Here is a 71,893-nt window from a genome sequence, read left to right as displayed (position 1 = left end):
GCTGTAAACCTGTCACAACTTTGCTAACAATAGCTAACGTTAGCTGCTATAAGCTACTAGGTTATACTAGTAAATGTGAAAACTGTGTCTTTCATTGATGAGTGCCGTATTACACTGATGAGTTTTCATTCAGTCACATAAACGCACATTATTTGACTTGTTTTAAATTAAAAAAGAAACAATGGCAGAATTTCAAATAAACAATCCTCCAAAATGGCCGCCCGGGTAGGACTATTAAAAAAACAGTTTTTGTTGCCATTTATTATGACTGCTGTCTTTGGCTGTCATCTGTGCCGATCCCAACTGGCTCCAAACCCCTTTGGTGTACAGTAGATTGTAAAACTTTTACATGTCTGAATGTATCGCTGATTTTGCGGGACCACCGCAGATTTTAAAGGGTTTTGAAAGTGTTAAATAATATTGGAGTTGTACCAAGCTAACTTATGGTATATATTTATCTTTAGAGTTTTTAATCTGTGTATATATATATTGTGTAAATAGAAAAGAGTTTACCTGAAAATAGTGTATACACAGAGTTCTTAGATTTGACCTAGGTTGCATTGCTTTTCCTGTGTAAAGAATATTGCTACAGATTTTTAAAAGGAGAGGGGGTTGCTTTGGGGCTGTACAGTGTATTTTATGCTTTTCTCCCTCGCAGTCTCTGATTATATGACACAAAACAAAATCTTGGTTTATTTTATTATAGAGATCTATTTGCCTTGTTGACACACTTTACCTAATGGCATATGCAATAGTTAAATGAATCAAAAATAGTTTACAACTCTGGAACCAAATGTAACATTGCATTAATCTTTTTTTTTTTTCATTAAACAGGAGCTGTTTTGCTCTTTGTATATTTTGTCTTTCTGCCAAGAGTTTTTCATTGCTGGGAATTTTGTTCTTGACATGTCTGAAAGCGATTTTCCCATTTCTGTCTGAACAGATTGTTCTTTACTTGGATTGACTCAGTCTGAATGTGTTGTCTTCCATTGTACATAGTTGGATATCTTGTTTATTGTGACGCTCACAAGATGAATATGATTTATAAATTCTGGTAGTCAAGTATTGCTTTTGTCTGTATTAATTATGGATAGCAACCAACATAAATAAAATAAATTATTTAAAGAGTTACGGCTGTGTCTTAATTTTTCTAAATGTGTATCAACTTGCAGTATCTATTCTGCAGAATTTACTCCAAATCCCATCAAGCCTTTCTCCTTCTGTCTTATCCACTGTCATATAATGGGGTTGGCACTCAGTCAAATCACTTCCTATACAAAGAGGATATCCTGTCTCTGTCTTTTAAAGATGTTTTCTTTTATGGTGGCGCAGTCAGGAAGCTTATAGTGAGCCAATAACTTCCTGCCAAGCCATAGTTTTCTGAGCAATTACATAGTCCAAGTATGGAGGGCGGTCAGGAAAAGTTAAGTTTTATGAAGTAACAAGCACATTAACAAAAGTACCTCCCTTTTTGCAGATTTATTTAGGGTTTTGTTTTTATTTTTTTGGTTGTCGCAACTAAGAAGTTCAGATCATCAAACGTTTTAATATCAGACGTAGACAAACTGAGTAAAGGGGGAAAAAAATAATAATTGGCCCATAAACCAGACAATTCTTGATTCCCACTTTTTGGCAACAAGACTATATTGTTTGTCATATCTGGCAATGAGTCTTTTTCATCGCTGTGAAGGAATCTTGGCCCACTATTCTTTGCAGAATTGTTTAGATTCAGGCACATTGGATGATTTTGGACCATGAATGTTTTTTTTTTTCAAGTTCATACCACAATTCCTCTGTACAATGACCCAAATACACTTGAGCTTAAGGTCTCAAACTGTGAGACAGACATTCTCCTTCAGGTTTTCCTGGTAGAGAGTTGATTTTATCAACCCACACATTACGGCAAGTCGGGCATTTTTCAAGCAGCAAAGCCTTAGAGCAATCATCTACCAAATATTTTTGACTGTTGGTATGATGTCCTTTTTCTGAACTCGTCTTGAAACTATTGTTGAACTTTTTGTCCGGTTCATTCTTATTGTTGAGTCATGAACTCAGACCTTATCTGAGGCGAGTGATCCCAGCAAAGCTTTAGATGATCTGGATTTTTTCGTAGCTGGTAGACGACTCACTGTCCTCTGCTGATCCACACGGTATACCGTATTTGTGAATAATGGCTCACACTGTGGTTGTCCCTCGATAGACATCCCACACGATAGATATCAGTGACTTTGTTTCACGTCTTCTCTTGAATTTCATAAGATCAAGGCATAATGTGCTGGTTTTAGAGATCATTTAACCTACTTCCTGTTGTCAAACGGGTCCAATAAAGGGATTTTTCTACCGGTCTCACAGTAATTAGGCATGGGTGTGGCTAGCAAAACTGAACCAACAAATTTGTTTAATCAGTTATTTCACCACTAACAAGGGGAGTAATTACTTCTTTTTTTTTTTGTTTTTGGTTTGGTTTGGAAAACACTTTTTGAACTTAATAGATGAAATGTTTATTTGAAAATGGGATTTTGTGTTAAATAAAAATTTGCTTTATGATCTAAAAGGTGTGTGTGACAAAAAAAAGAAGCAAAAACTAAGTAATCCACGATGGAGCAAGTGGTCTTTCTACAGCACTGTACCTTGTGTAAAGAACATGAACACACACAAAGGCATTCAGCGGGGGGGGGGGGGGGGGGGGGGGGCTACCTCCAGCTGTATTAATTAGCAGCGTGACACAGTTATAGGGGCTCTGCTCTGCTGCCAGGCAGGAACCAGCCTTACATAAAAACCCAGCAACATGTCGTCAGTCGGGACACGGTGTTCCTCACCCTTCTCTGCAGAGATCACATACTGCAGTGGGAAAAGCAAGCAAAAAACTTAAAGAAGACTTCTTTCCACCTTTGCATCGACAGTTTAAATAGAGTTTACAGGATGCTGTGTGTGAATTTACCCTGAATAACCATCACATGGCCTGGAAGCTCCACCCTCCCAACCAGACTGTGAGATTCCATCTGGATGGGAGCTTTCGGAGACCAGCTTGATTTCCTCTTTTGACCTGGCGGGGCAGGTGTCGCCTCCTAAATTAGATCACATCAGTGTAGTTAAAAACCCACCCGATAACTCAATAATTGGCTGAAAGAGGATTGTGTTATTTCGTTACCACGAGAGATGCGTGCGCAGGCATTCCAACAGGTCTACAGCAGTAAGGTCCAGTCACGTGACATTGTCCTTATTTACGGCACGGACTTGATTTTCCTGCCGCCGTGTAAATCAGAGCGGCATATGTAGTGTGAAGAGCAGAATACAAGCATGTGAAGGGGGGGGGGGGGGGTCAGCTCTTTTGGCAGCCTCACCCACCCTGTGCTCCACTGGGCCACCCTGCCAGCTTGTTTGTTTGCCGTGCTGAGGCTCTTCAGGGGATTGGGAGTTACTGGCCCCATTACTTCTCCCTGAATCAGCCTAAGGAGGGTGTCAGCCAGGGCTCAACGAGCTCCACGGCGCAGCGGCATGCAGGGCGGAGCTGTGACCCACTTACAGTAGCCAGCCTTGCCTCCTCTCAGAGGAGACAACCAAGCACGCTGCACAGATTATCCCCCCTTGAAAATATAACATACTGACATATATTGTTAAAAAGCTGGGGACACTTGCTGCGTGCTTCACCTCTAACTAAGACTTTTGAGAGAACTTGAACATTGGCTTTTAATGATTGTGAACATTTGGGTTTTTAATGAGACGCCTGAGTTTTGGAAACAGACAGCAGTCACTGCTGCTGTTGTGTATCAGAACTGGAAACTGTCCATATTAATGAGATTATTGCAGGAATTTGGAAGTACATCTTATTAAAGATGTTTTTATTGTCAAGAAGACTTTATTCTATGAGTATTGTTCATGAATGTGTGTGAAAAGGGACCCCATTAAATATTAATTTCATTTAAAGAAATTAGATTTAACAATGCTATTTTCTTTGTTTATCTTAGACAACAACCAAAAATAGCTTTGTTTTACTTATTTAAAAAAAAACTAAAAAAAAAAAAATCTGTTTTCTAGCAGCAGACAAAGTTATGACAACCTAACCCCTAACTAGCCACTGTTACCCACTTTAGCTTAAAATGACGTAAGTGAGAGTGTGATTGTATATAACTACCATGTTTTAGGGATTTCTTGTATATTCAGCAACATTCAATTCACCCCAAACCAATTCAACATGATCGAGATCTGGGCTTTAACTCATCCCAGAACTTTCCATTTCTTAACTCTCTGCCAGTCCTTGGTGGATTATCTTTTATGCTCTGGGTTACTGTTGTGTTTCAGGGTCCAGTACGGCTTCAGCTTTTATTTTATTTAATTTTTGACAGATGGTAGCACATTTTTCTCGAGCACTCTCTGATTCTCACTAGAATCATGAATGAATCTATGGTGGTGAGCTATTCTGGTCCTGCTGCAGCAAAGCATCCCCAAACCATGATATTTCCACCTCCATGCTTCACAGTTTCTATGATTACTTTTCCTGGGAGGTTGCATTTGGTTTATGCCAATCATGTCTTCTCTTCTGTTTCCAAATTAATCAAAATCTAAACCTCTATCCAAAGGACACAATTCCAGAATTCCTGGTCGATGTCTACGTTCTTTCTGGCAAACCTTTAGTCTAGCCTTCATGTTGTTCATACACGGCGAGGGTTTCCTCTTGTAGACCTGCCCTCACAGTCTCTGTCTGACTGTAGAACCATGCACTTTCACATCAACAGCACCAAGAGTCTGCTCTAGTTCCTTTTTACTAATTTCACACATTGGATGGTCAACCCTGGTCATGCTGGCAGTCCTGGCAGATCTTCAGTAGAACATCATCTTATTGTTAGTGGTCACAGAAATGTTACTTACCTTATGACCCTATCTGTACATATGTATATTTGCAACAGTTCCTAAATGTTCTGAACCTTTCTGGTGCGATGTTGAACAATACAGGCTTCACATTGGCATGTAATTTACAACAACAGTGAGGTACTGTATATACATTTTTTTTACTCCTTTTTTAATGTTTTCACGCCTTGCAATCTGACTTTCTTTCACACGTTACAGTAAAATGACTCTGACGATACCCAGAGGCGGGTAGAGTAGCCAAAAATTGTACTCAACTAAGAGCAGCACTACTTCAACATGGTGTCAGCCAAGTAATTATTCAAGTAAGAGTAAAAAAGTATTCAGTAAGAAGGCTACTCAAGTACTGAGTAACTAATCACAACAGCTGACGATTTAATATTAAAACATTACATATTTGGACAGACATGATAGGTTACGTGCAAATTATGGCATTTTAAAGACAAAAGAAACACTTTTCTAAATAAATTTTTTCAACATTAAACTTAAAAGCAATACTTACAGCAGTTAATGTATATACAGTGTGTTAGAACAGTGCAAAGTACTTCCCATGACAATATCTACTGTTTACTGTACGTTAATGTGACCTCCAAATTGTTCAATGAGCTCAGCAAATAGAAAATAACATTAAAATAACAAAGCTTGTATACAAATAAGAAGTCTCACTTTAACATGAACTCTAGGTTTTGTCAGGGTTTTGTTTACCGATGAACTCAGGACGCACACACGGGACTAAAAGTTTGAGTTTTTATTGAAGGAAGTCTGCTGGGTGGTGAGTGATGAAGACCGGAGGTTCAGGACTGCAGAAGGTCAGGGATGAATGTGATGGCAGGAGCTGACGGCCCGGAGACAGAGAGTCCACACTTCCTAGGTGCTGCTCGGCTAGCAGGCCTCATAGCACTCAGGTTAGCAGTTCATTTGGAGACACCAGGGCACAGAGCTGAGCTTCACCAGGGCGGCTAGTCAGGTTAGCAGAACTTGAGAGACACCAGGGCTCAGAGCTGAGCTTCACCAGGGCGGCTAGTCAGGTTAGCAGAACTTGAGAGACACCAGGGCACAGAGCAGAGCCTTTCCAGGATGGCTAGTCCAGCTAGCAGTTCTCTGGAGACACCAGGACACAGAGCAGAACCTCTCCAGGAACAAACAGTGAACGAACAGTCTTTAGAGTGACTGACAGGACTAACCTTAACAACAGGAGCAAAACAAAGCTTCCAAGACAAACCGGTGACTGGCATGGAGAGGTGTGGAATGATGACGGCCCAGTGCTGAACTGAAGGCAGAGGCAGGTTTAAATAGAACACTTCACAGGTGGAAACAGGGTCTGGCTAATCGACTGGTAAATGATAACAGGTGTGACTGACTGCTGAGGAGGTGAAGTGAAAAATGACAGAAAATAACTGATGACTGAAAACTAACAATAAATAAAGTCAAACCTAACCCAAAAGAGATGAAAAAATGAAAATAACAGAAAAACAAAGCTAAACCAAAACTCAACCATGACATTACCCCCCCCTCAAGGCCGGACTCCGGACGGCCTAAAATCAAACAAAACAAACTACAAAGTGACCGAACCAGGGTGGGTGGAGGGAAGGTAGGATGGTGGGCTAAAATCAAACCAAAACTACCCACTAGGGCGAACTAAAAAGGATGTCTAACAGATGCTGGTAGGCAAAACAAAAGATGTCTAACCGACGTTGACAGGCGAACAATCGCCACAAGGCAGAACAGGCGTACGACAACGCCAGAGGGAAGAACAGGCGTACGACAACGCCAGAGGGAAGAACAGGCGTACGACAACGCCAGAGGGAAGAACAGGCGTACGACAACGCCAGAGGGAAGAACAGGCGTACGACAACGCCAGAGGGAAGAACAGGCGTACGACAACGCCAGAGGGAAGAACCGGCGTACGACAACGCCAGAGGAAAGGAACGGGCGTACTTAACGCCAGAGGGAAGGAACGGGCGTACTTAACGCCAAAGGGAAGGAACGGGCGTACTTAACGCCAAAGGGAAGGAACGGGCGTACTTAACGCCAAAGGGAAGGAACGGGCGTACTTAACGCCAAAGGGAAGGAACGGGCGTACTTAACGCCAAAGGGAAGGAACGGGCGTACTTAACGCCAAAGGGAAGGAACGGGCGTACTTAACGCCAAAGGGAAGGAACGGGCGTACTTAACGCCAAAGGGAAGGAACGGGCGTACTTAACGCCAAAGGGAAGGAACGGGCGTACTTAGCGCCAAAGGGAAACCCGCCGGGGCGTGAGGAAAACGCCGGGGCTGGGGAAGAGAACGTCGGGATATGAGGGAAGCAGGAACGTCTAAAACGCCTAGGAACAAGAACGGAGGGCGTACTTACACGCCGGGGAACCGAGAACAGAGGGCGTCCTAACACGCCGGGGAACCGAGAACAGAGGGCGTCCTAACACGCCGGGGAACCGAGAACAGAGGGCGTCCTAACACGCCGGGGAACCGAGAACAGAGGGCGTCCTAACACGCCGGGGAACCGAGAACAAAGGGCGTCCTAACACGCCGGGGATCCGAGAACAGAGGGCGTCCTAACACGCCGGGGATCCGAAAACAGGGCGTCCTAACACGCCGGGGAACCGAGAACAAAGGGCGTCCTAACACGCCGGGGAACCGAGAACAAAGGGCGTCCTAACACGCCGGGGATCTGAAAACAGGGCGTCCTAACACGCCGGGGAACCAAGAACAGAGCGTGTCTAAACACGCCGGGAACACTAAATCTAACGCTAGAAATCTAAACACCAGGGAAACAGGAACAAAGGGCATCCTAATATGCCAGGAAACAAAAGCGGAGGGCATCCTAAAATGCCAGGAGACAAAGGGCGTTCTAACACGCCAGGGGAATAAGAGCTAGGGGGCCAAAACAAAACTAGGAAGCGCTGGGAAACTAAAGATCTAAACCAAAAACTAGAAAAACAGGCATGAACTAACCTATAGAACAAAACCAGAAGAACTAGGGTAGGGACAACAAAAGAAAAACCGAAGCAAAAAACTAGAAAAATCAAAATAAAACTAAAAAAAAACTAGAAAAAAGAGCAAGACGTACAAGAGAAAAAAAAACAACTATAAAACTAATGCAAAAACCAAAACAAAGAAACTAGGACAGGAACGGGTAAACTATTGTAACACTAGATAACTAAAGCTAGAACAAAAACTAAGAGAACAAGGCAAAAAACTAGGATTCTAAAGCAAACAGAAATAACCAAAGCAAAAACCGGAAGACTATAGGCAAACCTGGAACACCAGAACAGAGGTGGAAAAACAAACGAAAATAGAAACTCAAGTACTCTAAGAAAAAACAAAGAACCCCTTAAATAACTCTAAAACCCCCAAAATCCTAAGTAATCAAAACTGAAATCGAGCCCAAAAATTAACAAGGCACTGGCCTTAAGGGCTCAGGCAAAAACGGCTGCCAAGCAAAAAGAAAAGTCTTCGTGGAGGTCGTCCTGGACGAGGCAGGCGGCGGAGCAGCATCGCCCGACTAAACCCTCGAGGAGGGCGGCCCCGACGAGGCAAAGTCAAGCGGCCCGGAGACCGCGGTCGGCGGCTCCGGCTGAACAGGAAAGTCAGAGGCGGGCGCCGTGGTGGACGGCCCCGACGAGGCAGAGTCGAGCGGCTCGAAGTCCGCAGTCTGCGGCTCCGGCCAAACAGAGAAGTCAGAGGCGGGCGCCGTGGTGGACGGCCCCGACGAGGCAGAGTCGAGCGGCTCGAAGTCCGCAATCTGCGGCTCTGGCCGAACAGATCAGTTGGAGGCGGTGCCAAGCTACAGGTCTCGGTGGAAACCGAGGGCGGAGGCAGGTCCTCCTGGACCTCCTCACGGGACTTGGGCGGAGGCAGGTCCTCCTGGACCTCCTCACGGGACTTGGGCGGAGGCAGGTCCTCCTGGACCTCCTCACGGGACTTGGGCGGAGGCAGGTCCTCCTGGACCTCCTCACGGGACTTGGGCGGAGGCAGGTCCTCCTGGACCTCCTCACGGGACTTGGGCGGAGGCAGGTCCTCCTGGACCTCCTCACGGGACTTGGGCGGAGGCAGGTCCTCCTGGACCTCCTCACGGGACTTGGGCGGAGGCAGGTCCTCCTGGACATCCTCACGGGCCTCGGGCTGAGGCAAAGCGGCTCCCTCGGAGACCTCGGGCTGAGGCAAAGCGGCTCCCTCGGAGGCCTCGGGCTGAGGCAAAGCGGCTCCCTCGGAGACCTCGGGCTGAGGCAAAGCGGCTCCCTCGGAGGCCTCGGGCTGAGGCAAAGCGGCGCTTACGGTGGCCGGCAGAGCGGAGTCCTCTGGTGGAGGCGGAACCAACTCCTCAGCTACCTCGGGCAGTGACGGGCAACAGGCTTTGGAGGGCGGCGGCGCGCTACAGGCTTCAGAGAGCGGCGCCGGGCCACAGGCTTCAGCGGACGCCGAGGTTGGAGTCGGATCCTCCTGGACCTCCTCTTGAGCCTTGACGGACCCTCCGCGCCGGTGGTTTTGCTGTCTTCGCCGGGAGGGGACAGATGAGGAATCCGGGGCAATCTGGGGGGTGGCAGCTGGCCAGCAGGGCAGAAGGTCGTCTCGGTCACCGTAGAAGAAATCCCACAGCTGGCTCTCCTTGATGCGTGGAGCTCCGCTAGGTGGAACGATGAGCCTCATTCGAGGGGCCAGCTGCGAGTCATGGAGGTGATGACCGAGACGACGAGAGGCTGAGTGGCTTCTCTTCCTGGGTTCCGGGGTAGCCGTAACAACGCCCACGTAAACCACCTGGGGAGTGGAGTCGGTCCGGACGGGTGGCGCAGGGTCCCGGGCGGAAGCCATCTTGGCATACCTCTCCCTCATCTGGCGTTCGCACATCTCCACATATGCGAGGATATCCGGGTCGTCAACTCCTGCAGGTAAGTCCCGCATGGCGCCTGAGTTCACCTTTGGACTGGGCCGTACTGTCAGGGTTTTGTTTACCGATGAACTCAGGACGCACACACGGGACTAAAAGTTTGAGTTTTTATTGAAGGAAGTCTGCTGGGTGGTGAGTGATGAAGACCGGAGGTTCAGGACTGCAGAAGGTCAGGGATGAATGTGATGGCAGGAGCTGACGGCCCGGAGACAGAGAGTCCACACTTCCTAGGTGCTGCTCGGCTAGCAGGCCTCATAGCACTCAGGTTAGCAGTTCATTTGGAGACACCAGGGCACAGAGCTGAGCTTCACCAGGGCGGCTAGTCAGGTTAGCAGAACTTGAGAGACACCAGGGCTCAGAGCTGAGCTTCACCAGGGCGGCTAGTCAGGTTAGCAGAACTTGAGAGACACCAGGGCACAGAGCAGAGCCTTTCCAGGATGGCTAGTCCAGCTAGCAGTTCTCTGGAGACACCAGGACACAGAGCAGAACCTCTCCAGGAACAAACAGTGAACGAACAGTCTTTAGAGTGACTGACAGGACTAACCTTAACAACAGGAGCAAAACAAAGCTTCCAAGACAAACCGGTGACTGGCATGGAGAGGTGTGGAATGATGACGGCCCAGTGCTGAACTGAAGGCAGAGGCAGGTTTAAATAGAACACTTCACAGGTGGAAACAGGGTCTGGCTAATCGACTGGTAAATGATAACAGGTGTGACTGACTGCTGAGGAGGTGAAGTGAAAAATGACAGAAAATAACTGATGACTGAAAACTAACAATAAATAAAGTCAAACCTAACCCAAAAGAGATGAAAAAATGAAAATAACAGAAAAACAAAGCTAAACCAAAACTCAACCATGACAGGTTTTTGTCTCTATGGTGCATTTTTGGTTAAAACAAGTATGTTCTTTATTCATGAAGTAGGTAGAGTAGTCAGAAATTTTACTCAAGTAAGAGTAGTGATACTTGAGTAATAATATGACTCAAGTAAAAGTAAAAAGTACAGAGCGGTAAAACTACTCCTAAAAGTAAATTTTATTAAAAAATGTACTCAGGTAAATGTAACTCAGTAAATGTAACAAGTTACTACCCAGTGGAAGTAGGTGTTTTGGGGCTTAGTTGTAAATTCTAATATATTTAAAAAAAACATTTTTGCAAATCTGTGCATTCTCTTGCATTGCGCACAGCTTTATCCCCCCAACACATCATTCAAGCATTATATTTTCCTCACTAAATCAGCAGAGAACATACCACTCGCACCTGCTTGTCCAAGAGGGAGCCTGTGCGTGATAGGAGAAAGATGCTCTTTCGGCTGCATTGTGACGCTTCAGACCATGGCATTCAGACTCCACGTGCTTGGACAGCATGTGGAGAGCAGGTCTTTCCCACTGCGTACAGACGCTCGCTGCTTACCGCGACTCCAGCCTGCCAGTCTGCATGCTGTCTCATCGGCCGACACTCTCGCGGCGCACAAACATGTTTAGCAATTGGAAATCCTCGGGAATGACAGTGCTGTAAAAGAGCCAGCGATGGGTTGGCTTGTATCTTTTTCTGTGACTCACTTTTATGCCGCAGTATCTAATAGGCTAAAAGGAAGTGCGTTAGGCATGATTACGTGTCTACGTAAGAATTTCGGATTCAGCTTCGACACCCTGATGGGATTTTGCACAGAATGATCCAAAATCTTTGTCTCTAGATGAGGAGTCTCCAACTGGAGTCCTTGGGAGACTCTGCATTAAAATGCAATTCTGTTCCAATACACCCAAATTACATAAATTAATTACCAGGCCTCTGATGAGTTTACTGACAGGCTAATTTGGCCTTTGCTTCAGTTGTGTTGGAGCAGCAATCCTTGTAAACGTTGCAGGACACGGCTTCAGAGGATTGGAGTTTGAGCTGTAGAAAAATGAAAAATGTTGAAATGAAGGGCCAAATGTCAACATAATCATTGCAGCCCATCAGGCATTGGTAAAAATATTCTAATCGTGAGGGACAGACCACATGGCATTTCCGTACCGGGAGTGATGCTGCTACGGGGGCTAAAAAGGTCATGGACTATGATTTTGATATGATGTAATCATATGGATGTAAAGGGGAAAAAAAAAACTTTTAGTTGAATATTCTGTCATTAGACAAATCTTAGAAAACAGCATCCAGTAAACATCTACTTCAAACACTTTACTCTCTAACGCTTAAATTCATCTGTTTGGAAACATGGCCTTCTGAGTTGTTTTAGCCCGGAGTCCTTTATCGCCATCCAGCGCGCGACACGCAAGGCGGGATTAGGCGTTATCGTGAGTTCGCTGCGCACATACAGTCATGCTCATAAACCCTGCGGGATTATCCATGTTTCCATCTGTGTTTCTGACCTTTACTGCCGAGCATAAACACAATCAAAGACGCGCTGAGCCGCAAAGAGAGTTTTAAAATGTATTTTTTCTCATGCAATTACTGAATGGGCATTGACATCTGTGATTACGGTTGGCGGTGCTGCTAAATAACAGTGGCCGGTCCGTACTGAGCTTTACACCGTTTCTGCTTTGCACGACATTCTCATTATGTTTTTGGAGACAGGCTTGACGTAACTGTGAACAGAAGCAGTTTTTGATATGGTCAACATGAGCAGTTGCCCAGGGAAGCATTAGAAAGGGGGTGGCCACCAGAAACCCATGAAGTCAAACGATTTTTGCAATGATGGTTCTAAATCAATTATGTTCCTCATTTAGAAATGAAAACTTTTGCAAATTGATTTAAGCCGGACGCTTTGCTAAAGTAGAGTTTTATTGGCGTAGGATGTATTTAAAGGGAAGGCTGAAGGCTGGTGCTTGGCAGAGGCGACGTTAATGCAAGAGCTAGCGCTGAATGTGAACGTGCAGCTAAAAAGGCATTGCTGTGAAAAACATTAGAGCAAAAAGCTACTTGTGCAGCAGTGTCATAAATATGTCTGCGTATTGGAAATGTTTAGTAGAGCCAGTGAAACACGGATGCTAATGAGGCATTAGCTTTAAGCTAATTTAGCTTAAAGCTAGCAGTTTAATATGGATGGCATCCCGCAGCTTGCAACCTCTCTGGCCCTCTGAATCTGGGATGATACTGCCAATGACCTAAAAGCTGCAAAACTGAAGCTTTTTTTAAACTGTACTGACATTTACTACACTTGCTTAGCAACTCATCCTTTTTTTTTGTTTGGGTGAAGAAAATTTGGAAAATGTATGCAGAAAAGGCATTTCGTAAATGCCTAGCCCAGTTTCTTAGCCACGCGGCGGCCATTTCAAACTATACTCTACAACTGCTAGTTTGTGTTCTTGTTGACACTCTTTAGTCGGTAACTTTTTTTTAATCCTCCATTTTGAATTTTACAGAAAAGGAGTCAGGCAAACTGTGAAATTAGATTTCCCTTTGAGCCGTCGCTTTGTAGGACCGCCTTTTGCTCCAGGTCCTGCAGTCTTCCAGCACTCCTTAACGTTACCGTGCAACAGTAACAGGAAACTGGCAGATGAAATCAAAGCATACCATTCTTTTTTTTGCCAACCGAGCTTTCTAAACCCCATCGACGTGGTGATTGTTGTACTTCATCGGCATATGGGTCCCTGAAGCTAAGATCTGCCCGAGGGTCAGGTGTCTGATTCACAGCGCGAGGCAGAATCAGACTGTTTCTGACCTTTAGTCCCACAGCTTGTTTACCTGCTTAGTGGAATGTGGAATTATGTAAGGCTTAATCTATCAGAAAGTACACATCCCTCTGTTACCAAGGGCCACAGGACAACATCCACACACACGTCCACACTGACTCACAAGCAGACAAGCAGCTCAATAATATTACCCCTCTGCTTGCTTTGTCGGCTTTACATAAAAACGTTTTTACCACACAGATATAAGTACTGGATGCACATGTGTTAAAGTTCTAACGCCAAGTTTAAGGTAAGCATCCTAATGCTTACCTTAAATCTGCTTTTACAACCAATAACTGGGCTTTTACAGTCACACAACAAAGATAAGGACCCACTCAGTTTACATTTGACGGGAACACGCAGTGGAAACACACACAATGTCAGCCCAAGTGTGCCGCTTGGCCCCATATATGGAAATTTCCTGTCTGGTTTTCTAAGTACTGTCTTGTTTTCCAAGTACTCTCTCCTAAGGCCGTTCTGTTGTACATCAGTGCGCTACTGACGTATTAATGAAATCAATATTTATTTCCAAAGCTTTCTCTGCAATCACTTTCAACCTCATGCTGATGTCTGATTGGCCATAAATACCCAAGCGAGTCTGAAACTAAATCCACTGAAATTCACTGAGCAAGCAGCCCATATAATTTCCACCGACCCCCGTGATTGTTGTACGGAATGTAAATATAGATGTGCTCACATAGGAATAAATGTCAGAACCAAAAATCATAATTTTTACGCCACACTAATAATTAGCCATGACTTAAAACTTAGCATTCTATCCCAAAATACAATTGTTTAACAAAATACCTGGCTCAAACATTAAAATGAAAACACTAAACTCATATGGCAGCCCATCTAAACTACAGGGCCCACCCACTCTGCCCCCCCCCCCCTCACTATCCTCAACAACACTGCGTCTACAGTGGATCACTTCCGGTTCCTAGGAACCACCCTGTCCCGGGACCTGAGTTGTTCCTCACAGATTGACATCGTCCAAAAGAAGGCCCAGCAGAGATTGTACTTCCCGCGGCAACTTAAGGAGTACAACCTTCCTCAGGAGCTACTGATCATCCTCTACACAGCCATCATTCAGTCTGTCTTGTGCACATCTATTGCTGTGTGGTTCAGGCCATCCAAAAAAACATGACAGATGCAAACAATCAGAGCTGCACAGAGGATCATCAGGGCTGATCTTCCATCCATTCACGACCTGCACAGGTCCAAGGTCAGAAAAAAATGGGCTGTTAAAATAGCTGCATATGTAAATCGTCCCGGTCACAGGTTCTTCAGACTCTTGCCTTCAGGTCAGCGCTACAGAGCAGTGATGGCTAAAATGAGCTGACACGGAGGCTGTTTCTATCCCCAGGCTGTCTTTGGGGATAGTACCCTGACTGGCTGCTCTACAGTCAGGGTACCCAGCTACTCTGCTGAGGCAAAAAAATAAATCCTGTCACGTTGGAATTTGAAGTCAAATTCCTTGTTTGAACCCTCAAAGTTGGCGACAAATAAAGTTTGATTGTTGTTCCTGGCCTTTATGTGCACAACAGCCTGACTAAACCATGCCCGTTGTGTTTTCCCCCTTCATCTGTTGCTTTTTGGCCTGGCCGGCTGTTCGACTCTCTCTGTTCTGCTCCACTCTGCTCAGCTCATTAGCAGGAGCATCTGCACCTGTCTCTCTCCCAATCACCTTCATGCCTGCCGCCTGTGATCCTCGCTTAAAACGCCTGCCTCCCACAGTCATTCCCCGCTAGACTGTCGAAAGCGTTGGAGTTCGCCGTCCAGCGTTCGCGGTTTGCATCGCCGGTGTTCTCCGACCAAGTTTCCTCGTCACTGGGTTTCCCCGTTTTGTTCTGCCCTCCCTCGGACACCTCGTTCATCTCTCTAATTGCTGGACGCAACCCGGACTGTTTCTCTACGTCATCATCGCCCGGTCTCCTGCTCAACTTTAGACGTTACCATGCCCGCACCAAGTTTTTGTTTATTTATTTATTTATTTATTTCAATTAAACCTTTTAAGCACAACACAGTGTCTGGCTCAAAATATGAGGTTCCCCGTCTGTCAGAGTGTCACGGGTAATGACAATATTATCCTTCGGGAATTCTCTTCAGTAGGAGTTTATCATGGATGATCATTTGATGGGAGGACACATGGGGCAGTCCTTGGAGGAAACCTGTTAGAAGCTGTGAGAGACCTGAGAGTGGTGGAAGGCTAACGTAAATAAAATGGCCCAGTCCAATTTTTTCCACAGTGTTCGGTCACAACAGTTGTGCTGTCCCACATGTCCCTCACAAAAGAGGACGTTTTACGAGAAGCTCCTCTGGTGGAGTTCGAGGCCAATCCTATTAGCGGGTATAAGTTAGTGCCCATGGGAATGAGGGGTGAAACACCCACTGCTGAGCGGAGTAAACCTAAGTGGTCTGTGTGCGTGCCCGAAAACCTGGCAAATCGTCTGTTTAACACGGCAACCGTGGGGCTAAAGCTTATCCGACACGGCCGAGTCAGACAGAGACACGCAGTCAAAGGGGCTTAGTCGAGGGTGACGGCACGCAAAGATGCTGCAGTCAGATCTAGCACTGTGCAAGAGATTGTGCCCAAACGCATCACATATAAAAGAAGCACACAGCAAATAAATAAGAAGACCGATAATACAGGTGAGAATGCGTGCCGGTGTGTTGCTCAAGCAATATACACGTGGTTATCTCTTATGAATGGCAGGAGGGCTGTAAACAGAGTGTGACCTTTCGTATCAGGCCACACGCTTACACAACTGGATAACACACACCTGCAGGCGTCACGGGAAGAGAGGCGAGCTGCTTTGCCGTCAGCTTCCAAAGTTTTACAAAAGCGAAGTTGTGACTTGTTTTTATCCCCGATAGAATGGGCAGCGTAGCTCTGTCAGGAGGATTTCAAGCAGCTTGGGGGGGTAGTGAAGCAATCTTCTTTCAAGCACGGTGGAAACTGCAAAAATAAAATGCCCTCTGGATTAATAGAATTCTCCATCTTTTGGGGGCATTAAGGTATTTAGTGGGTTAGCAAAATGCAGAATAAGCTGAGGAATCCCAGCTAGCTTTTTGCTGATGGATTATAAATGTTTATGGAAAAGCAAGAGCTACACAAAGGAAACATTTTTTTTTAGGTGTTTTTTATTTTGAGTGATTTTTTTAACCATCACTCAGTGGAACCACCTTTCCCTGCATTCACATCTGTGAGGCTTTTGAGTTACAACTCTACCAGCTTTGTACATCTAAACGAACTAAAATTACTTCTGGCTGTCTTTTTAGGCTCGTTGTCCTGCTGGAAAGTGAAACTCTGCCCCAGTTTCAAGTGTTTCGCAGCCTCTATCCTGCTAGTGTGGCCCTGTATGTAGCTCCATCCATCTTGCCATGAAACCTGACCAGCTCTCTTGCTCCTGCATATCCACAGCATGATGCTGCCACCACCATGTTTCACAGTGGGGATGATGCGTTCAGGAGAATTTTCCTTCCTTCATAGCATTTAATATGTAGGTAATAAAGGTACATTTTGGTCTCATCTGACCAGAGTACCATCTTCAAAGTGTTTGCCGTGTCCTTGACCCCAGATGTGTAAAGCTCACAGCTGATAACTGGCTACAGATCCCTCACTTGAGAGATGGATCTCTGCAACTCCCTCAGAGCTACCTTGGGCCTCTCAACTGTTTCTCTCCAACAAATATCAGGCCTACGCAGGACATGTGTGTTTATGCTGAGATTAAATTACCCCGTTTACGTTTTAGACGGCTTCTAAAGCCGGTTGGTCAGACTGGATTTTGTTTTAAGGGGAACAGAGTAAAGAGGGCTGAAAAATGCATGCCACGTTTTTAGTTAAAGAAACATGTTTCCTTTTCCTTGTGATTCATATTAGATCTCAAAATGTGGATTAAATGACACCTTTGATCTCCCGTGCCAGGACTTCATCATGACTTCAAAGTGTTTAAAATCGGATCGGTTTTACCTTGCCGTGCTGGTGCAGGCTGTGTACCTGACAGGACAAATAGCCCCTGAATGATTGATGAGTTTTTACAGTAGCGTGGGCATGGGCGTGTTTCCTCCTGTCCTTTTTTTAAAAGCAGGTAAGAGCAACCAACCGCACGCTGTAACGCTATACAAGGACACGCCGACAGGCTGCGACTAAATGTTTGTTTACACAGCGCCCAGATTGTAGTCGCCGCAACCTCTCAGTGAAATGAAGTCCCTGCCAAGCATCTCAGATTAGCATCAGAAACTCAAGGCCCGAGGAAAACAACACATGGTTTGGACAGAGGGCAATAAACAAGTTGATTTATTGATAGTCCTTGTGTGAACATTGGACATGCTGAGAAGATAATCCTTCCTGAATTGTCAGAGGGGGGGTAAACGATGTGAAGCGACGCTTTGGAGTCGATGTCAACATGTGAGGGAGTACGCAGCGCAGGTTCGCCCCGGAAGCCCGCAATCAGATTCCTGCCTTGGCAAAATTGGGCGGTTTGGAATAAAAGTTTCAAACCTGTCGGACTCAACGTCACGCTTCCTCACGTTAAGTGCCGAGTCGCTCGTTTCAACGTTATGTAAGAAGTTGTTTTGTGCAGCTTTTAAAACTTTAAGCAGCGCGGCGGATGGCATGAAGTTGCATAACGTGCAGTCTCGGATCTCACATGAAAGAGTCGGTACAGAAATGATCTTCAGCAACATCCTGTGGGATACCTTTCTAATTTGATATTTGAACTTCCTTGCAAAAGCATTTCGAGCCCTTGAACGTTACCCCATTGTGTCCTATTTTTTTGGCCTTTATTGTGGCAGACCAACACTTTAAAAGGGCAATGCCCCATGTTCTTTGTACGTCAGTCTGTATACGACACATACACACGGTGTGTATTTGCTGTAGGACCCAATATTTATTTACAACACATTAACCGTCTTTGAACGTGGCACTGGAGTTCAAAGATCACATGTAGCTTTATAGTAGTTAACTTTTCTCTGTATCAGATACACCGGTACACACACACACACACAGACACACAGATTTTAGTTGTTTTTACTGCCTATGCCAGGTAATCATAGTAAACTAAATAATCTTTTATCTTTTTTCCTGACATCCGTTTGCATTTACACGGTGTAAGACTGGATTTGTGGCATTCCAGAGATTTTTCTTTTTCTTTTATCTTGTCGGAAAAAAAACCTTTGTCCAAAACAAGTTAGCCCTCTGTAACTGTCTTTTATGCATTCTCTGCACTGTTCTTTGCACAAGTCACCATCACTTCACTGGGATTCCCAAGGTGAAGTGATATAACCATTATGGTATTACCTTATGTGGAATGTTGTAAATATATATATATAACAATGTGTGTATTCTGGAGCATGTAACAAAAGTAATTTCCCCCTGGGATCATTAAAGTATGTCTGAGTCTGAGCAAACTTTTAACATACTTTATATACTGCAATTCACAAAACAATCAGATCAAATTTATGCACAGTAATATAAAGTCAAATTCAAAATCGACAACCTGCCTGCCAGTTTGATCCTAGAGATAAAACACTGCAGGTATGTTAAGTTTATTATTCAGATTGTTAGATAGTTTTCTTTCTAAGGAAACTCCTGAATGAGCATTAGATAACCGTGGACAGTCGATCTCATCATGTTAACTTTTCAGCAATCCCTATTGAGCGCTCATGTGCCGACAGTAGAAAAGAAAGCTGCCTGTGGCCGTGTGCTGCGACCGACCGAGGACATGAGACAGAGCCCGGGACTGCTTTCTGTGTTACAGACAGAGCAAACTGTTAATGACGGCAAAAGCTCTTATAGCGGACTCATCTGGGAGAGAAGTGCAGCTAAAACAGAGAAGCTGACAAGCGGAGAGTACATCAGTGGCAGCAATGAGTGAAGACGTTGCAAAATTGGAGAGTAGTAAGAGAAATCAGCAGAACGAGGAAGGGTGGTGGCACAATATCTTTTAGGGCAGATGGAAACAGATTATATCAAATTTCAAACCTTGTGTAGCATATATGGTATTTTGGAAATAAACTCTTTATCCTGCGGGTCATGCTCCAGTAAAATGCGTCTGGTCACAGCTACTGTTAAAGTACACAGTATTGTTACATCGTACCTGATTTACGAACTTTACAGATAACGCAAAGGGCACTCAGAAGTCTGGAAAGTCCATCTTTTACCTAAGCAGTTCAATCTTTGCCCATCTTTGCTTTGATTCTTAAAGGGCGGTTACCTCGACGCGAAGCATAAACGGCGACTGGCAGTCACCTCTCTTTATTATCATTACACCGCATGATGTAACTGAGGAGGACAGCCGCACAGCTCAGCTGTCTGTCTCGACAGGGCTTTTTTCTTGAAAGTAATTTCTTAACCCCAGAGAGACGGCGAGTGGGAGCTCTGTTAGGACACCGCGACTTACGACTGAGACTAAACAAGGGGGACATCCAGACAGATATTAAACAGACAGGCAGTGCCGTACGAGGCTGCTCTAATATTAGTCATTACTTTCTAGCTGTGGGGTGGGCGAGCCTTGCGCCGTATTGTGCAAAGTATAATTTGGGTAAACAGGATTGCCGTGTCCTCGCCTCCTCTGAAAGCTAAGTGAGACTATTTGCCGAGGAGTTCAGCTGTGCCTTGAGGCGGCGGTGGATCAGAGGAGGCTTTTTTTTTTTCTCCCCTCCCTCCCTTTCTGTTTACAAAACCACCACAGGGAATGCACATTAGGGACTGCTTGTGTTGGGAACAAAGTGTACTCAAAAGCGCGCTCTCTTACGCCCTGCGATGGGTATCAGTGAAAGCCGCCTCCGCTGCGACGCGTTCGCGGCCTCAAACACAACGCGCTTTGTTCGGGGAGCGCTCAGATCCGGTGGCAAACAGCTCCGGATGACCTCAATTACTCAAGTTCCTATTGATCCCCCCTGGCGGGAAAATTCACAGATCACGCGAACCAAAAGTGTTTCCCTTTTAGTTTCGCCACGATGGCACATTTGAAAAGCTTTATATGGTTTCGAAATGGGTTTGAAGCCGCCTCTGCTGCGACGCGTTCGCGGCCTCAGACACAACGCGCTTTGTTGTACGTTATGAACCAACCGTTCATTTCCAGAGACTATTTCCTGTCTTGCCCACATCGGGTCAAGCTGGATGAAGAGGATTTGAGTCCCGATTTTGTCGTGAGGTCGGCTTTCTCGCAGTTCTGAACTTGTTTGTGATCCTACTGCATTGAAAATGCAGCGCGAAGCTCCACAACACGTCAAATGCACCCCCCCCCCAAGGTGAAACATGGCTGTGGCAGCATCATGCTGTGGGGGGTCAGTTTTCTTCAAAAGCATGCCACTCTTCTTGAGATTGTGAAAACCGTGCAACCTTCTTCTTCCGCTTTCATTTTTCTTTAATCAGATTTGTATGTGTCTATCAGACAAACACGGCTTTACTAGCAAGATGTGAAAAAGCCCAATGTTCATGAACAGCTTCGCCTGGCGTTGTGTCTGTCGAAGCAGCCGTGTTTACCAGCTCGTGTGCTCGGTTGTATTTCTGGGAAAACTCCCAGTTATAGTAAATAATCAATGAGCAGCATTTGGGCGAGCACACCGAGCGATGTATCATCACCCAGCAGAGGGACAGGAAGCGTTCACGCCTGTCTCTGCACCAACAGTTGGTCTGAATGAGGAGGCGGACACGCTGCCAGATCATCATCAAGCCTGTCAGCGGCTCTGCCCAACGCTCCCTCTTTTCCTCTGTTCTTCCACGAAGATCTCCCTCAGTCCTGGATCAGCACACTACAAACATCCTCCTCCTCCCCCCTCTTCCCTTCTCAACGAGCTGAGGCATGCCACGGAAGCAGTGACGTCGGTTGTTTACTGTCTTGTAGGTCGCTCCAGAGTTGCAGTGCAGCACCTTATCCAGCAGGGCTTATGTAACTCCCCCCCCTGCCTACTGCATGACTGGCACTATGGTGTTTTGCTTCAGCCTGCACACTATCTCTTCTTCATGTGCAGGTGCACGCACATACTGTACACTGACATGGTAGCCGTGTTTGGCAGCTCTGCGTTCACTTCTCCTGGATTGTTTGTCTCGTCAAAACACAGCAAGTTCCCAGCTGGAGCGAGTAAGCGGCTCCAAGCGGATCCCCCACCCCACCACCGCCACCCCTCATATCCCAGGGTTCTCCACTGCAGCAGCAGAAAGGTAAACAACCCTTGCTACGTGTGAATCATGTGCACCGCTGACAGGCTTCTCGCGCACGGTGAGACGTCGCCCCCTAGTGGAAACAGGAAGTAGTAAACAAACAAGAAAAAATGTAACTAGGGCAAATTTAATGGTAGACATAGTTTTTACTTTCAGGGGCCAGGGCTATGTTTTTTTTAAGAGATTGTTGCTCTGTTTTTACTCATAAGCACGATATGAACTTGAAGAATATATTCAGATTTGATTGCAGAAACCTGTTCTTCAAATAACTTAAATGAAATTGAAGAAATAAATGAAATTGAAGAAATAAAAATACAATTCCATGTATGATCATAGGTTGCACAGTGAAGTAGTTGGTAGCTCTTGGTTCCTCACAGCAGGAAGGTCCTGGGTTCAAATCTGTATTTGTCTGTGCATGCATTGGGTTTCCTCCCCAAAAGCAAGACTGGTGTGTATTGGTCTCTCCAAGTTGCCCTAGGTGTGAGTATGTTCTCATCCACTGGAGATACCCCACCAAAAACAAGCATGCAACCCAAAAGAAGTTCAAAGAGTTTGAATAAATAAAATAATAATAATAACAATTATTCAACTGTCTGGAAGTCTTGATCAAAATCCAGAGATGTCAGGGTGACATGAGAAATCATTGCTGACTTACTGAAATGTCCCCATAAACAGTAACTATCTCTGGACTTTAACCTGGACTTCTCTTACATAAGCAGGACGGTGAAGGGAACCACATTTGTGTAGCTAATAAGCGTGTATTTCTTATTATCTTTAACCGTAAACAACCTGAACGCACGTCCCAGGCAATTGCTCTCTGCTGCCCTCTTGTGGCGTGTGCTGCAACTACAACATTGCATTAAGCGAAGGTGCATCTAAATGATTACTCTAAAATATACAGAAATAATACAGTTATTTTTTTGGGGGGGGAATTATTGTTTACAGATCGCAGTAAATATAACGATGAGTGCGCGATTTAAGATCGGAACAAAACTATTGCATCTCGTTTCTAGGGGACTACGTTGTTCGCGGGAATCAGGAGAAAAAAGCCGGATGTAGCTGCGCGGACCTTCTTAGGTGCAAACATAACACGGTAAAACCATTTATTTGTATATTAGTGCTGGGAATTTGGCTGTTGGCGAGCTTTTTAAGAGGAGCTGAAGGAAATTAGCTTTACATTTTAATGTGTGACGCTTAATTTCAACACATTTGGCAGTTTGCTTTGGGAAAATGTATCAAAATTGAAAGAACAACATAAACATTTTTTTTCTAAACTTGCCTCATTAATGTAAGCAGGCGCGCGCTGGTAGACATGATAGGGGCAACTAAAATATAATCCTTTTTATTTGACCTTTTTCTTTCCGGTGTTTGGTATGAGTAAACCGAATTATAGTGGTTACCACGTCTGAACTAATTCTGCTACTTTTAGGGAACTGGACTACATTTGATCGGCTTTGCTTTATGATCTGAAATGCTAAAATGGGTCAAGCGTTTTATTCTGCTTTCTGACAACATGCCTGATGTAGTTTTAGAAACTTTAATCTTTTTTTTTTTTTAAGCGCAGAGCTTAAACACACATTTAGATCACCTTAACTGATCCATCTTAAACTCTTAGGCACCACTTGGACCATTTGGTTTTAAGCAGAGGAAGTTTAAGTACCACAAAACTTAAACTATTAATGATCCCGTTTGGGATCAAGTGGGTTTGTCACCTTGATAAGCGGCCTATAACCACTGGATGTGATTGGCCAGACACTCAGATAGGGCTGGGCGATAAATCGATTTAATCGATTAATTCGAGTTTACATTTTTTTAAGAATACATTTTTGAAAAATCGGGATTTTATTTTTCCAAATTAATCATTGGGCTTTCGTGAAGAGATCAGCACACAATGCTGAATATATGTTTAGGAAAATATATTGTCAAAATAGTGTAAAAGGAAACTTTTTTTTTTTTTTACCGTAATGCGAGGCATTTTAATTTACTCATTTAGTTATTTTTTTAAACTTAGTTTGAAGTTACACAAGTGATGTGAAGCCTGCTCTTAAAAGCAAGTTTTTAAATTAATTACTTTCATTACTTTTTATAAAAAGAAAAGGAGGAAAAAAGAAATCGATTAATCGGATTTTGTAAAGTAAAATCGGAGATTTTTTTTTAAAGCCATATCGCCCAGCCCTACACTCAGAGCCACTTCCTGTTTAAGAGAGTTTCTAAACCTTTTTAATGTATTTGTCCAATTAAGATGTCCGTCCAACATGTTTCACATTAGATTCTGCAAGTATAACAGTCATGGGAGTTATGTCTCACATCGCTGTCTCTCGGAGACTGTCCTGTCCTTTTCCTACGCACCACTGTTATCCTGTAGATATTATGTTTTTAAACACTCAAGAAAGTTGTGGGGCGATGCTAATGAAGATCCAATGGTCAGTTTAAAATGTCAAGTCTGTAATGAAATGTATATATTGTTTCACAATATACTTCTTGAAGAGAATTTGGAAAGGGCTAAAGACAGTGAAGACAGATCAACTTTATAAATTGATTTATGGTACTTTTTATTCTCTATATACACCCGGAGGGGGGGGGGGGGGTCATAGGGTTAGAAGTGGGTACATTTTGAACAGGAAACCAATCAACTGCATCACTGGTTTTCTAATTAAGATGCCAATGTTTGTGTAACTTATATCTGTTACTTCACACATTTAATTATTCACCAGGGGGTGCTATGTGAAACCGATTTGAAGGTATTTGGTCACCAAAATATCAAGACAAAATAGAGGGTGGAAAAGATTAAGTTCCCTGATAAATCGCTTCAACTATAGTTGATAAACTGACAACACTACATTAGAATCATCCTTTATTTATCTCTCAGTTGGACAATTCAGGCCATCAGCAGCAAAAGTGACAGGTTAACGCGCATAAAAATAGGTAATGATAATAAAATTTCTTTATCCTTCTTGCCTGTTAGCCTCATCATGGAGGGAACTTCCAAAAGTGATGCCTCTGCTGAGCCAAGCGTCGCAGCTCAGGTTCCTTTCCTTCACCTGTGCACAACGTTAGAGAAGATCCAGAAGTCCAAACTCCGCCCGGATAAGTCCAAGATCCTCGGGGATTTCATTGAGTCATGGCGGAAATTTCATGCCGCGCTCCACAAGGACAACCCCAAAACTACAGACTCCTTCTACCCTGCTATGCGCCTTATCGTCCCCCCCTTTGAACGAGAACGAATGGCGTATGGCATCAAGGAGAGCATGCTCGCTAAGCTGTACATTGATGTTTTAGGCCTCCCAAAGAACGGCCCAGAAGCCAATAAACTGCTGAACTACCGTGCTCCGACCACATCCCAAGGAGAAGCTGGGGACTTTGCCGGCATGGCGTACTTTGTGCTGAAGAAACGATGCACCAGCCAAGGGAAGCTCAGTGTCAAAGAGGTCAATGACTTTCTCGACTCTGTGGCTATAAACAATGCCAGCAAGCAGAAGGATCAGGTGAAAAAGAGCCTGCTGCATCTCATCACTCAGAGCTCTGCCCTGGAGCAGAAGTGGCTTATTCGGATGATTCTGAAGGACATGAAGCTGGGAGTCAGCAAGGAGACCGTTCTCCAGGTCTTCCACCCGGACGCCACGGACCTCTACAACGTCAACACGGACTTGAAGAAGGTGTGCCAGCAGCTTCACGACCCCGCCGTGTCTCTAAGCGAAGTCTCGATCGAAATCTTCTCTGCGTTCAAGCCCATGTTGGCGGCGGTGGCTAACATCCGCAACGTAGAGAAGCAGATGGGCAACAGCCCCTTCTACATCGAGACGAAGCTGGACGGCGAGCGCATTCAGCTGCACAAGGACGGAGACGTCTACAAGTACTTCAGCCGCAACGGCTTCGAGTACACGCAGCAGTTCGGAGGCTCGCCGCTCGAGGGCTCGCTCACTCCTCACATCCACAACGTCTTCAAGAGCAACGTCGTCAACTGCATCCTGGACGGCGAGATGATGGCGTACAACCCCACGGCAGACAACTTCATGCAGAAAGGGAGCAAGTTTGACATCAAGAGGCTGATGGACGACTCGGAGCTGCAGACGTGCTTCTGCGTCTTTGACGTCCTCTTAGTCAACAACCAAAAGTTTGGCAAGGAACCCCTGAAGAAGCGGCATGAAATTCTCCAGACCGTCTTCAACCCTGTCAAGGGACGGCTCCACGTGGTGCCAAAGACCGAAGTGCGAACCACGCAAGAGGTCGTCGGTGCTCTTAACGATGCCATTGACAACAGGGAGGAGGGGATCATGGTGAAGGACCCTTTGTCCATCTACAAACCGGACAAACGAGGGGAGGGCTGGCTGAAAATAAAGCCGGAATACGTGGATGGCTTGATGGACGAGCTTGACCTGCTGATTGTTGGCGGGTACTGGGGCAAAGGAAGGCGGGGCGGGATGATGTCCCACTTCCTATGCGCCGTTGCTGAAGCGCCACAGCACGGCGAGAAGCCATCCGTGTTCCACTCCCTCTGCCGCATCGGCTCAGGTTACACCATGAAGGAGTTGTACGACCTGGGGCTGAAGCTCGCAAAGCACTGGAAAGTCTACCGGAAAAACGACCCACCGGCGTCCATCCTCTGCGGGGCAGAGAAGCCGGAGGTATACATCGAACCTTGCAACTCGGTCATCATCCAGGTGAAAGCGGCTGAGATAGTAGGGAGCGACATGTACAAGACCAACTGCACCCTGCGCTTCCCCCGGATCGAACGGATCCGCGAGGACAAGGAGTGGCACCAGTGCATGACCCTGGCCGAGCTGGATGGGTTTCGCAGCAAGGCGTCCGGGAAGCTGGCCTCTCGCCACCTCTACATCGACAGCGACGAGCCACAGAAGAAGAAGCGGAAGCTGCCTGTCAAAGCCAAGAAGGTGGCGGGCATCATCGACCACTTCAAGCAGCAGGACCTGTCCGGGGTTTCCAAGGAGACGGACATGTTCGAGGATGTGGAGTTCTGCATCCTGAACGGCACCGAAGATCACCCAAAGTCCGAGCTGGAGAAGGGCGTGGCCAGGTAAAAACGCTTCTTTAGCCTTCATGTCATGATCTAATGGCCTTGGGTGCTTTGTACCTAACTTTATTGAATATTAAAAGGAGCTGTCTATTATGGGATGTCTTGTATCAGCCAGGTATCAAATTTGACCTTCCAGGAGGACGGTTCGTATCTGCTTTGACAGCAAACAATTTAAAAGGGTTCCCAAGGAATCTAGGAAAGTAGGCTATTTGATTTCAGTATTTTTTAGGTCTATAGATAAAGAAAATATGAGTTAAATGTTTCTTTTTATTATTCCCTAATCCAATGTCTAAAGCAGGGGTCACCATCATGGAGCCCGTGGGCACCAGGTAGCCCTCAAGGACCACATGTGGTGCCCTAAAGCCTGTTCAAAAATAGCACAACCCTCCAGTAAGCTGCATCTAAAGTGTTATTTTATTTAGTTTCTCTTCCTTTTTAATCATACTTGTACTTATATAGATTTAAAATGATAAATGCATTAAAAACATGTTTATATTATATAAAGTTAAGGTGAACTCTGACTCTTCTAGTTCAAAGGTCAGTACAGGTAACCCTTCATAGGACACAGTACCGATGAAGTAGCTCTCGACTTCTCAAAGGGTGGTGACCCCTAGTCTAAAGGTTCCATTGTTTGTCCTATTCTTCCTTTTGCCCTTCCTTCCTCTCTTCTGTACATCCTTGTTTGGATCCTCCATTCTTTCCTTTTTTTGACTCCTTATCCTCTTTCTTTCCTTATCTCATTAATTAATTTCTTTTCAGCCTTGTCTCTTTTCTGTCCTTCCTTATGTCTGTACTTTTAACCTTCATTCTGTCCTTTACTCCTTATTTATTTGTGTCCCTCCTTCCGTACTTTCTTACTTTCTTGTGACCTATGGTTTTCCTTCCTTCCATCCTTGACTCCTTCCTTCCTCCATTTCTCACTTTTTCCTTATTCCCTTTCTTTCTTCATTGTCCCCTTCTTTCTTTCCTTGGGTTTTCCTGCCTCCCTTCCATCCTTCTATCATTGCGTCCTTCCTCTTCTCCTCCTTGCCACCCTTGTTCTTTCTTTCTTTCTTTCTTTCTTTCTTTCTTTCTTTCTTTCTTTCTTTCTTTCTTTCTTTCTTTCTTTCTTTCTTTCTTTCTCTTCTTTCTTTCTTTCTTTCTTTCTTTCTTTCTTTCTTTCTTTCTTCCTGTTTCTTATCACAGGTTCCATATTCAAAGCCTACTCCCTGCACATATCTTTCATAACTATGTATTAAATTGTGGGATCTCATATTTTAATATAAATGTAAAGAGCTAAAAACTGTAGAAAGTAGATTTTTGGAAACAGACATTTAAGATGAGAAATGTTTATTTTAAAGTGTTTTAAAATGTTCTCTATTCTACCGTAGGGAAATGTTTTGTTGGACTCTAATCAATAAGACCTTGCAGTAAAATGTCAGATATCCTTTTTTTGTTTTTTGTTTGCTCAGGCGTCATTAGGCCTACTTTTTCACAAGTCTGCTGACCAAAAGTATGAAACAGTTTCAGATCATTTACAGTCAAAATTAATGATATTTGAGATTTGAGCATCTTTATAACCCTTTATCTGCTCTTGCTCCATGGGTTTTCACCGGAAAGGGATGAAGTAACAATGCGTACTTTACAGAATTGGGGTATAAATTGGAAAACGTCCCCCTAGTAGATAGAAATGGACCCATTGTCCCCTCAGGCGGCTGAGGAAGCTACACACCTACCCTGCTGACCTCCGAACACATTGCCAGCTTTCCTCCCTGCTCGCCCACAGGAGGAAAACCTTGTTCTGGGTTTTTCCACATACTTTCCAACAGATGCGTGATTCATTCTGTCATCCTCCTGCCAGGTGCGGCGGCATCGTGGTCCAGAACCCGGGGCGGGACACGTACTGCGTGATCGCCGGCGTGGAGAACATGCGCGTGAAGAACCTGATCTCGTCGAATCAGCACGACGTGGTCTGGGCCTCCTGGCTGCTGGAGTGCTTGGACCGGAAGGAGGTGGTGCCATGGCAACCGCGCCACATGATCCACATGTCGCCCTCGACCCGCGAACACTTCGCCAAGGAGTACGACAGCTACGGCGACAGCTACTTCGTGGACACGGACGAGCAGCTGCTGCGGGAAGTGTTCGGCCGGATCGACAGCAAGCAGGCGGCGGCCGCGGCGGTCGGCGCGGCGCAGGTGGAGGAGCGTTACGGATGGGACGACCTCCCCACAAGCATGTTCAGACCCTTCACCGTCTACTTGGACATGTTCGCCGACGTCGGCGACCCAAAAAGCGCCATACGCGGCACCTGTCTGGACATCAGGGCGCTGGAGGTTCGATACCACGGAGGTACGGTGCTGCAGACGTTGGAGGAAGGAGTCTCACACGTCGTCGTGGAGACGGAGACGAGACTTCTGGATCTGAGGACTCTGCGACGCTGCTTCAGGAAGAAGTTTAAGATCGTGAAGGACTCCTGGGTGACTGACTCAATCAGAGCGGGGCATCTGATGGACGACGCCGACTACTTGGTTTGAGGCTTCGCAGCGATAAGCAAAGGTTAAATTTTAACTGGTATTTTAAGTCCGTTCTGATAATGTTAGAAATAAAGGTGCAAAATTAAACAGTGCTATCAATGTGCTTCTCAGGGTCCTAAAATATTTTTTTATGGTTTGAAATTGTACATTAAAGAATATGGTAATTATCTTTATGAAATTAGATAATTGCATGGTGGTTGACACTGGGTACAAAGTGAAGCATGGTGGTGGCAGCATCATGCTGCGGGGACGAACTCTGTCTCTGTCCTCATCTTTCACTTTGTTGGTCCATCACATGAAAATCTGACAGGATTCCCCAAATATTAGCGTGGAATATTCAAGGGACATGAATAGTTTTTAAATGTAGCCATAAATCTCTGATTGCTTTGTCATCTCTTTTATTTAATCAACTTAAGGGTTGATCTAGGATGGATTTAAATCCTAAATGAACCCAGGCTTTTAGTCTGCCGAGGGAATAAACCAAACGCGCCCGTTGATGTTTTATCCGGAGGACGGAGAAACGGCCGGTACTTTAAAATGAACCTTAAAATCGTAAATGTGGGTGAGCTATTCTGTTTAAACTGAGAACATTGGAACATTTATGTGATTTTTTTTTTTTTTTCCTCGAGTTTTTTTAAGTAAACTGATTTTCTCACTTTTAATAGACAAACTCCAAGCTAAATACTTTATACAAGATCTGAAAATATTCAAGGGATGTTCAATCTACACATATCATCACTACTAATTGCTAATGTCGTCTTGTTTTAGAAAAGATTATACCGCCACTGTGTAAAGGAGCTAAAATTAAAGGTTGATTTGTAAAAACGTTTCGGCGTAAGATCATTTTTTTACGAATCGTTCCGGGGTTGGTGCCAGTGAACGGGTATCCGATACAGGATACCAGAACCATCACTCCTCCACCACCGGGCCTGAAAATATGAAGGTGTCTGTGCTGATGTGCTGTTTGATCTTCTCCTTGCAGCCAAACGGCCCCTCTTACGTCTCGTCATTGACGTCGACTTTGTTCTGGAAGTTTTCCAAGCTGAAGTCGTGCCACCAACACTCTTCGCTTTCTCCTAAACAAGCTTTTTTTCTAATCGTTCTCCCTTCGGGTGGCACCTTCACAGAGACATCGCCGTAAAGGAACCGGCTTCAGCCTCGGCTCTCCGGCGCGCGCTCGAGCCGACAGGAAGAGTCCCTCGACCGCCACAGGGCTTGTTTCTATCTTCAGAAATGTCACCAGCGCGTCTCGGGACCCGGTTCTCTGTTGTAACCTTCATCGGCTTCGCCCCTTGGGTGCAAGGTAGGCCGCCTGCGGTCGCCCCCGAGAATTATTGGGTGGAATTGCCGCAGCCGTCGGCACCTGCCAGTGTAGCGTGGCGTCACGGTTTAGGCTGGCTTTTAGCAGAGCATGAAAAAAAAAAAACGCTCGAGTCGAAAGAAGTTTGAAAGAGTGAAGGAAAAATTGGCGCTTATTAAATATGTGGTCCAGTAAGTACTCTGTAATCCGTCGCCCACTCTGGACTATTTCTAGGTGTTTCAGAGTGAGCGTTTGAGTGACAGGCCTTAATTAGAGGTGCTCAACCAGTGCTTATTCCCGCGTAGCGTTTGCGAGTGTGAAGCCTTGACAAGCCCCGACTGTTGGGCCCTCTGAAAGAGCTTCCATCAGAGCCGAGGATCCACTGACGGAGCGCGCGGCTTCACAAAAACACTCCAAAGGGGATAACAGGGCTTCGCTGGGCCGGCTGGGGGCGGGTCTCGGTTTGGGGACGCCAACCGGCAGCTGCCTGCGCTCAGCTGAAATATTGAAGCTCCTGAAGTTCCAGCTGTGAAACAATCGTGAAGACCCAGCACTTAAGCGCAGCTGGGCTCGTGAACCGGAAAAGGGTAGAGTGCCTTCTCCGGGTTGGGGAGGATGTGCTGCCCCTAGTGGAGGAGTTCAAGTATCTTGGGGTCTTGTTCATGAATGAGGGGAAGATGGAGCGGGAGATCGACAGGCGGATTGGTGCAGCGTCTGCTGTGAAGCGGGCACTGTACCGATCCGTTGTGGTGAAGAGAGAGCTGAGCCAAAAGGCCAAGCTCTCGATTTACCGGTCGATCTACGTTCCTACCCTCATCTATGGTCACGAGCTTTGGGTCGTGACCGAAAGAACGAGATCCCGGATACAAGCGGCTGAAATGAGTTTTCTCCGTAGTGTGTCTGGGCTCTCCCTTAGAGATAGGGTGAGGAGCTCAGTCATCCGGGGAGGACTCAGAGTAGAGCCGCTGCTCCTCCACGTCGAGAGGAGCCAGTTGAGGTGGCTCGGGCATCTGGTCAGGATGCCTCCTGGACGCCTCCCTGGTGAGGTGTTCCGGGCACGTCCCACCGGGAGGAGGCCCAGGGGAAGACCCAGGACACGCTGGAGGGACTATGTCTCTCTGCTGGCCTGGTAACGCCTTGGGATTCCTCCTGAGGAGCTGGCCCAAGTGGCTGGGGAGAGGGACGTCTGGGCCTCCCTACTGAAGCTGCTACCCCCGCGACCCGACCCCTGATAAGCGGAAGAAGACGGACGGATGGACTCGTGAAACCCAGCCTGCTCCACGTAAAGGTTCTTTTGACGTGACCCAGTTACAGAGCCCTGCAAACGTCTCCATGTCCCTTTAATAAAGGATACAAGCTACATGCAACGAAATGACGCAGATCAGATGGAGGGTCAGCCTGAGCCCCTGCGATGGGGCGCGTCTCCACTGACGGCTGACCTGACCAGCATGTCTTTAGTGGTAGGAGGAAACCGGAGCGCCCGGAGGAAACCTACGCGCACACAACACAATCGTAACACAAAGATTGCCTCATTTCTGAAGCACAGCTTTCTTGTCTCTGTTGTAAAAAAATACCCAAAAAATCACATCCCCACAGCATGACGCTGCCTCTGCCATGCTTCACACTGGGGATGACCATTTCAGGGTGTAAGTGTCAAGCCCCTCGTTCTGCTTTTTAGATTCCTCCACACGAGCTGTGGATCTCTGCAGTTCCTCCAGAGTCACCGTGACCCCCCCTTGGGTGCTTCTCTGATTAATGCCACTAAAACACATAAAAGCTTGTGTTTATAGCTTGATCAAAATGTAGATACAGATAATAATACTGACATCTGGGCAGTAAATGGGAGCCAAGTAGCAGAGGGCGATGCAGAAATGGCAATCAGCAGATTTGGTAATGAGTACAAAGAGAAGAATGGAAAGAAAATGACCCAGGTGAGCACCAAACCTGTGCAAGCTGCTGTTAAGACAGCCGCCATGTGCCGACAGAACCGCATCTGCTGGAGCGCTGTAACAAAATAAAACAGCTGTGCTGAACTCCAGCGCCAAGGGAAATGTTTCTCTGCGCTTTTGTCTCGCACAGAGCCTCGGCTTTGCGTTCGGCGACGTTTTTCCTTCTCCTGGATTTTCTCTCCCGCCCCTCCGGCTCCGTAACGGCGGAGCGAACGAGAAACGGGATTTTAATTGCGAAGTTTCAGCTCCAGTCTTTGTGGGAACATTTTAGCGCAGTCGCTCTGGCTTGATGCGCCCTTGAAAGACGGGATGCAGCGACTGCTGCGCGCGCGCATAACGTCAGAGTGGGAGAAGCTTCGTCAGGTTCACGGGATTGCGGGAGACGACGGCGGATGTCGGGCGGCGGGACCTTCACAATAAAAGGGAACGAACGGGGGACCGAAAAAGCACAGATTGTCCTGACGTGTGAAATCTGAAAATTTGATCCGCTGTAAAACAGTCGACAAAATTCGGTTTGCATATTTTTGTTACGTCGCCACGTAATATGATTAGCCCAGCTGCATCGTCAACATTGATAACTTGGGGGCTTTAAAACAGAGCCACATAGTAGGGTTTTCTTGGAAATACGAATTTTCACTTTCCAAAACAGTTTAGCTATTCGCTCATATGTGCCTGCAGTTTAAACTTCTTTAAGACAATTTAAAGCCTAGACAATATTTGTTAGTTTCAGATTTTATATTTGCATAACTTTAACTTTGTTGATACAAATTGCATATTTAACAAATTTGTACACCTTGGGGTATGATCGTTATGTTCTACTTTCATCTTTTTGACACAGTAGAGCACTCTGTGTCCTTTCTAAACGTTATGTACCGCTGACTCCCATTCAGAGCGGACTTATCGAATATAGCACCATTGCAAATTCAGCTTTTAATTTTGCTTGACATTTTCCTCCTGTTCAAGTTATTTCCAAACGTCAAGTTATTGTGCTTTTTAGGTGAAGATATTTTTTGTAACATAAATTGATCAATTTCCATACGATGCATGGAAAAAAAATCTAGTTAATTCATTTTTGATCCCTTAAGGTTCGGATACTAGAACTTCCATTCTCTCCCTGCAAAAGTCTGATTTACATGCATAGAAAAATATACGCTTTGTGAGAGTTTAATCACCAAAATCAATATTTAACAACTGTTATTTAACAGTTGTTAAATATAGGAAAAGATAAATGTATTCATACGTCTCTGATTCTTTAAAACAGTACATTTTGTTTTAATGAACATAATAACTAATAATACCAATAATACATTTCATTTATAATGCACAGTACATTTCAAATAAAATCTCTAAGTGCTACAATAGCAGAGGGTTAAAAACAGTTCCCAAAGTATGATAAAAACAAAAACACAATAAATCACCTTAAAAGCAAAATTGAAATCACAAGTTTTAAAAGGCTCTCAAGGGTTGAGTCTAGAAACTCATGTTCAGTGAAATTACCCCACCAGGAGCCCCAAGGCAGGAAAAAAAAGGAGACAAACGGCAACCTGTGAGATCTTATTTTGACATTTACAACCGGAAGTGAGGCTGCGCGTCGTTGCGGACTTGACGCAGGCTGCTGCAAACACACACCGTCTCTTGGCGGACATGGCGGCAACTTGATGAAGACGGCGAGGGCTTGGATAAGAAAAAAGACGTCTGTGGCAGGCGGTAGCTAGGCCCCATCCGCTGACGCAAAAAGGCAACAGTCCTTCGCCATGTTGGAAGACGATAGCGCCCTTGTCCGCGCGCGACCGAGGCCGGGGAAAACGTAAGCGCGTCGGCGAGTGTTTCTCACAGCGGAGTCGCGGCTACGCAGAGGAGCGGAGCGGAGCGGCGCCGCGCGGCAGCACGGGGCGGACGGGAGGACAGCCATGGAGGATGCGGCCCGCGGTCGCAGGAGTCTGATTTCCCACCCGGCCCACGCTCCTTTGGATGGGATTTACCGCTGATCGCGACGGAAAGCCGGGACAACCCACTAGCCGACTCTTGAGGGGAGGAAAACGCGATCTGCTCCCGACGTCCATGACTGTTGCGGCAGAGGAGCCCCACGGTGGAGTCGGCCGGTTCCCAAAATATGACCAGGGGTGCTGGGACGTGTTGGCAGCAAGAAGACGACGACGGCTTCCAAATCTGGCTAGAGCCCCCCCGTGACCACCAAAAGCCATTCACCGACTCCGAGAGGGCGCAGAGATGGCGACTGTCCTTGGCATCTCTCCCTGTTCCTCACCGTCCTCCTCTCTGATCGCCTGTGGTTCTGCGCCGAGGCCAGGCTGGCCCGGACCCCGGACAAGTTCGCGTCCTCCCACCTCCACTCCCCCCGCACCCACTCGGCGCACATTCCCCTCACAGAGAGCCCCCACGCTATTTTTCTAGGAAACTCCACCAAACATCTGTGGCGCCTCGAAACTCGCCACCGGGACAGTTCGTCCGGCGACTGCTTCGCCTTCGCGGATGCGGACGACCTGTGCCGGGGCCTCTCCGACAACCAGGGGCCGCGCGTCGCTAACATGAGCGGACTTGTACTTGTCCTTTTGTAACTCCTACTCCCTGCTGGACCTGTTCGACGGCTCGGTGAGCCCGGACAACCTGAACTGCAGCGTCCGGGCGCTGGAGGAGGGCGACGCGACGCGATGCAGCGACTGCGTCCAGGCGTACCAGCGCTACGACCAGCACGCCCAGGAGAAATACGAGGACTTTGAGCTCCTGACTCAGAAATACGAGCCAGGGGCTTATTCGGTGAGGACGTGCATGGAGCAGTGCAAGGTAGGTGGAGGGAGGGGATGGAGGAGGGTAGGAGGAGGAGGAGGAGGGGAGGGGAGGGGGGGGGGGGGGGGGGTGATGGTGGTTGGCCATCTGTTGATTTGGGCCGGATAGATGCCAGTTTTGGTCCTCCTGCTCCTGTCTGCCATGGAGACGGATGTCAGATCCAAGGAGACTCCCGTCTCATTCATCCTCCTCGTTGTATATAGGGCCCCGTGCTGATGTGCAGACGGAGGCCCCGCTAGTGGATCCCTCTTTTTGCGCATAATCTACCATCGATTTGCGCGATAAGCGCTACCCCCCCAAGCGCTAACCCCAACACACCCACCCCGAACCCCAAACCCCCCCCCCCCCCCCCCCCCCCCCCCCCCCCCCCCCTCCTGACATAACAGCGCCTTTACAATAAGGCTGACGGCTTGTGCAAACAGCCCTCTGAGCCCTGTGCGTGCTGTCGCAGTCCGACAGGTGTTCATCGCGGCCGCCCTACTCCACATCGAGTGCAGTTTCATTAAAGTCAAGAGGTGGTTTCCCTGCCTAATGTGCCGGAAGTGTGTTTTTTTTTTTTTATGTGTGTTTGCACATCGCCAGGCTGCCCGTCTCCTCCGGGCTTGTTTGATTTGCCTACAGCTGTGTTCAGCACCGCGGACAGCGCCAGGCTGCTGCTGCTGCTGCTGCTGCTGCTGAATGGCGCTAGCCCGGCTCCATTCACAGAAGCCCTGGCCAATCCCAGATGGCCTCCATTCACCCGACTAGGAGCGGATGCACGTTGCACGGGCGCAAAGACTTAAAAAAACAACAACAACAACACGCAAACAAAAAACTGATAATTTGCCTTAGGTTTTGTTCCACTTTGCGTGCGTTTGTACGGTGTTTGGATTTTTCGAGCCTCTCTAGGATACAGAGCCTTGCAAAAGCATTCCCATCCTTTGAAATGGGACACTTGATCAATCTTTGATTTATTTCTTTGGCATTTTGTGTGTTCCGCCAACACAAAGTAGGGGATATTTGGGAAGCTGAAGGGTAATGATGCACCCCACCGCTGTAAATCATGGCCGTGGTAGCATCATGAGCCGGGTCTGTTTGTCAGATAGGAAATTTGAGAAGAAAGTGTGCAATGCTTCTATGCAGCCCACTCAAATCAACAGTAATGGAGCATGGCTACCAGCTTTGCACATCTAAACTAAAATTATTGCGCTTTTTTTATGTAAAATAACTCAAACTCAGTCAGAGCGTCTCTAAACATCTGTTTTCAAACTCAGCCATGGATACTCGATTGCAATTAGGTCTGGACTGTATATACCACTGTAGCTCTGGCTGGATGTTTACAGTCATTCTCTTGCTGGGAGGTGATCCTCCACTCCGGCCTCCAATACGTTTCCTCCATTGCGCTTAGCTCCTCCCACGCTGAAGAGCATCCCCACAGAATGATGCTGGCGCCGCCATGTTTCACCTTGGGGATGGTACGTTCAGGCCAATGTGCACCGTTGCTTCTCTGCCACGCACCATCTGAGTGAAGCGTCTTCTTCCACATGCACAGCTAGTGCTCTCAGCAGATTCTGCCACCGGTGCTGTGGAGCTCTTCAGTTTCTACAGGATTCGTGATCATATTAAAGCCCAATTAAATACCTTCATGTCTGTTGGTAACACCACTAAATGGGGAAGAAGTAGGAACATTTTCACAAGCCAGAACAGTCCACTGATTCGGATGAAATTCAAAGCACCAGGCTTTATTGAAGCAGTAGAAGTGGGTTTAACGTGTGTATTTAATGTGTTTATAACCAGAAAACATCCCACTTGTTTCTTGGAGGCTGAGGTTTGATTTTCTTTTGATTCCTGAGAAACCAGATACCGTCTTTTCCATCATGCTCTCTGTTTTCCTGTGCTCGATGGTATCCCCTGAGCATGATTTCATGTTTTTATCCTCAGGCAACCTCAGGTCCATTCTCTATGCTCACCTTGGCATTTGTAGGGAAAACAGTCATTTAGTCACGCAGCTAATTTCTTTAACAGTGACCATTATCCTTCACCTTCGTTGATTATAGGTTTTCTTGGGGCCTTTATGTGTTACAGAAAGAGCAGCATGACTCAAACGATAATGCGGAGCTCTGGTGGAGTTAATGGCTACCTGCCTTGGAGAGGGTTAGCAGTTTAAGTTGGCTCAGATGGATTTGTGTGTTTTCCGTGTAAGATCAGGGCCCCCGCCGAGCTGCAAAGTGTGAAAACAGTAAAGCAACCGAGCCGCGCCTTATTGTCTCACTCATGGAAAGCGTTTGCCAGGGGGACGATCTCTGACATTTCGAGTGAGCCTCCCTGACACGGAGAGAGGCGTTTTTTGTTGAGTGGGAGCATCTCCGCCGGTCCGCAGGTGGTGCTTTGATTCCTCTAGCCTGAGGTGAAACATCACACGGCGAACACGGCCGGTGTTGCCGTTCCTCGCAATGGGATCCTCCATCATCTGACTCTGGACGCCCGCCATTCATTCATTCATTCATGCTGACAGAACATTCAGAAAGCAGGATTGAAGCGCTAAGCAGAAGTATTTCCAAGCTGTCAACATCAGAAAACAATGAAGCTTCTGACATTAACAAAGCCGGCTACTGTTGAGCCTTTTCAAATGAAGCGTGGTTTCTCTTGCAGAGATGTGATAACCCAATACAGGTAAAACGGACACATCTCAGACATGACTATGGCATCATTGCTTTCTGAGGAGCAGACTAGGGCTGACACTATTACAAAGAAATCCTCTGCATCAGGGTTCTCCAACTCCAGTCCTCGAGCTCCAGTGTCCTAGAACTTTTAGATGAGTCCCTGGCCCACCACACCTGAAACAAATGGCTGAATAAGCTCCTCAGTTTGCAGTCAAATTCTCCAGAGTCCTGCGAACGATCCGATTGTTTGACTCGGGTGTGTTGAAGCAGAGACGCACAAAAGTTGCAGGACACCGGACCTTGAGGGCTGACGTTGAAGACCTCCGCTCAACAAGCTTTACTGTACTTAAACATAAAGGTGAAATTGAAATGATAAATCGTTTACAAAAAAAAATCTACCAGGAAAGCACCTGAAAAGTTTGCCGTTCATTTGTAAAGAGCCCCTTTACTATGATTCCCTTCAGACGTGTACTTTCAGGATAGACCAAAAAAAGCAAGAAACGCATAAGTACAACCTCCTCTCACTCAAATTTACAGCCTTTGTAAATTTCTTAATTAGGACAGTCCACCTAGGTGTCACTCAATATCACCGCATTTGTCTTTTGCCCCGATTATCCGAAACCCTTAAATAAAATCCCCTGCAGCTCTTTGCCTTCAGTAATCACTTCATTATTTAATAGTCTTCCTGTATATAATTTAATCTTCCAGCTGTTTGTTACAGGATATTAATGAACGAACTGCCTCACCAAGACCAAGGAACCAATCTGACGGGTCAGGGACAAAGATGTAAATGTCCCACTGATTTCACTGTAAACCAGTCAGAAGGTCTGTTCTCATGTTCATTTTAGCACATGTACATATGTGCTGTGCGACTAAACTGAAAAACGTAATTCAATGTTTGATTGCTAAAATATTTGCTAGCTGCAGCCCTAATGTGAGCCAAATAGCTTAAGAGAAAAAAAAATACACATCTCTGGTTACTTTCTATAAATAAGAATAACATTTTTGTTGACTCTTTGTTTGTGTCAAGAAGACATCTACAGTTCTGGTTGATGATAAAAGCTGTGAAGTTAGAATAGGATAAGAGGATCCTTTATTGTCCCACAGGGGAGAATTCGGGTGTACCAGCAGCAAAGAGCAAATTTACAACACAAGAAAAAACTATGCAGTTATTAGTTATTGAAATATCACACTCAAGAAATGTGCCAGTGAGTAGGGTGATTTTAAAAATGTACAAAATGTGTATGTCTATCTATGAATAAAGAACAACAAGAGATGGAAAAGCAGTGCCGATAACAGCAGAGGTGATTAAAAACGTAATGAGCCACTGATGTTTCATGAGAGAACAACTATTCATATTATTTTTTACAAAACTTATGCAGCTAGCTTAGCTGGCCTGGTTAACTCTGCTAGTGCAGTTAGCTTAGCTGCAAATGGTGCATAAGGCTGCACTCTGTTCATACTTGAAAAACAGATTTTCTAAACTGCCAGGTAGAAATAGAAGAACATCCCGTCTGGTTGGAGAAGCAACTTGGAAAGACTTGGTAGAGGCCCCAGTTCAATGTAGAATATGTCGTAATATGTTGGGTGCAGTGCTGATTAAAATGTCTAACAGCTGCTGGAAGGATCCGCGATAACGCTCCTTTGTGCGTCCAAGGTGCAGCAGTCTGTCACTAAAGTAGCTCTCCAGCTCTGCAACTGCTTCATGCATGGGGTGAGAGACGCTGTCCAACAGGGATGTTCGTCTTGCTGGAGACTTTCTGTCTACCACCACCTGCACCGGGTCGAGGAGGCGTGCTGGGAGAGAGTCGGGTATCCTGTTGAGCTTATCTAACTGCTTCCTCTCAGCTGTAGATAAGCTGCTGCTCCAATAATATACGGCGTGGAACAGTCTCCCTCCGTGTTTTGGAATCTGATAGCAGACCAGTTTGGACCAGACACCTAAAATATGCAGGGCAGGGGCCCCGGGGACCACTGCCATAGAAGTCGGCTGGTGCCACAGAGTCAAAGAAGGTCTCCAGGTCTGCACTCCTAAAGATCTCTGCCTTCTTAGCAGGTAGAGTCTGCTCTGACCTTTCCTGGGAAGAGCCTCAGTGTTGTGACTCCAGTTCCAGTTCATTGTTCAGGTGAGCACCCATGTACTTATAAGAGTCCACTGTCTCAATGTCAGTTCCGTGGAAGTTCACCGGCGTCGGTGTGGTGGGTCTGCAGTTGCGGAAACCCACCCCCAGCTTCACTGTGTTTCCTGCGCTGAGCCCGAGATGGTTCCGCTGGCAGCAGTCTACAAAGTCCTGTGTTCACTGTCTGTACTCCTCACCTGTGATGAGGCTGACTATTGCAGAGTCATCTGAAAACTTCTAAAGAATGGCACCCTGAGGAGTTGACGGAGAAGTCTGCAGCGTAGAAGGTGAACAGGAACAGTGCCTGCACAGTTCCCCGCGGGGCCCCTGTACTGCAGACCAGCCTGTCAGAGATACAGATCACATACTGTGTGCGGTTCTGTTCAGTTTCTGTCTACCCATGATTAATCTCCGCCTTATTTACCAGATAAAGATAGTGATCTTTAAAACTTAATCATCTAGCTATAACAGGAAACATGAATTACTTTCCACACAGGATAGAAACAGAACATTTTTTGTTAAAAAACGTTTTTAGTTTAGTACAAATATTTTGCCCAGATAATTATTTAAAAAGTACTCGAGGTAAGTTTCTAGTTGTCTTTTTAGTCTCCAAAAAATTACATTTCCTGCCGTCTGTGGCCTTCATGTATTAAAGTTCTGTTCCTTTCAGAGTACTGTTTGTTTGAAAGCAGAAAATTTGGCTTTTATAAATTAGTTTAATACTGTAAGGCACATTGAAAGAAATACAATACATGCTGATTTTGGTTTTCCTTCAAGCTACAAGCTCATTTAAAGCCACGTTTGTCGCTTTTGCAGTATTGGTCCACATAGTTTAAATAATTGTTTCCATCCATCCATTTTCCAACATGCTTATCCCTTGTAGGGTCGCAAGGGGTGCTGGTGCCTATCTCCAGCTGTCAATTTCTCAAGACACGATAAAAAAAGGATCCAGCTTTCGATAGTTTCTTAAATTATTTGAAATCAAGTGCTAGTATACAAAATACAGATCTAATTTTTTTTAAAATAAACAAATGAAGCCAAATGGAAATGCTCCCACTTGGAGGAGACCCAGAGGAAGACCCAGGACACGCTGGTGGGACTATGTTTCTTAGCTGGCCTTGGAAGGCCTTGGGGTTCCCCCGGAGGAGCTGGACCTAGTGGCAGGGGAAAGGGAAGTCTGGGCCTCCCTACTAACCCCCGCGACCTGACCTTGGATAAGCGGAAGAAGATGGATGGATGGAAAAACTGAGTGCACCTTTGCTGTTTCCACAAGCTTTAAGAAGCAAGGTAGTAGCCTGGATGCAGCTCATTAAATGCAGTTGAAGCAATGATAATCAGAATGTTCGGTCACCTCAGTAAAAGGATGAGTCTTGGCAGTTTGCTGCTCTTTAACATGCAGGTATACTTCTAGCTGAGGCGGAAAAACGTCAGCAGTGACCTTAAAGCAGCACTATGTAACCTTTAGCCACTAGGGGCACTAGACCTGTAACTTCCAGGTCTGGTGCCCCTGAAGGCCAGTGGCAACACTGCACTGTCGCAAAATTAAACAGTCTCCCTCCGTGTTTTGGAATCCGATAGCAGACCAGTTTGGACCGGCAGACTGATAAGTCATGAAGTTACTTGTAAAGACAAGGCCACATTCACCCTTCTAGATTAAATCCTATATCAGAGAACCAAAAAATATGTCTGGTCAGGTAAGTGTCATATCTGTTTTGTTTTGTTTTGTCGTTACTCAGACTGCCTTGACCTAGAATGGGTCATGTGACGTAGAGCGACGGATCCTACCCTCTCAAGTTACATAGGTTACATCGCCAAGTGCTATATATTGACCTGAAATATAATTTGATATATCTCAAGTATAGCTAACACTTGGGTCAAAACTTACACAGAGCTGCTTTACAGAAGTAGTTGTTGCATTTCCTCAATCTGGAAACAATTGCAGAAACATTTCCAAACAATCTAGGCCTTCAGTCTACAGGGTAAATATTCACAAAAGCTACATTTGTTAATATAGTCACCAGTAGACGTTCATTAACCGCCCCATTCCCCTCCTATGACTGCGGATCACTTTGGTATTTATTTGGTTGCAAATTTCAGTTTGAGCCAATATAAGTGTCGCTATATCATATAAAAAAAAACAATTAGTCAGTTGTTTTTTCACAAAGAAGATCATAATAGCCAATATATAAAGTAAAAATGAAGTCAAGTTTAAAGGTAGGGGGTCTAAATGTGAATAGAATATGCCAACACCTGCAACAACTATCTTTACCCGTGTGTTGCATTATTGGTTGTTTTACTGTTGTTCAGGTGTTTTCTAAGCTCAGCTTTACTGAAGAACATTACGTAGGGTTTTCTGTAGGAAACAGAGCTCAAGAAATTGGGTAATTGTCTTAGAAAGGTCTGTAGCTACAGGAACTCCTCCAGCTGTTCAGCATGGCTACCCCCACAGAGTAGCCAGGCACTGTTACTGTCAAAACGTCCACGTAGGATGAGAAAATTGCAGTTCACTCAACCGTCTGCCTTGTTTGTTGTAATTACTGTAATAATAATGATCTGAAATGATGCAAAAAAAAAAAAGTCACCTTTTTAATCAAATAAAATCTACTTGTCTCCGGGAAAGACCCCTCCAGCTACCCCGACAGTGCTATCTTCATTTTGGATCTCTCCGAGAAGAAACTGTCTCAGGGCCCGCCCGACATTATCTCTGCACGAGACCAAAATATCCGCGCTTTTTCATAACTCATTATCATTTGACAAGATTAATGAACTGGCAGCGCAGGTGTCTGCACCCAAGATCCTCCTTGGTAATATTTGTGGATTTGAAAGGCACCTGCATGACTAAGTAATCACAGAGTCGGTGGAACTCAGCGGCTCTTATCTGCCTGCTCCGACGTTTCTCCTAAAACCTCTTTTTATTTCTCCCTGTGCATGTTCCTTCCTCCTCTGACCCTGCTTTCACTGCTCCATCGGTACTCCAATCCCCATGCCCCACACACTCTTTATATCAAACAGGGAAGACTGATCTTAGCCAGTGATGTGTTTAAGTGAGAAGAAGGACACATAAGCCACGGCGTCCTACCTCTCTAGATCCTTGTCAACCACACACATCTCCATTGATCTCCGGTCTTTTCTGAGGGACGGGCAGCAGCGATACCAGGAAGTTGATCCCTATTGATTCACACCGAGCACTCCCCGTTTCTGTGTCCTTTGTTTAATAGTGGGCTGCTCCTGCGACCTAAATAGGGCGACTGGCTGAGCAGTGATGTCTCTATCTGAGTGTGCCACATAACCTGTTTGTTCTAGGGGCGTACGGCGTCTTAAAAATCTACTCCTAGCTCTTAAGCTTTCATGTGTTTTGTCACATTGCAACCACCAACTTCTGCTGTAGTTTATTAGGATTTTGAGTGACCCTGTGGGCACCGTACCAATTGTGAAACATTGTGGTGGCCACCTCATGGTTTTTTTTTTCAACAGAGGCAAAAGATACATTTCTACTAATTGTGGCATACTTTTGTTTTTATCTTCCTTTACTCTGATCAATGAAATCCAGTGGAACGAACTGTCTTCAGAAGTCGCTTTATTAGGAAATCTAGTCCAACGGCGAGTGAATTTTTCTCAGAAGGGTGTCAAATGTTCTATGAGGGCCTCAAAGGTTTGTTTAGAGAACATAAACGAACACAGTCCAAGAATTACCAGGTCAGGGAGAAAGTTGTGTAGACCTTGAAAGCAACGTCAGTCATCTGTGCCCAGGCATATTTCTAAACCACCTATGTTGGTCTTTGTTTTAAGTAGAAAATAAAAGTGTTAGCCCTCATTCAGGAAGCTCGTCTCAGGACATATTTGAAGGACCTATTTTCATTAAGTGAGTTTAAACAAACATTTAATGTTGTCCAGCATCTGAATGCAACTTCATTTGATTTCTATACTGTTAATATATTTACATAATGTTGAACATTGAAAGGATTTAAACTGTAGAATTACTTAGGAAACCTATGCTGTTTAGAAACTTATTAACTCCTTGGTATACCTTAACTACTAGTCAGTAGCTGCCAATGTAATGTATTTTTCTGTCCTGCTGATTTAATGTGATAAAATCAAAACAAACAGTCAGAAGTGATCATAAAGATAACCAGACCCTTCTCCATAAACCTGCATGGCAGCAATATTATACATTAAACTGGGGCCTCTTCCAAGTTTTTCCAAGTTGCTATTCCAACCAGACGGGACGTTCTTCTTATTCTACCTGGCAGTTTAGAAAATCTGTTTTTCAAGTATGAACAGAGTGCAGCCTTATGCACCATTTGCAGCTTTGCAGTTAAGCTAACTGCACTAGCAGAGTTAACCAGGCTAGCTAAGCTAGCTGCATAAGTTTTGTAAAGAATAATATGAATAGTTGGTCTCTCATGAAACATCAGTGGCTCATTACTTTGTTTATCATCTCTGCTGTTATCGAGTACAGCGTAATGCACCGTTTGCAGCTGAGCTAACTGCACTATCAAAGTTAACCAGGCCAGCTAAGCTAGCTGCAGAAGTTTTGTAAAAAAAAAAATACGATTAGTTGTTTTCGCATGAAGTATCAGTGGATGGTCAAAGGGATTCGCTGACTTCTCATATGGTTAATACGTTCCTATTAGCCTCCCAGCATTCCAGTTAGAATAAGCAAATGATGACATTCAGACTTAAACAACACCGTTGATCATAGACACAGTAGCGTCCGGACTGTACGCCATATAGTGTAAATTTAATGGAATACCCTAAAAATCTGCGTAGAGCAGCTTTGTTCCAGTAGCTGTTCTACTGACATCTGTTTTAATACTCTGAGTTGTTAGCAGCACAAGGCTTTTCTGGTGCAATTTACCTAGTGGGCTAATTACTGTTGGTAATTGAAACTGTCCATTCAAGACCTTCAGTAAAAGCATGGTCAACTATTATTTATAATAACTTTTATTAGCAAAATATCAGTATAGTCCATGACAATTATATATTTTTGTAATTATTATAAATAGTTTTATTCCATTTTTAGGGGTTTCACATTCACCCCATAAATGTAAAATTTTTTTGCAAAACCAGAACAATTAGTTTAGTACTTTGATGTATTTTTAGAGGTAAAGTAACCTGTGCATACTTTAACCATAATAGCTTTGCCAGTATTGTCTAATATTTGTCCTGGTAAGGACCATTGTAGTACTAAAATGAACATAGATTTATTGTGTGGTGTGAATATTAAGTGAATGTAAAAGCGAGGTCCATTTGTCCTCGGTATTCGGGATTCATGACCTCCAGGTTGGAAATTTTAACTCAAAGCCTCTAAAGCTGGTATTACGAGTCAGAAAGTCGGTGCAGCTGGATGGTTCCCTACATCGGCATTCATGATGGCCGCTACTTGCAGCAGCATTGAGTAAAACCTCACACTATGACCTGTCTGCAGCAGCTCTCTATTATTTATGTAACATTTAGTCAGTCGTACAGGTGCTGCCTTTCAGTGTTCATCAGACGGGATGTTTCAGCTGTAGTTGCACAAAATACCGCCTAGAACAGCGTTATTGTCATTGTTGTTTTAACAACATTGCGAGGGTCCATGTTTTTTCCTGCTGTCCGACGGAGGGAAACTGGAAAGCAAAAAGGCGGAGATGACGTAATCTGCAACTTGTTAGTTCCGACCTCGAAGGCAAAAGGAACGCACCATAAATCTGATGTTTTTTTTTTTTTTTACATTCTTTGAATTTGCATGCAGAATTTGATCCTCGGTACGCCGGACACGCTGATGCACCATTTGTATGGGACAGCAAAGCAAATATGGTGTCTAATTATTCTACGTCTTTGTTTCACACACAACAACTAAACAAAGTAATACTGCAGAATAAACGGATTGAAATATTCAAATTTATTTAGCATTTTACACTTTTTCTGTCTGCTGTCCAAGATGCTGTAGCTTATATACCATCACATCTTGAAATATGAAAGCTCTAAAGGCACCATTTTTTTTTTAGAAATGCTTATTAAACAGAGAATATCAGGAGGTGAATGATACGTGTTTGTAAGCAAGATAAACCATCACCTCTCTTCAGTGTAGCGTTTTATAGCTAATCTTGTTCTTTATGGAGTTTTCCATAACTAATGTCCCCCTCTTGTTAGAATATTACAAATTAAGAGTACTGCGTGGCTCTTAATTACCCTCCTCCACTGTCACATCCAGATGTATAAATACATTTTGGTAAATCTCTGTTGTTACGGCGTTTTATCGTCTTTCATCTCATCACTGATGATGTGCGGCCTTGTCTCTGTGTTGTTGTGGTGAGCCCTGAATGCTTTCACCAGAGTCTGGCCTCAGTTGGCCAGCATTAAACATTTACAAGCTGGGGGACATAATGGAGCATTAAGCAGCCAGAGAGACACCTACTTTTGCTAAAAGGAGAACAAGTATTTCATTTACATTCATCAGAAAGCTCAATGGAATAGTAATGCTGTTTTGTTGGCAGCTGAGGCGGAAATGGTTTTCGGAACCCGATTATTACCCTTTAAATCTTTTGGGACTGTTTTCACGAAATGATCTGGTGCCAGATTTTTGAGTTGTAGCCCACTGGGGCACACAGATATCTCTACGGTCCTCTTTTCTCTGGAGGTGGTTCAGGAGTTGCTCTGCAGTTGCGCATCGGTTCTGGATCTTGCCTGTCGATTTACGCTTTGTGTTTCACGGATTTTGCCTGCACGCATCAATCCGACAGCGGGAAGGCAGGGTCAGTTGCAGGAGCTGCAGCTTTGATTTGCTCTCACTCGTCCCACGTTACCTTCTGCTTGACAAGACAGAGTAAGAGGAAGTTACACACTCCCTCTCCCCCCGAAAGTAACCCTTTTTGTCTGGATACAGCGCCTTCAAACGTTTAACATTTGGTCATGTTACAAGCACAAACTTTAATGTTGTTTTTTTGGTGTTTCTGCTCGGTTTTCACGAGGCCTTCTGCGCGTTGACGACAGACTGTTGCAGCCCATCGCTCTGCCCGCTTGCCTCGGCGTTTACGGGAGCCACACAGCGTTGCACCTCGTGGCTTTTTCCGCCATTGTGGCTTCCTGCGGCAGTTGTGGATGCTTGCTGACCTTGGAGAGGGATTTGTCCCCCTGCGCGCTGCCTGTCCCACTCCGGGACAGCCACATTTATGAATGGGCCAATCCCTGATGTGAATGCTAATGGGGACAGGCGAAAGGAGAAGAGACAGGATGCTGCTGCTGTCCGCCAGGCAGCTGGGCAGATCGTGTGTGCTCAAACTGAAGCAAAAGCGGAGAATAAAGGTTAACGTGGATAAAATCGTTAATCGGACTTGTCTTTCCTCGGTGGAGGTTTAGTTAGCGATGAGTCATCTACCTGACATAGAGTAGTGTTGTCAAGACTAACAGTAATTACGGCTACATAGGAGCATGGTTGTTTCTGTTTAAGCCCAGAGATGCTTCTGGTCTTCTTTGACGCTGTTTTGCTAGCTGCACTTGTTTTAAAAACCTAGATTAAATTGACTGTCATGAAGTTGCTGCCAACATTCAAAGTGATTTAGTTACTTAATTTACCGCGCCGACAGTTGCTGGTCTGATGTTGAACAATAGACCCTACATCAGCATCTGGGGGCTGCATCAACATCACCGCCATAATGTGAGCGGCATTTTTGTTGGGAAATATAATGATATATATTTCCATTAGAATGAAACACCCAGTCTCAAGACTGTTGGAGCCTGTATGCGTTTCTTTTTCATGATTGCCCTGAATTTACCTCCATCCAACTTCCAATCCGCTCTGAATGGCTTACCTCTCCACAGAATGATACTGCCGCCTCCATGTTTCGTAGTTTTGTTTGACTGCTCTGTCCCTTGGACTTCAGGATGCTGTTTGTTCATTGACTTCATCTAACAAATCTCTCAGGCCTTCACAAAACAGCTGCATTTATACTGAAATTGAATTGCATACTAAATATGTCATTTTTGACAGATGTTGGTTGCACTAGATTTTATTCAAGTGCGTCAGATTCAAGGGGGCTTGAAATGATCAGAAATGTAAGATGAGCATAATGACTGTTTTAGTAATAAATAAAAGATTTACCGAAATAGACAGAATAGCAAGCAGCATACCAGGAGCTTCCAACAAAGGACAATAACAAGCAGCGAGATTAAATACTGAGGGAGGAGTGGAGAATGACATTGGATGCAGGCGAGTTAATCAGGGCATCATGTGGAGCAGTTGAAGTAGAAGGGAAGCAGGGAGACTAAGTGAGGCAGAGTCCTTAACACAAATAGGGCTGAATTAAGACAACAAAACTACTAAGCCAAGGGAAAGACTAAATTATGGCTAAAATCTAAGAGAAATAAAAACAAATGTACGAAGAATAAACAAAGAAACTAAACACAAAGGAACAAACTAATGTGACAACACCTTACAAACGGTAATAAACACAAGGAAATTACCTGAATATGGCATGACCTTTAGAAAATAAATAAACAATTGGGAAATTATCAAAACACAGACACAAAAGCCAAACACCTGTGGGTCATAACACTCCTGCTAATACAGTATTTTTCTACTTTCCGAGATTTCTTCTCATGAAGCAGGCGTCATATTTCTCTGTTTGCTTTCATTTGTTGTCCCATTTGAAAATAACGGTTGTCAAATGTGGCAAAAAAGTTGTTTTTCCTTAACATTACTGCAGTTATTTACGTATAAGAGTATGCAAGTCCACCTTTTCTCAGGTGAAAAAATGTGACTTATAATTATATTTACTGCATTAGTTTGAAATTGTTAACCTTAAAATAGTTAACTTGTTCTTTGAGAGAAAGCATGTATTGAGTTCAGTTATCTATTCTCTTTGAACGTTTTAAGGAGCGAGAGGCAAAGCTGGAGCAATTGATGTCATTCCCCCTGTCGACCAATCAGGTCTTTGCAGCGCTCGATTCAGATCCACTGGCAGCGAACATTTAAATTTGATTAAAAATGAACGGTTCTGATTGGGCAGATAACCTGTTTAAAGAAAGCCCCCTCGTTTTCCTACCTGCAGAGTATTACGTTAATGTACATTCTGATCATGTACCGTTGCTTTCTTCGAATAACTGTATGTTGTCCCGAAGAAAACACAGACAGATGTGTCTTAGTGACTGATTCTTTCAAAAATCCTCCCCAGAGATCGCTCGCATTAAGCTGTCAAGCTGTTCTCCTGTTCAGGCAATAATGGAACATGCAGAATTTAATTATAGTAAAAACATTCATTAGCTTGCCTTCATAAACTGTGAGAAAATGAAGATGTTTCGAGCAGGATGTTCTTTTCCCATGAAAAGGATCAGACTAATACCTTCATTCATTTAGTGCGTGACATCAATTAGTGTGACGGCGCTATTGTCTGCATACATATTTAAGAGGATTGTCTTTCGCTGGGGCAGATATGTTGCTGAATGCACAGCCCTGTTGCTTTGTGTTAACGTTATTTCATTACACAGCAGGGTTTGGCTAATAAAGTGTGTATTAGATGCAGTGTGGGGATATTTGTAGTCACGGGAGCGGGGGTTGGACGGGGGCGGGCTGTTGGTTACCTTTGTGCTGATTCACTAAAAGACGATCTGACCTGTACTCTCTATTAATTCTGCCGTATAACCCCATTTCTAGCCAGGTCTGGTGTATGTTTGACTGTCTGCTAAGCTCTGTGTTGCCCATTAGGATGATTGAGGATGATGTTTGTGCTTTTAGAAGAAGTGCCAGTCAGAGAATATTACAATGTTTTGGACTATTCTTCTAATTTTTTACCACAAATTCCTCTTTCTCATGGGACCCTGGGAATTAAATGTATTTAATTAGAATTTTTCTGGCTGTAATCTGCGGGTCATACTTAAAAACCTTTCTCTGCTATGTCATATAGGCACGGACCATTAACTGAAAATGCATGAAACGTAAAGAAAAATAAAAAAAATGCATGAAATAATATAGCAGTCATTACTGCAGTGTTACTTCTGTTAGCTATAGCATTTCTGATGCTATACTGATATATAAGTACATTTTGTAAAAGTTTAATTTAATCAGTGTAATCAGAAAGTAGTGAAGAAATGTGAAATGGAAGGGATAAAGTGCACCCATCTATTATTTAAATGGGAATTTATTCAGGGGATTGTTTAGTAGCTTTCTTTCAGCAAGCTGATGAGCAGTGTGCAGGATCAGGCGGGGGAAGGGGAGAGCTGCGCATATCTCTGCTTCATACCGTCAGAGAAAACTCAGGTCACTTTAAAAAATGTACCTGATGTACATTAAAAGGACGTAAACCCTTAGGAATTGTTTAATTACAGTTTTAAAACTTTAGCTTTGTAAAATCTTGGTTTAGCTCGATGCTGGAAACTGCCCCATGCAGGCATCTCTGCATGGGGCAGAGATGCCTACATCCCACGGGGCAAGTAACAAAACAATGTTAAAATGAGTATTAATTGGAACTAAAAAAAATATTACGCTGTCAATAAAAATCTATCGAAATATAACATATAGAAGATAATTCATGTTCTATAATGGCAACCCAAATCTACCAGCAGTAGATTAACTTCATGTGCTCAGCTGTAGATAATGTATAGCAGAGAAAAAACAGACCATTTCTTTTAGCAAAATCTAAGGAAATGTTTCTATATCTGATTCAGAAACACAGCAGAGCCCCTGAAACATGACCTTAAAATGACACATGGCCGCTCGGCATTTTAAAAGCTAAGAAAAGGCAGCGACAGCAGCACGTTTCTTAGCGCTGTTCTCAAGGCCGTCCTCTGTAAACCTGTTGAAACAAATCCTACAGTCCAACAACTATTAGTGATCTTCTGGAGCTGAACAGCAATCTTGTGTTTGGCTCTCTAGCCACCAAACAAAGGACATGGTTACCGTTGTTGTTCTTTGTTGCTTGTGCGTCGGCCAGGGCGTCCTGAGCAACATCTTTAGTCAGAATATCTAGCGGTAAAAGCTTGACACCGGTGCTTAAAAGGCAAAGACCGAAAACTTTACTGATGTAGACCAGAAACTGACGCAGAGCATTTAGCAGCTTCCTGAGCCACAGCGTTACAGATGCACCCAAATACGGTCGAAAACACATCATGATCAGGGGGGAGAGTTATGCTCCATTTAGCAAGTAGCGATTGAATGTCACCCCATTATCAGAACCACCAACGGTCCTTATGATCCTGCTGCTCAACCTCCTCTTCAGATCCTCTCCTCATCGGCGCTGCAAAGTGGCCACCTGAGCTGAGAGCTGCTCCACAACGTGTCGAGACCCCTCTCCCAACTCTTCAGCGGCGTTCAGACCAGAGGAGCTTGTTTTTTTTTTCAGAAAATTGAAACGTCTTCTCTCACGCCTTGTCCCGTTGTGTTGCATCAGCTTTCGGGCTCGACGGCAAACATTTAATCTAGCGGAGAAATCGGCGTATTGTCACAGAAAACGTCCGACGTTGGACTATGAAGACAGGCCAGTTGAACTCTAGTAGATTATTCAGCTTTTTTGTAATTTTGATACTTGCGTGTGTTTTTGAAATACTATAAAACTGCAGTACCATACATTCAAAAGTTCTCGTACCCTTTAAAGCTTTTAACAACCACAAATTTCAATTATATAGTCAGTGCAAGTACCAAAATCAAGTTATTTGAATATTTAAAGAAATCCGGGGTATTAAAGTCTTTGCTTGGATACCCGTATGCTCCTACATTGTTGTCCAGACTTAAAAACTTCACCAGCTAGATCGTGGATTGGTCCAGATATTTCCAGTCCCCAAAGGGAGAACTCTACTGTACTTTTTTTTCTTTTTTTTAACTTTTTCCAATCCACATCATTACTTGCCCAATGATACCTGATATGAATTATGAATAGATCTTATTTCCTTTCACTGAGCCAGCATCTTAGAGCCTCATTCTTCTGTTATGGATGTCTTTACTCGTTGAAGCTAATGATTCTTAAAAATTTTTTACACCGTCAAGGAAAAAGTTTATTCCCTCGTGAAAAGGAATTATGCATGGTTTTCAAAGGTTAATTTTAAGGGGGAAAAAAAATCTTTATTCATTCTGACACCCCTAAGTAAAAGCTAGAGCAACCAATTCCATTTAGACGTAAGCTATCTAGTAAATAGGGTCCATCTGAGTGTCGTTTAATCCCGCTGCTGTGTGAGGGCCTGGGGGGGGGGGATTGTTAGAGAACGTCATTAATAACATTAGCACATAAATGTGCACAGCTCCCTTAAAGTGTGGCAAATATGATTGCGTATTTGTATTAATGTATAAAATGATTTCCTCTGTGACTTCTAGTGCCGCTCCTGCCTCGTCAATGCTGAGTACATTCTGGGTGGCGACACCTAATGGTGAGGAGGATGAGAATCAGTTTTAGTCGCCAGGTTGCTTCATGCAAAAAGGAATTTGACTTTGGTTCCACTTGGCTCTAATCCACATATTTTATACAATATACAAAAAAAGTAAGTAATGTTAAATGCTTTTTAACAAAAGACAATTTGATTGTTGCAAAGAAGCGCAATATCGAGTCCATCAGAATGACAGCCTGAGGGGACAAAATGTCTCTGTAGCGGCTGGATTTTGTAAATAGCGCTCTGTAGCGACAACTTAAAAGCAAAAGACAAAACAGGTTGTGTGCAGCGTGTGTGGGGTCTGCAGAGACGTTAGCTCTCCATTTTCTGATCCTAGACCTGTACAAGTCCCGGATAGAGGGAAGGTCAGGCCCCAATCTCCCTCGCTGCAGGCCTGATTGGTTGCACCCGTCCTGCTTTGTGGAGGAGCCAAACCACACAGTGATGGAGGAACACTGGACTGACTGAACGGTGGCGGTGTAGAAGGTGTCCACCAGCTCCCGTGGAAGGTTGTCCTTCTTGAGTTGCTGCAGGAAGTACAGTTTCTTCCGAACAGGGTCTAAGTGTGAGGAGCATCTCAAGTCCTAGGAAAGGGTGGTTCCTTGGAACCGGAAGTGATCCACGGCAGACACGGTGCTGTTGAGGATGGCGAGGGGAGGCAGCATGAGGGGTGTTTCCTTTACGTCCACCATCATCCACGCGGTCTTGAGCAGGTTAGGCTCCATGTGGTTCTGAACGCACCAGAGGGCCAGCCGATCCGCCTCCATGTCTGTACGCGGACTCTGGATCAGACCAATGGCAATGGTGTCGTCTGCAAACTTCCAGGGTTTCACCCGGTGAAGTGCTTTCATCTATGAACAGAAAGACGAGTAATTGAATCTTCTTTAGTGCTTAAGTAACCAAATCGGGCAGCCCGACATGGCGTCTTTAGGAGTTGACTCCATCATTCAACAACTCAAGAACTAATTCCTTTATTACTTAAAAATAAAAGTTTCATAGATAAAGGATTGTAAAGCTTAAAGCACCCACCCCCATATACGGGGCTCATAGAGATTTTATGCTAAAAAGATTGAACTGGACTCCAAATATGCAGTCTTCCTCAGTGGCTTGATGCTAAACAACTGGGTGCATTACTGCCCCCTTTTGGCAGCGACAAATTCCTCCCAAAACGTACAACCAAATGATTAAAAACAGGGCAATGTTTTTGCAAAAAAAAGTTGCTCGGACATTTTGAATTTGTGTGATCGAGACAATTTGTTGATACCAAACAAACATGGGAATTCATTTGCATTCTAATCCATAGCTCCACTACTTTTGTAAACGTTTTCTGGAGAAACGCCTATAGGTATATTTCAAGGTAACACGTCAAACACGTTTCCTTGCGTGGCATCAAAAACGATGGTCCAGTCATCGTAACATCAAGGAAGGAGACAAGTTCTGGGTCCCAGAGATGAACGTGTTCTTTGGGAAGCGTCTCAGCCTCAGAGAAAAAAACAGAATATCATATAAGCTACAGGGCTGAGCTTGGCATACCGCCTCCTCTGTCCATGTTAAGCGTAGAGCAGCTTCTCAAACGCAGGGCGGCTCTGTCGATACGTTCAGGTGGAGCATCGCGGAGTCGCTGTCGGTAGGGAACGCAGCGCCACAGTGACCCCTCCGGCACGCTCCCTGAGCTCTAATCCAGCTGTAAGCGAGCGCTCTGAACCTGCAGAGGTGAGAGCTGCAAGGCTTTAGCCCATGCTTAGATCAGCTCAACGGGAAACCAAACCTGGGTGTCGGTGGCTTTGTTTTTTCCAACGTGGGTAATTATTATCGTTTTGTACCTTTTGCGTCATAAACTGATTGCAGATTTTTTCAGACCTGCCGGCTTTCTAAACGGAAGCCAATTTATTGCTGCGCAGAGGAAGGCGGGCGGCAAAGCCTTACCCATGCGATCATGTTTTCTCAGAACGCGTCTGCGAAGGGTGGTTCAGCGAAAAGGCGTCCGCTTATCTCAAACCTACACGGTATTCTCCTATGAAAGCAGAAAATCTCCCGGATTACAGCGCGCAGGCCTTGGTGCCGTTACACCCTATAACACCGAGTTCTCTGCAGGGCATTTCCTGTTTAAAGGTCCGAGCTTTCTTAGAGCCCATCAATACAATTGATGGCCAGTTAATCAAGGTCTCTGTTTACTGTTTTCTCACACTTTGCTTCAGAGATATCAACAGGCCTCTTTGCTTTTATCGTTGAAAAGAAGGTCTTCTAGTAAAGTGGTGATATTAAACGGCAAGTGGACCTCTTAAGAGAAAGAAAAAAAAATTGAAACATATAAACCGACAAGCTGGAAGAGTATTTATACCCTTAAGCTCCTTCCAAATTTGTCACAACACATCCAAGACTCTGAAAGGTGTGCAGTGCATCTGTATTCAGTCCCCCCATTGTAAGAACAGCAGCATGACTGGGGTATGTCTCTACCAGTTTCCCAAATCTAGAGACTAAAGTTATAGTCCAGTCTTCTTTGCAAAATACCTTGAAGCTTATTCAGATTGGACAAAGAACAGCTTTTGTCTCAACTTTGACTAGGCTATTCTAAAACATCATCAGTTTTACTCTGAGCAATTTTATTTTAGAGTTAAGTCCAAAATTTTTGTCATCACTCACAGATTTATGTTTGAATATATTTTCATTCAACCACAGCGTTTGTTTCTGGTGCGAAATGAGAAGGTCGTCTCTTAAGAGATAATAAAACAGCGTAGAAAGGAATGAAAACAATCTCCGTTTTCATTCGTGTTTTACTGAACCTGGCATGTTGAAAATCTGGACCATGTTTAACAATCGACAGAAAAATCCTCAGTGACGTTACAGCAATGCTTACTCTATGCTTCCACTGGTGTTTTTAATGATTTAGGTTTGGTGATGAGCTAAAGTGGAAGGCCTCCTTGCCATCACCCTAATCTTTAGCTGCCTCCACAGATTCTCAGTCAGATTCAAGTTGAGGTTTTTGGCTTGGCTACTCCAAAACGTTAATATAACCCCCAGTTCGAGAAAAAAAAAAAGAAAATGCGTTGATCAAACTGAAGGATTGTTTTAAACCCAACAACCTTCAGGGGTATGATGAATAAATTTGGACTAAGCTGTGCTTCTGGTTGTGTTTTTAAGGCAGTTTCCATGTACCCGTCCCAAATATTTGGCTGCCTCTAACAGGGTTGGACTGAATTCAGATCCGTTTGCCTTCCCATCAACTACCAACCTGCTATAGTCCCTGCTGTAGAAGCGTCCCCACAGCATGATGCAGCCACCACCATGCATCACCACAGGGATGGCGCCTTCAGGAGCATCTGCAGTGGTAGTTTTTTTTCTGAATGTCCCATCTTCGCCTTCCTATAGCTGTCTCCCTGCCACCTTCCGCTGCACATCTCAGCTCCTTCAGATCGAGCCTCGTTGACCCCGTTCAACCCAGAAATTGCACGCCACTTGATCGGACGGGACCGCTCTGTCTCAGAGTCGTTTTTTTTCCAGAGCACCTGTGTACAGTATGTTACATCAGAAGGGAATGGGGGGGTGGGAACGAGTGCGGACATCAGCACGGGGAAGGCAGACGGCCGCGCGTTCGCCTTTCCTGCCGGATTATGTGACGGTTGCGTCAGCGGCTCCGGGGCCGACTCTCGCAGGGAGCTGGGAGAGCATCAAAGTCCTGTGTCAACAGCGTTTAGTCAGGGTTAACTGTGTCTCTTTTATGTTGTGAATATATGAAAGGGCTCCCACATTTCTGGGCATCGTTGCATAAAACACATTAGGCGACCCCTCTTGTTTCCCCACTTGAACACCCAGTACATTACGGAGCAGGGGGGGGGCAAAAAAAAAATAATAATAAAGCCCGGGCCTCTATCATCACACAAAGAAACGCTGCTGAAAATAGCCCAGGTAGTGCGAGAGCCGCTTCCTGCTCAGCCATAGCTGTGATTTGTGCGAGTGGTAATGATCTGTGTCATTCAGCTTCTAACCGGGATCTCACTCCGCAGCTGACTCACTCGCTTTTTATAGCCGCCGCCGTCGCTTGTCATTCCGCTTTATAGCCGCCGTGTGCGAGTGTGTTTACGTGTGCGGCGAGACCGTCCTGCTGGGAGAGAAGCGGAGTGTTGACGCTTCGCAGCGGGTTTTTGCTCAAAGTTTTTTTTTTTTTACAAACCGCCGAAGCTTAAGCCAACGCGTGCGGCTCACTTGACGCGTGATTTGTGAGGTGTGCGCCAGGAACGCACTCCTGATGGCTCCAATTACAGTTTTGGAGCTTTTGATTTACCTTTGTGCTAATAAATGCATGCCCTTTATCAACGTTTAACACTGATTTAGCAAGAGTTTGGTGAAATATAAGGATGCATCGTTTTTTTGCTTATGTTAGTGAGGAGAATGATCCTTACTGAGTGGATTATATCTGAGCTTGACACTGGTAGGTAGGGCTCTAACCCTAGGCTTTAAGGCTATCCATCCACCCATCCATTCATCTACTCATTCCGGGCTCCGCTGGTCCAGACCACATCTAGAAAGTAGAGATAAGTGCATTTCTGACTTGTCAGCAGAACTACAGCAGCATTTTGTACGAAGGTTTGCTTTTTCTGCTAACACGATGACTAACTCATCCCACGGGGCAAAGATTATTTTAGTTGGCTGTGGCTCATGATCCCTGTCACGTGACAGATTCTCATGGAGGGCATTTGACCTTAACCTGACGCCGCCAGATAGATTTGCTTCGCATATCCATCTGGAAACCTTCCGTTGAAGTAATTTTGGGAAGGGGCGAAAATACTGGTTAGCTGATTGGCCTATGTTGGTGATAGACGGGCCAAATAAACCAATCAGATCAACGAAGCATATGACGTACTCGTCAACATGCTTCATAACAGAGCGACGACGAAAACACAACCACAAGCCAAGCTACTCTTGCTGCTGCAGGTAAAGGCTCGTTAGCTCAGCAAAGAAATACTCTGTAATTCAGATAAAACTTGCTCGATAGCCATGCTAACGCTAGTTTTCATCGGCTGAAGCCGCCATGTTCTTTAGACTGAACTGTCGCGCTTCTCGTTGTGTCACACCTCAACCCGCCTCAAAGCCAACGCTGATTGGACGTTCGTTTGGTGAACGGCTCCAAATTTTCTTTAACGGAAAGTAGCCAGACTGATCTGCGAGTGAAACCTTGAAAGCTCGCGAGATCAGGATGGTCTCACGAGGCTAATTTGACCTGCTGGCTGAGTCCTAAATGTTTGTTTCCCTAGAGGTTTAGCAGTACTATGTTCTCCGTAAATGATGTAAATCAACAGGGTGATCTGAGGAGCCAACAGATTCGACGTGGTTGTTGATGTCTGATGTTGTAGCGTGGGAAAAGGCCGGCTGGAAGAGGCTCTCATGGGGCCCTAGGCTTGGTTTAGCCTAAAAGAGCAAAACGGTTCATGAAGTCCAGGGGATATCTTTGTTGTAGAAGGCAGACGTACTTCACCGTTTAAGTAACTCGTTTTTACTCAACGCTTAATGCAGCCTGAATGACGTCGCATGGGGATCAAGTTCTTTCTAATTACTCTTCCCCCCACCTCTAAACAATAACTTTTTCAAGCTGAAAAACTTACAAAAAGTAAGTGCAATTGTGTTTCATTGTGTAAGTTTTTATAGTCTCACTCTGATCTGAAGCCAGACTTTGACTAGGCCATTCCAAAAAAAATTATTTCTTTTTTTATCATATAGAGCAGGGGTCACCAACCTCTTTCAAACTGAGAGCTACTTCACTGGTGTGGTGTCATACGAAGGACCTACCAGAACTGACCTTTGAACTAGAAGAGTCAAAGTTCACCTTAACTTTATCTAAAATAAATAACATTTTCATGCATTGCTATACCTATTGTTATTTTTAAATCTATATAAGTGCAAGTGTGATTCAACAAGAAGAGTAACGGAATAAAATAAAGTTTTGGTGGTGGATTGCGGTGCCCGTGGGCACCATGTTGGTGAGCCCTGATCTAGAGACTGACTTGCTTTTATTCTTTTGGATTTTTATCTTGTAGCTTCGGGTCACAAAGTCTAAAGCTGAAGGATCTCCTTCTGGATTTCTGCTAGAGAGATCCAGAGGTTCAATTAATTACAGCAAGTCGGCGAGGTGCTAAAGCAGCAGTGGAGCCCCAATGCATCACGTTACCATATTTATTGTCTAGATACTGTCTAAGCAAGACAACTAATTAATAGAAATATAGATTATTTGCCGTTTAAAACCTCAGGAAAAAAGGAGACTGGTGCGGAGGTTAACCTTCTAGCAGAATAAGGACAAAATGTAGTTTTGGGTTAGAATGGCTCAGTCAAAGTCCAAATCTAAATTCAATTAAGAACCTGTGGCAAGACATCAGTGAAAATCAGTGTTTGCGGATGCTCTCCGTCCGCTCCGACTGGGCTTGAGCTATTTTTTTTTTTTTTTGCGAATAAGAATGAGCAAAACTGATCTGGATCTGGTAAAGGCAAAAGACGCGCAGGTTTAACTGCAGCGGAACAACAACGCAACACTTTCGCATAAAGGCACAATAATATCTAAAGGTTTGTGGTTTTAACAGAACGGCGTCTGAAAATAAAATGCTAAACATCTTTGCAAGGCACCGCGTGTCCTGAAACTGTAGCGTTTGGAGCATCAGACCTAACCGAGTCAGAGGGATGTCCACCGGCTGCAGATCACTTGTAGCTACAGTAGCGTCGTTATATAAGAGGAGTCACTGCGTTTAAACCCTAACACCTAAATGCTGCTTTAGGCAGTCAATGATTATGCGGTTAGATCAGAAATTCAGCTCTGGTGCGTTTTTATTTCTCAGCTGGAAACACTGAAAAAAAGCCAGGTTGGGCCTGCAGTCGGCTGCAGGAAGCTTTACTGGAAAACCTTGACCAGCTCAGAGCGCCCCTGGGCCCCGGCGCATTGTTTGAAGCAGCCTAAGCTGCATGGCGACAGAGACTCTGAGTGCCAGGTTCCCATTCACACTGATCACACATTAGACTGATCAAATCAGACTCCAGGCCTGCTTCCTGACTAACTCAATTTGCTCTTGTGCGCTTCCCTTTTCACGCTGGGCGCGCGCACGGTGCACATTCGCACACGCGCACGCGCCGACCTGGACGCACGTTTTTTTTTCCCCCCCTTTTCTCTTTTTTTTTTCTTCGCACGTGCACGCACGCAGACAGCAGGCCGGCAGCGAGCGGGGCAGCACCCATTGAGCTTTAATGAAAAGCAGAAAAAGCCGTTGCCCTGGCAACTGCCTGCATACATCTTCAGGAGGACCCAGATTTCCTGTCTCGCAGCGATCGTATTGTTTTGGTCCTCTTTTGATAGCTGCGGCATCCCTGCGTGGATCGTCTCACCGCTGGGAGAATTTATGCAAGATCATCTTAAATTAAGCAGCAGATGCTGGGGGTGAACAAAAAAAAAACAGAACAAAAAAAAAAAAAAAACTAAACAGGAAGCTCCCCTTCAGCTAAAATCCTTAGTTTCTTGCTTTGGAACATCTCAGACTGGTACCAAATACCATCTTTGTGCTTTTTATCCGGGCCTTGAGCCGGTTTTCCCCTCCATGCATTCAGCTGTTGAGCTCTTCTACAACAAGAACACAGCTGCCAAACGCAGAGGATCATGGGAATTAATCTGGCTGCATGATTCATCCAAAAAAAAAAAAAAAACCTCTAACACAGCAAGAGGTGTAAATGTTATAGTCTGAATGGACAGAACATATTTTTTTTTCCCCCACCTCATCTTCAACTCAGGCAATAAAATCAGTGCTAACCTTCTTTTTACCTTTTGCTTTGAAGCCCCGAGACGTTCGTCCACAAAAAGCACACACGCGGTGTAAACACGACGTCCTGCATGTCGGCAATATATTTGATTACACAAAGCAACACTGCTCTTCCATTATCGCTCTCATCACCATCGCCATAATCAGATTACTCTAATTATTATAATTGTCTGCGCAGGGTTTGTTATCTTCGCTCGCCGGCGTAAACAGGAAGCAGATCTGAGGCCCCCCCACCCCACATGGTGAGCTTTTGGTGGACGGGATGAAGATTTAGCCCGGTGTGATTTAAGCAAACATCCAACCTGGGATTGGGACCCCTGAAAGCGACGAGGACATGCGGCCCGTCCCACCTCCGAATCTCTGGCGCTCCTCTGTGCCGATTAGATAACAGGATGATTAGCAATGTTGACGGCGTGATGTCACTTTAAAACCACAAACGTTTGTTGTATTTCATTGGGGGATTTGTGTAAGTAGAGCTTGGTTCTGTGTGCTTGGTTGCGTCCCCCCCCCCTCCCCCCCCCCCCACCAGCGTGATGTTGCCACCACCATGTGTCACAGTGGGTGTAGATTGGTTTAGTGTTGGGGCTCTACCTCGCATGCCTCTCCACATGTGGTCCAGAAAGCTTCATTCTGGTCGCGTCAGACCGAATCACCTTCTTCCACTTCAAAAATAAGGACTAAGTTGTGCTAACATGGTTCCTTAACCGTCTGGAATAAATCTGGCATTTCCCAAGTCTGAAAAGGGATGGAGGAAGAAGACGTTTATCCCTGTCCTGTGTCTAAATGCTGTTCTTTCTTTCTTTCTTTCTTATCTCCTTCAGTCCGTCCTTCGATTTCTGTACCCGTCTTTCCTACCTTGTGTCCTTGTCTTCCTCCTCTCTGTGTCTTTCCTTTCTTTCCTTTCTTCCTTCTGTGCTTTCCTTCACTCGTTCCCTGTGTGTCTTCCCTTGTGGCATGGCTTCCTTCCCTCTTTATGTCCTTTTCATGCTTGTGTACTTTCTTCTTTCCTTTATTGTTTACTTTGTTTCTTCCGTCCCTCTTTCTCTAGCCTTACATCGCTTTTTCCTTCCTTATGTACTTCCTTCATTGTATCCTTGCTTCCTTCCTTCCTCCCTTGTGTTCTTCCTTCACTGTATCCTTGCTTCCTTCCTCTTTTGTGTTATTTTTTTCATTGTATCCTTGCTTCCTTCCTCTTTTGTGTTATTTTTTTCATTGTATCCTTGCTTCCTTCCTTCCTCCCTTGTGTCATTCCTCCATTGTATCCTTGCTTCATTCTTTCCTCCCTTGTGTTCTTCCTTCACTGTATCCTTGCTTCCTTCCTCTTTTGTGTTATTTTTTTCATTGTATCCTTGCTTCCTTCCTCTATTGTGCCCTTCCATCATTGTATCCTTGCTTCATTCTTTCCTCCCTTGTGTTCTTCCTTCATTGTATCCTTGCTTGCTTCCTTCCTCCCTTGTGTCATTCCTTCATTTTATCCTTGCTTCCTTCCTCTATTGTGGCCTTCCATCATTATATCCTTGCTTCCTTCCTTCCTCCCTTGCGCCCTTCCATCATTGTATCCTTGCTTCCTTCCTCCCTTGTGCCCTTCCAACATTGTATCCTTGCTTCCTTCCTCCCTTGTTCCCTTCCATCACTGTATCATTGCTTCCTTGCTTCCTTCCTTTCTTATGTCTTTCTATTTTTCATTCCCTCTCTCTCTGTCTCTCTTTTATTCCTTCATTACACCCTACCCTCTTTCCTTCCTTGTGTTCTTCTTCTTCTTCGCTTAAAACGAACAATTTACTACAACATTTATAATTTATCACATAAATATGTCAACAACTCCTGGGGCATGAGTACATTACCATATATGGAGGTGTTGGACATACCTCCATGATCATTTTTAATATAACCGAATAACTCATTACGTTTTTAATCACGGTTTATAAAACAACAAACTTTTAACGAAGCTTGATCGACTCCGATTACTTTATGCTTATTGTTTTTGTCCAACAAACAACATCTCCAATTAATCTGATACTGCTGTAGGCACGCACTAGGAAAGAATTTCTACACAAAAATGTGTCATATGATCAAATTTCTTTTATTTGAAACAAATATTCCTAGTGCTGCTAAAATGTAGGGAATATATGGCTTAATACTAATGCTGTCTGTATCATGCTGCCAGGCAGGTTCTGTTTAAATGAGCCTGTAATGAAACTGAAACAGAACCACGTAACATGGTGACCGGCGTTCAATGCCAAGTTCGTCCCAGCTTATCTTTGTCTGGTGCAAAAACCACTGAAATCTGTAAGTTATCCCGTCGGGTTTGAGACCGCTGACGGGTGTCACGGCTGAATAACTCGGCTATAAACACGGATTTAAAACTGGGGGACGATTGCCGAGCCTGATCTGCCCTCTCAGCCCGAGGCTTCGGGCTGCAGCGTGTCACCATCTGGCTGCTTATCGCACAAGTTTGTCCACCTGCTGGGACTTCCTGCCTTAAAGTGAACCGGAGGAAGCGTGTCCTGGACGAAGCCAGGTTCGGTCCAGTCGTTTGGTGCTGTTAGGCATTAAATGGCGCTGACGTTACCCAGGCACACCCCCCCCACCCCTGAATCAAGCAGAAAGCCTGCAGTAGATTGTAAGCAGCTGGTTAGCCTGGCTATTATCGCCTCAGCTTTCACTGCATTAAATGCTGGGTTTCCAGTTTGCTTGTCAAAACATTCCTATTAGACGGTAAGTGGTTTAAATAAGCAGGTAATTACTGTCTATTATGAAAAACAAAAGTAATTGGGCTCCTGTTTGAATGTGATATTAACACAGGCAGGCCTAAGACCCAGCAGAGCCAGAGAACTTCCACCAGTCCCCAAGAGGATCATGAACCTGCATCTATTTATGTCATTTTCCTCTCCTCTCCTCTCCTTCCTCCTCTTCCTCCGTAGATGGCCTACAAGCCCTGGCTCTGTGCTCAGTACTTCCCCAACATCAAGCAGTCCTGTCAGAGGAAGATACCGTGCCATTGGTACTGCCTGGAGGTCCAGCAGAGCTGCCCGTTCATCCTGCCCGACAACGACGACCTGATCCACGGCGGGAACCCCAGCTTCATCTGCACAGGTTAATGCCAGCGGACACCGAGTCGGGCTGCATGTTTGCATGTGTGATCCCCGGTTATGTTTTCTCGGGGGGGGGTTTTATTTTTGTAGCAAAGAGCGTTTCAGGCAAGGATGCAGAGAGTGAAAAGCATCCACCTAATGGATAGAAGGCATCCCTTCCTGGATGTAGCGTTTCTGGAGGGTTTCTGATGCCATCAAGTGGCCGGCTAGAGGACCGCAGCGCCCATCCAAGGACATTTTGAAAACGCATCAATAAATTGAATCTGGCCCGTCTCTCAGTGTTTCCTGCAGTTTCTTGAGCTGTAACTAAAACTCAGAGGAGCAAACGCCGGCCGCAGTCCACATCACAAGTTATCTGGGCGAGATGAGCAGCGTGACGACATCCAAAAAAACAACAAAAGGAGACGTTTTCTTGTATTTTTAGTTGTGTTTCGGGGAGGCATGATTGGAGGACGGACATCTTCAACGCATTTAAAAAGCGTGGGGTTTGAATTCGTTGGGGCTTTTGTCTGATCCAAAATGTGGCACACAGGCTCAAATATGTACATCCACCACAGTAATATTCAGGGCAAATGTCCTATAAATAAGCTGGAGCCCAAACACAAGCTGGTTGTAGCCGTCAATGAGCTTCTGGCATAATTCTGGTAGGATGTCTGATCTGCAGCCATTTAGCGCTAGCACACAAAGTCCTGCTGTAGTTGAGGTCAGCGTTCTGAATAATTTAGCTGGTAGGCAGTATTTCCAACAGAGCAGGGTCATTCCCCCTTTTGTTTTGTCCAACTTTTAGCTCACTGGAAAAAAAAAAAAGGTTTAATTGGTGGTGTTGGCTAAAATCTAGGCCCCTGCTCCAGAAATCAAAATGGGTCGAAATTAGCAGCTTCCCCAAATGGAAAAGCCGAATGTCTTCTGAAGAAACGCGTTTTGGTCAGTGAGGACAATGGCTGAGCTGTTTAGCCACAGTGATAAAAAAGTATTTTAAATTTATATTGTATCGTTTCCAAGCATGGTGGTGGCAGCATAATGCCCAGGGTCTGTGTTGCCACCAGCGATCTTGGTGTATTGCGTAAGGGAGGAGGACTAATAACGATGGGAGACTGGCTGCTAATTGTTTAATTTTATCTAAAATCTACTGAGAAACAGTTGTGTAGGGTAGTTTCCCGCAGGACATTGGTCCCTAACACACACATCACAACTGCTTTTGGAAAGCGATGGCTTCCACCCTACTGAATATGTTTTTTTTTACATATACAAGCTTCAAATCTTTGCCAGCTTGAATTAAATTAGCTTTTCCTGCCAATAAGAGGAGCCAAACATCCAGCCAGAGCTACGCAGAAGCTTGTTAATTGCTGTAAAAAGCCTGTGAGCAAACACCAGTGGGGTGTATGTATATATTTGAGCCTGCATGTTCAGTTCAAACTGTGCAGGTTATGGTTGTGCTTTCGCTTCTTTTTCTTTTTAAAATGCATTCATGCTTATTTCTCATTTAACCCTGAGAGATAAAGGTTAAACGCCACAATAATCAGACCCATTGTCTCCCTATACTCCTGGCTTCTGTTCTTCAGCCCTAATAAAGAGTGTTTTACAAAAGTATTCACACCCCTGAACATTTTATCACGTAACAGTGATAAAATTCCCTGCATCCTTCCAGGATTGGGACGGAACGAATTTGCGTAGTTGTGAAGGAGAAGGCCAAAAATAATCAAATATGACACGTGCATTTGTATTTAGCCACCCTTACTCAGCTGCTCCTAAATTAAATCCATTGCAGCTATCTGCGTGTTATATAATGTCACCCTAAATCCAGCTGTTCTGTGAATGTCTCAGAGGGTTATCAGAGAACATCAGTGAACAAGCAGCATCGCGAGTACCTTAAATTTCCACCCGTTTGATTCAGAATGTCGTTATTGCAAGCCGTGCCCATGCTGAGGCATGGTGGTGGCCACGTCATGATGCGGGATGTTTTCCTGCGAGCTGGTAAGATTCGAAGTGGAAGATGGATGAACATTAATACAGAGCAGAAAGGGTTTTGTGAAGCCCTTTGCTTCAGGTAAGATACTGACTGCTCATATAGAAAAAAAAACTGAACTATCCCTTGGAGCTTAAAGATGCAAATTACTTCTCGGGTTGCTTTGCTGTCAAAATCATCTGCAGGGTCTTATTATGCAACAACGAGCTGTTATATTTACCAATTTGGTTCAGATTAGATGCAAACGGGCAGAATTTGCTTCAGGCCACAACGGGTTTCATGTCACCAGGGTTGTTGACGGTGTCTTCTGTGTGTAGACAGCTAAAACTCTTGTTGCGGGCAAACACAGCTGTCATCTGTCGGCATTTTCATCTGGCGTCATTTCTTTCCCAGGGCTCCTGGGAGATCATCCATCAGACGGCGAGGCGGAGTGCTGCGACGTTCGATGGGACTCCAAAATGGACAGCCCTTCAGGCAGCACACTTAAAAGGACTGCTTCTTCCTGCCAGCCCGAGGGGGCTTCGGTCACTTCCGCCGCCAGCTCGAGACTGTGCAGCGGGCGACTGAAGATATGCCTGCTGGCCCTCGTCCTCCTACAAACTGTCATCATCATTTCGGCCTCGCATAACTCTACGTTGCTGGAGGTGGCCGCCATCTTCTCGCCAGAGGAGGGCGCGTCGAACGAGGAGTGACCCTTTTTGGCGCGCCGAGGAGCGGGATTATGGCTTTTTACAGTGTCATGGCCGCCAGGGACACATCTGGCGAGACGTGCCGGAGATGTCACTGCGATCTGCTGCCAACGAAGCGTCCATCACACAACACTGGAAACTGGAGAACGGGGGGCTGGGAGCGGACACCGACCCGGCCGAGGTGTTCGCCGACCACCCCCCCACAAAGAACTGACCTCTTGCCACTAGGAACCTGCTCATTGTTTCTATCTCATCCAAATGTTTTCTAGCATATCGTCCCTGTTTGCCTTCCCCCTCCCAACCTTCCCCCTCCTCTGGTTTCAGTGTACGGATGGGTGAAATGAACATTGACAAAGTGTGCATTCCAGCTCATCGTCATCGTTACATTTTTGCTGCACTTTCTCCCCCCCCCCCCCCCCCCCCCCCCCCCCTCCAGGTGACAGAATATTTTGACATATCCGCCATCTCAGTCCATCTCCTTTGATCGCGGTACGTGTCGCTACTCGATGGCCTGCTGGTATCAACTCATCCCTTAGTTTTGGGTCTTTCTTTCCTCAGAAACAGAAACTGTATGTGGTTCTCCTGTGTTCTGGTGTTGAGCTTCTGTTATTTCTTTCTTTCTTTTTTTTTTTTTTCTACTGGATCTTTTCTGAACCCCTTACAACGGCACACCCCTAAGCATTTTAGGACCTTAAGTGCTCTGAGACTCGCTTCCTTCCTCTGACTCGTTCTGCGGTCGGCCAGGTTGGGAGTGAAGTGGAGAGGTTAGCGACATTGCAGCTGCCTACGGCTCCGAGGTGTTGCGGGAATCAGAACCGGGCTTGGTTAGTTGCAGCGCGGCGCTGTTGGACTGAACACTGCATGTTCTAAAGTCTTCGGTTCACCTTACATTGATTCAATTAGTTGCTGCGTCAGCACGCGGGAACAACCCAGGAGCTGCAAAAAGCCGATCCACTGGGAGCCTCACTCGTCAACCATGAACCAGTCTCCACATATAGGCTTTTCCCACCGCGTTGGTTCCACTGCTCGACCAGAGATGGTCCAAAAGCCCACTTTGATTTTTCCACAGCCAGAGAGACAACTTTTACAATGTATCCCAGTACCCCTTGCAAACAGATGCCCTAATATTCCCCAACCTAATTATTAAAACTTAGAAACAACCAGCTGATCTGACTATGTTTGACTATAATAAAAGACCAACAGCTGTTGCAGCGGGGAAATATCAACTCAGGCTTATTAAAAAAGCAGGAAGCAGGGTTGTAAACCACTGCTTTCATCACCCAAGCATAACAAAAGGCACTTTATGCCTACAGCTGCTTGTCTCTGACCCCCAACCACTCTAATTCTTGCTGTTAAGGCTTAACGAGCGCTCTAATTTAGTAAGAAATGACTTTTTATGCCTCGACACATAAAACGCCTCTCTTTACACAAAAGAATGAACACAATAAATATATTAAGGAGCACCAGGACAACAGAGGTCGGTTAAAGGGATAGGTGGACATTGACAAATGGCATCGTCGGCCTGAACCCATTCCCCTACAAAGTTTTGTTTCCTTTTTTTCACCTTTCAATGTATTTTGACTACATATTGTTGTTTTTTTAATTCAACGTATGCGTTAGCTTTAAAAAGTATCAAACCAAACACCTCAAGAGAAATTAAATCCAAAAAAAAAAGAACTCCTAATAATCTGCCCGAGTTAATTACCAAGTATTTTTGTAATAATTTAGTAGCTCGTAGCAGGGCTTTTCCACAACATAAAAACTCTTCACAAACTTTGTGTGTGTGATTATATTCCAATTTTGGAAGCTTTCCATGGGAACTGTTTGACACAAAGGGGATTTACTGCAAATGCAAACTGCATCACATCCAAGCATAAATATAAAACTTTTTGTTTTGTTATAGGAAGACGGTTTAACTAGTCCCATCCATGTAATATATTTATCCAATGATATCAAAGCTTACTAATGCAGGAATCTTGTAAATGAATTAACTGTGCATGTGATGGATTAGGAGTGCATGTGGGAGGCGTGGCCTCAGCACCAGTGTGCTATGTTTGTGTGACTGGGCAATGAAATAGATATACTCGGCCGTGCTTGCATGAAATCTGATTGCTTTAGTCAAGATTATGCTTAAATATATATATATATATTTCCCTCTACTATGGTTAAAATCCCCATTAAGAGAAAACTTTCATTATTAAAATTTAAATTCCCTGTTTGTTCCCTGGATTTCCCATGGAAAGTTTCCAACTTGGAGAATCCCAGGATTTTGCAGCCAGTTTAAGTTTATGTTTCAAACTAAGCAGACTAAAAAAAACTCTAGTGATCACATATGGGTTGTTGGCTTCCGTCAGACCTCCTCCAGCTCCAGAGAGTGGTCCCTTCCTCTGGCCCAGTTCAGAGTTTGGCACTAAGGGCTTTTTCACACCAGAACTGTGTGGGGGGACTCGGTTCTTTTGGAGCGCGGGGTAAAGAAGAAGAAAAATGGATGCATAGGTTTGGAGCAACACCAAATGTGTGCAGATTTAGGTTGTTACTTAGGTGTTTTAACCTAACTTCTTCTTGGACAAGAAGCTGCCCACAGTGAGCAGCAGGCAAGGCAGCGAGCTCTTTGGCACGTTGCTCTTTACAAGAGACGAACTCAGCAGGGTTGCTTCCTCTTTTTCTTTTTTTTGGAGAGTCTGTTTGCTTTCCGCAACAACGTTCCCTTACAAGAAGACCACAACGATGTTTTAAGGTGGACCGGCGGTCGCTTATTCGGTCCAAACCAAAGGATGGATGAAGGTTCACGCCTGGCCAAGCAAAAACTCAGCTCTGGTGTTTAAGTGCCCAAATAAAGCAGAACCTCTTTACTTAGCGCTAAAGTTCCTATATGCTCCTATAAAAGGTGGAGCATTTTTGAGGTGTTTCTGCGCTGAAGGGAGCACGATCGTTTACAAAACTGCTTTCACAGAGCACTTTTTTACTCCTACTTCAGTGCAGAAACCTTTGTATGTCACCTTTGTGCCTGTGGTACATGAAAAATTATTAACTGGACTTAGACCGATCCAAATAATATAGTTCTTTGTTAAACAAGTAGGTTCAGCCCAGGTCCTTCGCCCTCAAGTGGCCACACCCCTTTTTGGAGGAACCAGGCGCTGTGATTTGAATGGGAGCTAACACAGCTTTTGGGGTGTTTTGAATGATTTTGTTGCTCAAATATCATGAGAGATAATATATATATATATATATATATATATATATATATATATATATATATATATATATATATATATATATATATATATATATATATATTAGGTTTTAGGTCCCAGGTCTTTCACGTCATGCTTCTGAGGACCATGGCTTTAAATCTGGACATATTTAAACGGCGTATGGAATTTATAGGTGATTTATTATGGTAATTTTATTAGTATAATTCCGTGGACAGTATAGTTATACATGGAAATTCAGATGGAGATCTTTTACTGAGTAGCTTTTATTTTTCATTAAACCATTCCTGCTCATGATAACTGATAAATATATTGAAGTGTTTGAGTTGGGCTCACTGTATGTGGGAGTAAGAGTATTAAAAAACGATAAATTATCCAGACGTTCTCGGAAGTCTTGCTGGGGCAGATTTTGATCCCTTTACAATGTTACCAATCGGCAACCAGATGCAACATGAAGTATTTGTTTCCTGCTCTGCTATTTTATTCAAGAGACCAAAAAAAAAAATACAAAATACATTTATTTGCTTATTTTATTCCCCTGAACATCCAAGAACTTGAAGAGACTCCCATTTAAATCGTAGCAACTCCCAAAAGGTGGGGTTAAAATAATGCAGGTGCTAAGCACCCAGCTGATAGGAACCCTCTAATAAACTCTAATTCCACAAACACATCAGAAGAAGATATTGACAGTGAAACCTGCGTGGGAACCTTATTTTAGTCCTCTTGTGGAGTACTGGAACTCAGGAGGTTTCTGGCCACTTTGGTTGGCCGTAAATATTTGACTTGACGAATGAGGCTCCCGGATCTTTGAGTGCATCCTTGCTGCGTGAACCCGGGGAGACGGACGCTGGCATCAAAGGGGGTAAAAGTGGTAAAAAAAAAAAAAAACGAAACACTTCAGGGTTAGCTGCTTCTTCATGACAGGTTCTCCTCGGGGCGGGTTGGCATTTCAGGATCTCAGAGTTTGTACAAGTCAGTCAATCAAACTACCTGCTCTGAAAAAATCACAGACGAAGGGATACGTTTCGTTCTTTCTCTGACTAGCAAAGAGTCAAGGAGTGTGAGGAGTTTTTAAAGGGCTGATCCATCCGATTTTGTTCCGTGTTTTCCTTGTTTTCAAACGGCGCCTTCTAGTAAATCATAAATCATGTCTGACACGGTTTTACCCCTTTTTACCAGCGGATAGGACAAAAATACAACATTTATCCAAAGCTGAAATAGGACAAAATGACAAACCATTGCATTGGCGAAATGGTTAATCAACATGGTGTTTTTTTTTGTTTGTTTTTTATAGCTGATCTCTAATAATGAGCTACGGATGAACTGAGGTGTTACCTTATACCCATGGAAACATTGTGTGAGTGACCCCTCTTTGACCTCAGATAACAGCCGTTAAAGCCGTCCCAGTTGGACGTTGTGAGACAGTCGACTGGCGCCCCTTATACCTTCTTTTAGTTTAACATTCTAACACCTTTTATAATTCTTTTAATATACAAACCCTGCTGAAACATACTCCACCCACACTTCTGGCTCTGCCTCCCCCTTGATCATAGCTGACTGAGTCCTGTGGATCTATGCAGATGACCCCTCCTCCCGCCTCAAAACACCCACTTTACCCCAGCCACTGTTGCCACAATGTTCTTTACCCCCTCTAGTCCTTTCTGTTGTAAATATGTCCTGAGGATGTGGGATCCCCCAAAAGTTGCCCCTTCCTGCCCCTCCTGACCCCACCACCACCACCACCTGTTTGAATCTCTGTGTTTTCTGTTCGCATCCTTGGTTTTTGTCTGTTTTTTGAGAGTTTTGCCACATTTTTCTGTTGTCTAAAGCAGTGGTGTGAGTTGATGAGTAGGACTAAGTTGGATGTTTAAAGGGATGACATAAAGAGGTCTTTAAAAATATATATATATATGAAAAAGACAAAGGTTGACATGAGGAAAGGTTTAAATATAGAGAAAAACATATGATAAAGTTGTCATATTGTCATACTAGAGATGCTTTAGTTTGCTATTTTACTTTCTTTTTTTTCTACAAAAAAGACTTGGATGAAAATTATTTATAAAAATGCGTCCCACAAGTCATGATCTTTTCTGGACGTAAAACAAATACATTTATTAACATTTTGTTCAAAGGAAAATAAATATAAATTATGTTAAACATTACTTGTGTTTGTATCTTTTTAATGTCTGTGCAGGTGTTATAGAGCCATTAAAGGGCATAAATGCATCTATAGTCTTTAAGTCATTTTACCTGTGTTTTACAGGTAGATTTCACTGAGACACACAATCTAATGTACAAGAGAGACCTGTTTCAAAGTTAACATACTAAATATTCAGATATATTTAGAGATGTGGGTTGTTTTTCATTTTCTCCCTCAAGTTGTTTAATTATATTCTGTTTAATTTGTAAGACTTTAGTGAAATATTCATAGCTCCCACGTTTCTCCACCAAAAATGAGCTGAAAGGGTTTAGAGTTTATAGTTTGGTCCTGGAGGCTAAAGCTAGTGGCTAATAGAGGCCAAGATCACTTTGCAATTAGACAATTATTCTGACCGGAAACAATATTTTTCTCTCTGTTGCATGTTTCTTACACGAAGATCATAGTTTACTGTAATTTTGGCCCATTCCTCATGTTTAAATTGGATCGCACACCTTTTCAGCTCTGTCCATATATATTCTACAGCACTGACATCAGTGCATGATGGCCTCTCCAAAACATTGTCTTTGTTGTCCTTAAGCTCTTTATTGTCAATTTTTGCGATATGATAATAAAGTAACACGCCAGACATAGGACTTCAGTCGGACACAGAGAGATGTTTAAAAGGTTTATCTTAAAGGAGACACCGGTTG

At 44.7% G+C, this 71,893-nt stretch overlaps 3 protein-coding genes across 5 annotated transcripts in view; all 3 read left to right on the top strand.

The window, feature by feature from the left end:
- The window catches only part of LOC118556242 (insulin receptor substrate 2-like), a 14,274-nt gene extending 13,145 nt beyond the window's left edge, over nucleotides 1–1,129 (top strand). For both annotated transcript variants that reach the window (XM_036127863.1, XM_036127862.1), the window contains exon 3: nucleotides 1–1,129. This exon is cut by the window's left edge and continues 2,208 nt beyond it. The gene's annotated coding sequence lies outside the window, so the exon portion shown is untranslated.
- Nucleotides 1,130–21,455: 20,326 nt separating this feature from the next.
- Nucleotides 21,456–29,242, top strand: LOC105916165 (ligase IV, DNA, ATP-dependent). Of its 2 annotated transcripts, none has more exons than XM_021309513.2 (3): nucleotides 21,456–21,591; nucleotides 24,557–26,626; nucleotides 28,467–29,242. In XM_021309513.2, the coding sequence occupies exons 2-3, from the start codon at nucleotides 24,564–24,566 to the stop codon at nucleotides 29,137–29,139; spliced, it is 2,736 nt and encodes a 911-aa protein (XP_021165188.2). In that variant the 5' UTR covers nucleotides 21,456–21,591; nucleotides 24,557–24,563; the 3' UTR covers nucleotides 29,140–29,242. The 2 variants fall into 2 exon arrangements, with proteins under 2 accessions (XP_021165188.2, XP_012705975.2); XM_012850521.3 differs by lacking the exon at nucleotides 21,456–21,591 and adding an exon at nucleotides 22,605–22,684.
- A 5,234-nt stretch (nucleotides 29,243–34,476) lies between these two features.
- On the top strand, nucleotides 34,477–66,245 carry LOC118556247 (transmembrane protein FAM155A-like). The gene is given in 5 exon segments (XM_036128226.1): nucleotides 34,477–34,642; nucleotides 34,644–34,940; nucleotides 34,942–35,190; nucleotides 63,006–63,177; nucleotides 65,536–66,245. Coding segments are annotated over 5 exon segments (1,158 nt in total). The 5' UTR covers nucleotides 34,477–34,501; the 3' UTR covers nucleotides 65,835–66,245.
- Nucleotides 66,246–71,893: the final 5,648 nt, after the last annotated feature.

This window comes from Fundulus heteroclitus, chromosome 24 (assembly GCF_011125445.2).
Source record: "Fundulus heteroclitus isolate FHET01 chromosome 24, MU-UCD_Fhet_4.1, whole genome shotgun sequence".
NCBI lineage: Eukaryota > Metazoa > Chordata > Actinopteri > Cyprinodontiformes > Fundulidae > Fundulus > Fundulus heteroclitus.
Note: the sequence above shows the minus strand (reverse complement) of the source record. Positions and strands in the feature narration are given on the sequence as shown.

Excerpts from the sequence above, each read along its gene's own strand:
- LOC105916165 (XM_021309513.2), top strand. The coding sequence starts at position 24,564 with ATGGAGGGAACTTCCAAAAGTGATGCCTCTGCTGAGCCAAGCGTCGCA. Across the intron at positions 26,627-28,466 it reads CTGGAGAAGGGCGTGGCCAG|GTGCGGCGGCATCGTGGTCC; the intron begins GTAAAAACGCTT and ends TCCTCCTGCCAG.